Genomic DNA, 72,089 nt, shown 5'->3' on the forward strand with positions numbered 1-72,089 from the left:
CTTGTACGTAGCTTCCCGCGCAAATGTTTTGATAATACCACCGCTAGAGTTACTTCTTCATATCAGCACTTACGCCACACGTAAGACGCTACGCGTACTTAGCGATGTTTTGATAATCCGGCCCCTGGTTATCATCTTCCAAGTGTACAGCATGATATACCTCTCATCGTCTCTCCATGTGAGTACAGTCCCAGGTGTTTCAGCCTTTCCCAGTAGTTCAGGTTCAGCTCACTCATGCCGCTGATCCTGTACGTAGAGGTCCGCTGCACTGCCTCTAGTTTCCGCACGGCACCCGCCTTGAGCGGCGCCCAAAGCTGACAGCAGTATTCAAGATTGGGGAGCACTAGGGCTCTGAAGAGTGTAATAATTGGCGCTGCTTCTCTTGTTCGAAATGTCCGCCAGATCCGCTCCATCCTTTGCCTCCGTCGCGCAACTATTTCCTCGATGTCACCGAACGTGGCTTCAGTACACATCAACTCTCCGAGATCTCGAACTAGTTGCTTCTCTTCAATTCTGTGTCATCCGATGCGAAGTAGCGATGTGGCATCCCGATCTCTGTGCCAACTCTGTATCTCACTACTTTGAACTTGGTGCCGTTGAATTGCATGTTATTCACTAGGGCCCAATCATAGATTGTCTACAAGTCGTCCTGTAACCTCTGGCAGGCTATGTCCTCTGTGATGTTAATCAGCACTCATTTATCGTCCGCAAATGATGATGCAGATGCGTGGGTAAGTTCTGAGTCGATATCGGCTATGTGGATGAGGAAGAGGATCGGTCAAAGCACCGAACCCTGTGGCACTCCGCTTTTCACTCTCGCTTCTCTCGATTTTAAGTTTCTAGTTGCGAAAGCTTGTACTCTTTTTGTAAGGAAGTTGTGGATACACCCTAACAGGTTTCCTCCTACCCCCAACAGTCTCAACTTTCTGAAGAGCGCCCCATGGTTAACTCTCTCAAAGGCTTTAGCAAAGTCCAGGTATACTACATTCACGCCAGCTCCCTCCTCCAGTAGGGCCATAGGGCGGTGATGGTGTTCCAGTAACTGTGACAAACAGGAACGATTTCGTCGGAAAACATGTTGTCAGTTATTACACAGGTCAGCCCCTTCCATGTACTGGACAAACCGCCTGGCTACAACCTTATCAAAAACCTTGATCACCTGTGAGGTTAAGGTCACTGGTCTGTAATTTTGAGGTCTGTCCCTCGAGCGTCCTTTGTGGATTGGCGTTATCAGTCCCACTTTTAGGACCTCAGGAATAATTCCCTCCATCATCGAGGCTTTCCAGAGCATTGTGAACGGGCCTTCAGAGTTATAACACACTCTTTCAACAGCACTGCCGGAATTCCATCCGGCCCTGGTGCTGAGAACGTCGCTAATTCTTTGAAACTTATTTCCGTATCTTCTGGCCCAAACTCAATGTTTGGCCAGGCATGTAGATTTTTATATCCTTTTAAATTTATTCCCCTTAATTTTTCTTCGACCTTCATGCCTAAACAAAATGCACCATCGAATCGTAAAAATCAACTTCGAGAATTATAACTTTATTTTTTTTAATAAGTTACATCAACACCAGAATCAATTCTTTGCTCAGAATGTTTTTCTCCGCATATGTTTAGAACTTTTAACATCAAGAACCTTGCACACCTGCTTCGTTGCCACACCACCCCCAACAACAACGTTAGGCTATCTAATCATCTCACGCGATTTGTCATTTTAGCTTATTTTTTCTGAATCATGGATAATTAGTACCAAAGCCGCAAGCACAAAATAGATAACACGCGCCTCCTTATCGCTATCGTAAGTCGAGACCTAATCACACAGCAGCCTCGTACGGTCAAAACGGTCGCTTCTGTGCCTCCCACACAATTCTCTCCTAACTTCACCCTAACAAACACGTAGTGTAGTAAACTGGAAGCCACCCTCACACATCCTTCCATCCTTAACTTGACAATCACATGCTGTTGTGATTAAGTAGAGGCCACCCTCACATATACTTCCTAACCTTACCCTGACAATCACGCGCTGTTGTGATTAAGTAGAGGCCACCCTCACATATACTTCCTAACCTTACCCTGACAATCACGCGCTGTTGTGGTAAAGTAGAGGCCACCCCCACATATACTTCCTAACCTTACCCTGACAAACAAGTACTGTACTGCTGTTGTGGTACAGTAGAGGCCACCCCCACATATACTTCCTAACCTTACCCTGATAAACACGTGATGTAGTAAACTGGAGGCCGCCCTTACATATCCTTCCAAACTTACCCTAACAAACACGTGACTCCTGTGGTAAATAGAGAAAAAGTTGTTAAATAATTTATATATGCGCTCAGATTATACAGAAGATCAGAATTGTGTTGAAAAGTTAAACGTTTGTACAAAATCTTAAGCTACAACTCGATATCAGCGTTCATTTTGCTCGAATTATACCGCTAATTCCGAAGCTCCTACTTTATAGCGTCAATTTTATTAAGCGCAAAAAAACATGAACATAATATATAAAATAAGATAGATAGTGACAAGTAGTATCAATAAAATCAAACAGGGAGTCATAACATTAGGTACCATGAAAGATGATCGAGAAAGTCTGGCGAGCTCAGCCGGAGGAAAGAGTTTACGTGCAACGCAATCCGCGCCTCCTGAGGACACCAGCGATGGAACCAAAGGTGGGTGATTGCTAATCAAATTAAATAATTCACGGTGAAGTTCACATTACTTCTGTTTTAGACATCAATTCTTGTAAAAAAATTTTGGGAATTCAAAACAATTCAAATTTTGGAAATTATAATTGTCAAAATATCCTTTTGTCAAAAATTTTTTTTTAATACATTCGTTACATTCTGCCAAGGTATGGGTGAAAATTTTAAATAATTTACTGTTGTCTTCTATAGGTCCCATAATTTTTTAGTCTTTCATTGACTGTTTAATTCTTCTACAATACGTGTAAATATTCTGTCATTTAATAATATTCACTTATAGTTCATAAGTTGTTATAAACTATATTTAAACTATTAACTCTTTTCGATAACTAATTTTATCAATTACTCTCGTAAATTGTACTCTGATGGATTATTACTCAGCGTTATCAGCGGTCATGACGGGCACAAGTGTACGCAAAGTTTGACTTTGACATCTAATGCAGAGGAGATAAGAGCCTCAAAGTACATAAATAAATTTATGTTCAATAATGTAAAAATTTACTCTGTTGCACGAAATAACGTTGACTATATTCTTGCAATCTATGCCACATATGAGAAGAAACGATATATGTTGATATTATAAGATGAGATAAGATAAAATATTGAACGTGATAAATGGAAACATAATAACAATTTTAAAATATCGAATAAAGTATTTTTTCGTGTTTTATTATTTGTGTCATATTATAATAAATTGTACAAAATATTAGGCCCCATTCATGTCTTGGTATAGTATGACTTGGGATACTAGACTCATTTAGAACAGTTAGAATGTTATTCATTTTATGGTGATAGTAGTTTAAAAAATGCATGTAGTGTGCGAGTAAACACTCATGAGGCATAAAATGATGAGTACGTTGATCATATTATTGCGTATATATATTTTTGGCTCTAGAGTAAAAAAGTTAATTAAAACCAATTACATGATTATGCTGAAATTTAAGGTACTAGACTCACGTTTACTCATGACAACTGACGTATATTAACAATTTCATAAATAATTCATCAGCTGAATGTTGATGTAAAAAGAGATGCAAAAATATAAATAATATATGCGAAGCGACATCTTGCAAAACAACCTGTGAGCCTATCTTAGATTAGATAAATATGCTTTTGTTTACTAAATTATGTGAAGAATATACATTCATGCTTCATTACGTGAGTGCTTTCAAACTAAATGATAGTCAAGCCAATCGAACAACAAGAATTTGATACAGCAACGTACACATAATTTTAGAGTTACTATAGGAGGTGAAAATTTTAGTGTAGATGAAATAACTTTCCCCGTTTAAAATTGAGCCTAATGATCGTTTCCAATTTTTTTTACTTCGTGGAATTTAAACGCAAAGAAAATTCCTCATAAGTTCACTATATCTTTATATAGAACGTTTCGGGGTCCAGCTCCCTCGTCAGTTCAAAGATTCCAGAATGCAGATAAAATCTAAAATTAGTACAATTGAAATTCAATGAACCGAAATTAAAACCTAAATTCAAAAATAAAATACAAAACAGAAATAAAAACTGCGAAACCTAGCTATTCACAATCTCAAGTGGATAGGAGCTAAACGCTGAATTCAAACTGGACCTCTGTTTAAAATGAACAAGGATCTTAAAATACGCAGATCTGAGGTACCGGATTAGGTTAGGGGTCTTTTATTCTAAGTGTAAACTAACGCCTTAAATTCACTATCAGATATAGAGACATCACACTGCTCGACGTAAATGTGTCCATCTGAATGAGGACTGCGCGACAGTAACTGCCCACAGACCTATAACTCCTGCCCTAGTGCTCTGCGATACTAGAATAAAGATTGCGTGACGTCATTCAAACATACGCAGATGCACATCGTACATACACAACAATATTCATAAACTAGGAACGATCGCATATGAATAGGGAGCATGCCTTTCTATCTAAAGAAATAACCGATTATTTGAATTGTTTTCCAACAACACATGAAGATTGACGATTGGGAAGTATTTCATGAACAAGTACATTCTAATTCTCTTGAAATATCTTCTGACGGAGAGCCGAAGTATGGAAAAGAACAATAATCAACGTTCCTACTATCGCGCTTGATAACAACCTCATTTTATCGTTTCACCATGAATTTCTTGACTTGGTTAAAGACCAGACTGGTCGGAAAACAATGCAATTTGCTTTTAAATATGTTAATTTGCGATGCAAGCAAACGAATGACATTAATATTAATTCAATCAACTGCATTCTTTTTTATGAAAATAGCACTAAAATGTGATAAAGTGCATCTCGAATGCTTTTTGGTGCTAATAGAAGGTTTATATATATCTATGTATATTATGTTATTCGTAATTGAAAACCGAAAAGCGCTATTTTGGGCAGTCAAAAGGGAATAACAACGGGAAATTTATAGTGTTTGAGTTGCACCTAATAAAAATTATTCAGAGATATGGGGAGCCCGCCACACGTTCGCGTTCATGGGCTTCCTGGGGTTCGCTGTGATCTACGCAATGCGCGTGAACCTTTCCGTCGCCATCGTCGCGATGGTCGCCAAGAACGTGACCACGAACACCAACGTCACCGACGATGACCTCGCCTGCCCCTTGCCCGACGACTACGGACAGGACGATGGCTATAGCCAGGTACGATAAGGGATTATGGTTGAAGGCGACGAGGATGAAAAATAATATTTTTGCGGAAGATCAATAATATTGTGAATGATAGTATTGAAGGACACAAATAATTGCTGCCTGAGAAGTGGATGATTGACAAAATTCAAACACTGCAGCCTATGCTTACTTGTTTCCTCTACAGAATATTCAATATAAGCTTATCAATCACTGAGGGTCATAGGTTACCTTATTAGATTGACAGATTTCGATGAACCATCTTAGTGATGGAAATGGTGCGAAGCGAGGATGCCAGTTAAAGATTAAACATCTGGAGGGAAAGTTTTAAATATGTATGACCTAAGTAACAGACACGTTTGCTCTTGCAATCAAATATTCACAAATCTGCAAGCCCTGAAGCTTAAGTGTAACCTTGGAACTTAATGTAACCTTGGAACTCCATTCTCTTATGGCAATGAAACTTAATCTACAAATTAGTAACCCCCTACCGCCTGATATGAGTAACCGGATCAGTAATATTGTCACAAGCCTACTTCCTTAAAAGGATACGTTCTAAAGAGCGCAAAATGACTTGCACAGAAGGTTGCCGCCATGTACGACAACTTTAAAATGTTCTCTGTTGCGCACAAACTTCCTCAGGTTGCTACACTCGATAGCTTACAAGCAATTTAAGTTGAAAATTATATTCCTGGAGAGTGACATACGGCGGTATGAAGAGGAGCGTCTGGCCAAAATTTTATCTGGGTTATTTACGGATGGATCACTTTGAAACTTGGTACATATATGTAAAATAGAATTCTAAAACTTTTTTATTCGTGTGAATTTTTCGAAAAAATTAACGAAAACGTGAAATTCATAGAAAACGGCCAAAAAATGGGGTGCTGTAGAAATTTATCTCCTCCTAGGATTTTCAAGCTACAACATCGCGACACATCATTCGATGCGTAAAGACCATATCTATAAAATGTCATAGGCTTTTTTTGAAATTCTCATTTTTGTGGGTGTGGGGGTATTTTTCGTAACTTTTTCGAAAATTTTTCGATTTTACCCCCTGCCACCCTCCCTTTTTGCGAAAAAAATGCAAACTATAACGAAATTAGAAAAACGCCTACGATAGTTTGTAGATCTTTTTTTTGCGAATCGAACGGTATATGTCTCATAGTCATAGCTTCAAAACTCTAGGATGAGATAGGTTTGCAGTGACAATAACTTAAACTTCAGTAGAGCTTGACAAAATCCCGGGCGCCTCGAAATAGGCGTTCAATATGGCAAGAATGCAAGACTAGGCGATACTGGAGCTCAATTCCTGTCAAGGATGGTGTGAACGACGTCTCGCAAACCTTCCAGTTGACTGCAGGTGGATAACTGAAGCACATCGTGTTTGGACTAGCTATCTAAGTGTTCTACCGGGAACTTCCGCCTATCTTAAATGTGAAAGAACTCCACCATCCCCCTCCCTTTCGCGATCTGTCGTGAACGCATAAATCAACGTGCAGAGATGGTATTGGTACCGTTGGATAGGTCAGAATGTCAGCATTAAGATGACTAAAAACCCGAAAAGCAAAACTTCTAAAATTTTGGCCAGACACTCCCCTTAAGACACCAACAAGCAACAGCCAATATGTCACCTCCACAACCGAGGTTTTTTAGTTTGAACTTAAACATGTTAACCTTGCACAGCCAGGCGAGTTTGATTGGGACGAGAAGACGCAGGGTCTGATCCTGGGTTCGTTCTACTACGGCTACGCGTGCACCAACCTGCTGTCGGGCATCGCTGCTGAGCGCTTCGGGGGCAGGCTGGTGGGAGGTGTGGGCATATTGCTGACGTCGGTGCTGACTTTGCTCACGCCTTGGGCGGCCAGAACTTCTGATGGTCTTTTCATCGCTCTCAGAATACTGGAGGGAATGACTTCGGTGAAGAATAAACGATTACTGATAAATGAAGCAAGAATGCGTGTAACGTTGGCGGTTTTTTCAGGTTTGAGTCGCGAAAATTCGAGTCTGTATCCCCGTTACTCATCATGTCCAGGTAACACCTGGATAAAAATTTTAGTTTTAGTGGATGAGCTTTGGAGCATGCCGAAACGGGCTATTACGTTATGCGTTGATAAATTGATTTCAAATTTCAGATTTGGTCTAGCTCGTGCTACGTCGAATATATCCTTGTAGTATACTGAATAACTTTTTCCGAGGGCTGTATCATTGTATTAATAAATTATTGAGTAATAATTAATTTTATTTATTTTGCTTTTCACCTGAAAGGCAACGAGCTTTCCTTCAGCCAACTCACTGATCGCAGCTTGGGTGCTGCCAGAAGAGAGATCAAAATATTCATCCTTCATCTATGCAGGTAATCCCGATACTATAATGATTCTTGTGCACAAACATTAGAGAATATTGAATATAAAATACTGAACAATTACCTGAAATTTGTTCTTGCGTAGCATACATCTAATTATCCTGCAAATCATATTCTTCAAAGGGTGTTTTCATACAGATCTCTATGTAGTTCAATAAGTGCTCAATTTGAACGTATTCCTACTAACAATATCATTTTGTTCAATTCCTAAGTGATCGCCAACTGTTATCAAATAATTCTAACAACGCGTTATTAATCTGTTAGTAAATTAAGGGGGGTTTATACCCTCCAGAAAACTTCTACATTTACTAACGTATCTTTTCTGACAAAAAAACACACATTTTGTTCGTATGATTTTTTCGGAAAAATTAATAGAAAACGTGAAATTCATAGAAAACGGACAAAAAAGGAGGTACCGTAGAAATCTATATCCTCCTAGGGTTTTCAAGCTACAACATTGAGACATATACCATCTCATTCGTAAAGACCATACCAATCGAGTAATGAAGCCCGATTTTTTATTTTTGCCTTAGTTTTTTTATACGCATTTTCCCGTTTTTTTTCTCATTTTCTTCTAATTTTCTTCAAATTTTCCCCCCTCCCCATTATGAATCCAAACTATGCACAAATCTAAAAAAGGGCTTTGTTACTCGATAGGTATGGTCTTTACGAATCGAATGGTATATATCTCATCGCTGTAGCTTCAAAACTCTAGGAGGAGATAGGTTTTCCGTGACAATAAGTATGAATGTTGAGGAGAGCGCGACAAAGTCCCGCGCGGACCACAAAATGCGCTCAATGTAGCATAGATACCAAACTTAACATTTCTGGAGCTTGATTCCACTCAAGGATGGTGGGAGCGACTACATGTACACCTCTCCCTACAAAGCCCGGAGGCACACTGAGTCAGTGTCAGACCTCACAAAAACACTGCATTTGTAGTGCTGCGGTAGCGAATTAGTTCATATGTAATTACTGAAAGAACTCACCCCAAGCCCCCCTTTCATGAAGTGTCGTGTACGTAGTAAAAATCAACGCACAGAGATGGTAGTGGTACCGTTGGATAGGCCAGAATGTCAGCTTTAAGATGAGACTAAACACGTAACTGCAGCACAACTCAAGTAGACATTATATATAAAGAGCTCAGCAGCTAATTAGTTCCTATCTAATTACTTAAAGAACTCTCCCACCCGCCCCCCTTTCATGAAATGTCCTGAAATCATAAATCAACGTACATAGATGGTAGTGGTACCGTTGGATAGGGCAGAATGTCAGCTTTAAGATGAGACTAAAAACCGAAAATGACAAATCCGAAAATTTTAGGGTAGACCCCCCCCTTAATCAGTTCATGTGGCTGAGAAGAAAGTAGATGAAATGAAAAGAAATCATGAGAGTGATTGAAACTAACAACACTAATTCAGAAGTGACTTTATCACATCTGAATGAGTGGAATTGAAATTCCATTATAAAAGGTAGAGAATCATCAAACAATGTAGTAATCGAATCATAATAAATATATTAATGAAAGGGGACTGTATTTCTGATGGAAGTTGTGCAAAAGCTAACTCCAAACGTACTCAGTATTTTTGATATCTAGCAATAAATGATGAAATAAATTAATAGCTGGACAACTCAGTTTTGAAAAATATGTTGATTGTTATCCATATACTGCAGGTTTGCCTCATTAATGAATAACTGGAATAGATTTACAATTTAAGCATATGGCATTAGAAATTCGGCCAAGTTCATAGAAAAAGTTGCACATTAATTGAAATTTTCAAACTTCAATTCCAGGTAGCTTTCATTTAAATAACAATAAAAATATTATAATATATACATAAAAATAGAATAATATTATATTATAACAATAAAAAAATATCGCACTGCTGGCTAGGAGTGCAGTTCGGCACAGTGGTGACGCTGGCAGCCAGCGGATTCATGTGCAACTCATCGTTCCTGGGCGGCTGGCCTTCGGTGTTCTACGTGTTCGGCAGTCTGGGCGTCGTCTGGTCCGTGTTTTGGTTCCCTCTGGTCTACGACAACCCAGCGCAACATCCCAGGATATCCAAACACGAGCTGGAATACCTCAAGCCTATTGCGCAACTCAAAACTTCCATTTCAACAAAAGTAAGTATTTTTTTTATTTTGAAACCAGAAACATTCAACAACTAACGCATTTATTCATTTATTTTTTTATATAAGCTTCTTTTTAGTTTCCCAATCATTCGAGTTTTGTTGTGTTCAAACTCAGATAAAACAAAAGGGATGAATTTATAGCAAGTACCGATTTATAGTAAATACCGATTTATAGCAAGTACCAAATTACAGCAAGTACCAATTGATAAAAAGTACCAATTTACAGCAAGTAACAATTTATAGCAAGTACCAATTTATTGCAAGTACCAATTTATAGCAAGTACCAATTTATAGCAAGTACCAATTTATAAAAAGTACCAATTTATAGCAAGTACCAAATTACAGCAAGTACCAATTTATAAAAAGTACCAATTTATAGCAAGTACCAATTTATAGCAAGTACCAATTTATAGCAAGTACCAATTTATAAAAAGTTCCAATTTATTGCAAGTACCAAATTGGGCAGAATGTAACACCGTTATACTTCTTCATTTGTTGGTGTAACAGAAAACTCCATGGAAATCCATATGGACGAGCAAACCTGTGTGGTCGATTATTGTGGTACACTTCGGATTCAATTGGGCCTTCTACACCTTACTCACCGAGCTCCCTACCTACCTGGACAGGATCCAACACTTCAACCTCAGCAGTGTGAGCAGTCAGAAAATTCTTCGAGCTGTAGCCGAGTACTATTACCCAACGATTACCTATGAATAACAATAAACACATCAAGTGAATATAAGCTTCAGACGACTAACCTACCTACCAGCTCTGAAAGTGTGCTGATGTTGATAAAATTACGTAATCTATGATGCACGTCATAGAAAACGATAAATACTCGATAATTATTAAGAAATTAAATATTCTGAAAACAAATTTGTTTGTGTGTGAAAAAAATGCCGCATTAAATTTCGCGTTCTGATTTCAGAACGGCCTGCTCTCCGCTTTGCCGTACGCCATCATGTACGTTTACAGTTTGTTCCATAGTCTCCTCATGGATCACTTCACAAAAAACAAAACGATTCGTATCTTGAACGTTCGCAGACTCTCTATGGCAGTTGGTGAGTATCCACGAAAATTCAGATACATATATACTACACCTATGAAACTCTACAAGATTCGTTCCTTGACGTTCGTAAGAATATTGTTTTAAGTGTATGTTGCGGATTTCGATCCTATCGATTTTTCAACGTGGTAAATCGTCGGTAAACATCCAGATACAAGTAACATGTACAATACATATTTATTAAATTGACAACGAATTAAAATTATTTGGCATCAAATTGCATGCACATAAATTCTTCATCAAATCTTCATCCATTGTTGCACGCATTCGTGTGTCAAACAATACTGTTTCAACAACGTTCCAACTGGGATTGATGTACAGTACATGGTACAAAAGCTAGTAAATATTACCATATCAATATTATTTTGAACCATCTTATGCTATAGAATCACGTTTTTCGAAAATCACAATCCCTCGAAATTTCGACATTTAATGAAATCGTGAAGCACTAACCGAAGTAATTAAAAAATAAGCAGTCAAAATTCTCTAGATCACCTCTACCTTTCCATCTGCTAACTGAACACTTCCAAGCAATGGTGCAAATCAAACTCAATTTTATTCAGCACTCTAACTCCACTAAGTTCCAGATCCACTCCAATCTCAATGTATTGTCTTGAGTAACGAGGGTTGCTTAACACCTCTTTTAACTGTGCTCCTTGCAGTCTGCAGATGCCCTTGTCATCTCAAATGAGAGATATCAATTGTTTTTGAAGGTCCCACTGTGGCCTTTATTTCTTTCTGGCTTTTACTGGATGGAAGCCAGCTATACTGCAGCCCATTTCCTCATTTCGACATACAAATCGAAATGGGGCTGCAAGATATTTGCTCTCTGATCATTGGCTGCAAGATGGAGAGTCAGGAAAAGTGTGGAAGTAGGGCTATCCTAGATTTACATATCCAGGAAGATGGAGTGGCTGAAGCAGTGGCCCTGGTCTTACGTTGCAATGGCGTGACCATCAGCAGTGCGGAGGTAGTCTAGCTTATGGCCTTTGAAATATCAGGGCTAACGTAAGGCCTTAAAATTAAACTTTTGTTGTCGCCGGCAGCGTGCTTTGTACCGATGCTGGCGCTGATCGGAATGTGCTTCGTGGGTTGCCACCGCACCCTTGCCATCGTCATCCTGTGCATCGCAGTAGGCGCGTGTGGCGCTTGCTACTCGGGACACTTTTGTTCACACGTGGACCTGGCACCTTGCTACGCCGGTACTCTCATAGGACTCACTGGCACCTTCGCTACCATCCCAGGCTTCGTCTCCCCAGCTGTAACTGGGGCCATTACCAAGGATAACGTGAGTTTCTCCTTGACTTTACGAAAAGGTAACATCAGACTTTTCTATAGATGTATTGCCAGAAATTAGAGACGAAGAATAATTGTGCAAGGACTACTTGGTGAAAATAGATTCGGAAATTGATTGGTCAACAATTGTTCAATATATTTCAAATCAAACGCTGGGGTGTTGTTTTGACCACTAAAGGGAGAGGTGTGCTGTACCTAACTCCATCGACAGCTGTCGGCTGCGCCCGGCTGCCACGTCAGCGCGGAACAACACAAACCAATTGGTGGAACAATGTTGTGCCGTTCTGAAGCGCTGAGCCAGTGGAGGTACTTGCTTGCAACTAACTCATGATCACCGATCAACACTCATGGCCACTTACTGCAATAATTCAGAGTTGACTCACCGTCAAGATGGAGATTTCTCGCCATCTCCCGGTCGTGTAAGGCCTCGCCAGTCGTTGTTGGTGCCCCATTTGTGGTTGATGCCCAATGTGTGACTGGTCCACAGAGCTACAAACCTGGACTACTGTGGTCTCCTCTCTGGCGCATTCTCCTTTCATACGCGGTCTTCTCTTTGGTGTGGTTTCCTCTTTGACGTGGTCTCAACATTGACGTGATCTGCACTCTGGCGTAGTCTACACCTTGGCGGAGTCTTCTCTTTTGTGTGGTTTCTTCTTCGACGTGGTCTCCACCTTGGCATGATCTGCACTCAGAAGTAGTCTACATCTTGGCGAGGTCACCTCTTTGGTGTGCTCTCCCCCATGAAGTGCTCTCCACCTTGGTGTGATCTGCACTCTGGCGTAGTCTCCACCTTGGCGAGGTCTCCTCTTTAGTGTGATCTCCCCCTTGAAGTGGTCTCCACCTTGGCGTGATCTGCACTCTGGCGTAGTCTCCATCTTGGCATGACCTCTGTCCAGACGTGGTCTCCACTGTGGTGTGGTCTCCTCTCTGGCGTGGTCTCAACCCGGCGTGGTCTCCTCTTTGCCCTGACGTGGTCTCCACCTCGGCGTGGTCCACACCCTAGCGTGGTCTCCACCCTAGCGTAGTCCCCATCCTATCGCGGTCTCCACCCTAACGTGGTCTCCACCCTTGCGGGTTCCCCACCTTGGCGTGGTCTCCTACTGGGCGTGGTATTCACTTTGGTCACTTTCCTTAAGATGCTCCTGGTGACAAGTACCCAGATTTCATTTAGAGATACCAACCCAAGGTCATGCAGGCCTTCTTACCGCGATCAAACGCCGCCTACCAGCAACGCCGATAAATGAACTGAGTTTCCCAAGGCCCGAACCCTTGGCTATCACTTCTCATCTCGATGCTGCCATCACTGCTCATACAGTGGCGCTAACCACTGCGCTACAGACCTACAGTGATGTACTAATAAAAAGTAACGCTAAAAGTGATGCAACCCAATTCACTCATATGATGTCCTTCATAGTGGGACACAACATGTACAACAATCTGACCTGCGATACATTTCCAATAATATTTTGACCAGAGTAAGCTTCATGCGTCACAATTTACTGCTCGTAATATGGAAGGTATGTATGGACCTATTTCCAGTGCTCCTATAATTTAAAATTAAAAATCGACCTCAATATCACGACAATGAATGATTTTATTAATTTATTATGACCTGAATCACCGACATGAGAAATGATTTCTAAAATATGGGCAGCAAACGCTGGCAGCCTGGCAGACGGTGTTCCTGATTTCGGCGGTAATTACTGGAGCTCCGGCACTGATTTATATCCTGACCATCAGCGCTGACACCCAACCTTGGAACTACGCAGAAGAACTAGGTAAGCGGTATTGATAAATGACAATTAAGTTGTTCGCCTGGAGCCCTTGAGAAGAACTCATCCAAATATTAATGTTTTCTGTGCTCATAATGTCATTTATAACATATTCAATGAAATGATAGTCTATTTATGAAATTACTCCAGGCTTCACCGTAATACATTATGCAGTATACGTCACTAAATTCTTAATCATACTTCTTGAAAGCTCAATATATTTGCTGCTAAAATGTATCTGTTAGTAAACTTACTGCCTGTAAAATTACGTTCGTGCCGATGACATACGTAATTGACTTGAATTTATATAGATGCACTTGACATATCCTATTCTCGACAGGCTTTTGAGGACCGCAGAAAATCTTCAGTGATATTTACTGAAAAACTGGAGCAGTTGGATGCATCCTTGGCAGAAACGAAACCCCGTCGACGGTCATCAACTGTAACAAAGTTTTGATTTTGTTTCGATTTAAAACGAAACAAACTTATCTTCCAGCGGCTGCTATTAGTTACTGTGATGATTCTAGAACTCACAGTCATTTCAGATAAGCTAAAAATTGACTTCAAACTGACAACTAACCCAATATATTTTGCAAAAATCTACACGATGAATTGTTCAATGTTCATGTGATTCACTAATGCATATAAGATTATTTTCAAGTTGCAGGCGTCAGGCTCCGAGAGCAACAGCTAGGCAAGCGTAGAGCACGAGGAGATCGTCTCATAATCGTCAGAGGCAGCAGTTCGCACGCTGAGTCATGGCTTTTCAAAAAGGTCTTGAGCCTTAAGCCTAGGGCGTTAATGAGAGTACCACTGTATGCACTCAGGTTGCCGTGATGTTGGCTGAATTTTTCAGCCAGTCATGGATGTGCGTAAACGCGTTCGCAGAACCTAGTGCAATGACATTTATGTAACAATCAAAACCTAACATTTTATTTTTTGTTCTACTGTATTAAAAATATACTTTGAGGATGAGAACTGGTTTGCGAGCTTAATGGCATAGACAACTCTGTCATTCTTTGTTGCTTTATGAATTTCTTTTTTTTTTTGTGCAACTGCGTTCGTTCTAACTAATTCAAACGTTCGTTCTAACTAATTGTTCCTTTCTAACTGCGTTCAACTCAAAGGAACAAACATACATAGAGCGATAACCAACGGACGTAATTTATTCATTAAATGGTGAACCCTTAAGGCACATTCACTTCATGCTAGGGGCAACACACGGGCGTCAAGCGCCTCAAAGCCCCTCTACGTGCGCTTCTTGTGGGCAACGCAGCGATTGACGAGCTAGCGATTCATAGGCGCCCTGCCTCATGCAACACAAGCGCCGGATTGCGCCGCACTCAGTGGACGGCTGTCTGTGTTCTAGTAAGGTTATCTGTATAAGCTGGTCCTCCATTATGGTAACTAACGCTACACTTGTTTGGACTCGCTCTCTAGTAGAGAGGCTAATTGATTGCCTGCAGAGAGTTCAGTTAAAGGAATATAAAATTCGAAATGCAAAAGAGCAAGCTATGGTGAAAATAGTTGAAGTTTTAAAAAACTTTTGTGTACAAGTCACCATTGACGAGGTTCGTAAGAAAATTCATACGTTGCGTTCGCAATTCCATCGTGAAATTAGTTTCATTGTGAATTCCCTCTCAATTCCATCATCCTGCTTCTGGATGAGTGGCATTATTTTCTTTAGCAGACTGTCAAACAAGTCCACTGGCAGTCCAGTATAATTTTGAAAGTCTGATGCATTCGCAACTGATAATTCTTTGAAAATGTAATTGTGTAAATCGTTTTTGTGTAAATCTTAACAGCAGCACACCCGAGAACAATGGCCCAGAGCTCAAATTCTGTTATATCCATCTCCACTGGCGTCTAATTAATTGGCATCTAATCTTCAAAGCGCGCGGTCTCGAGCTACCGTGCACAAATAAGTGTAAACGGCTGTGGGCGGTGAGGCGCTGCAGCAAGCGCCTCACCGCCCATGTCGTTGCCGCTAGTGTAAACGGGCCTTTAGGATGCGTCCCGGGAGCCCAGAATAATTCGGTAAGGGTACGCAGTCGCGCCTCCGGAGCTTCAGATCATTCGCCCGTTATCAACCGAAAATCGAAGTCCAAACTGCGCTAATAAAATGAACGCTCGTGATAGCACATAAATAGTTATTTAAATCAACGATGATTGGCATGACATGCTAACTATCGTATTAAAAGGGATTATTAAGATATCGAGAGACGGCGAGGATAGGTACCGATGAAGTCGAGTAGACATCGAACAGTATAGAATCAAATATACGAGCCATAGACATGGCTTCTAATTTTTATTGAGTTTTATTAGGCACAAGTGATGGTGTGCGTCTCCTGCATATATACGCGGGTAGGCGATTTGGAGCGGTTCGATGAGGTGTTGGTTTCTGCCCTTTCGACCATCACCAATGTCAGCTTCGAGTGCGAATCTCTTGAACAAGCTGTGTTACCGGTCCGGCTGGGAGGTCTGGGTATCCGTATGTCAAAGGACATCGCGCTCCCTGCATTCATATCGTCACTCCACTCCGTCCGTGGCCTAGTTGATGCTGTTTTACATAATGTACGACTGGCCGAGGACGACAGTTTGCAGATGGCGGTGGATAAGTGGCGCAATGGGAACGCAGGAGATCCCGACTCCTTCCGCGTCTCAATTGCTCTTCGAGTTGGCGCAAATGTATGCGAACCCCACACTTGTCGGTGCGGAAAGCGGATGGAAGCACGAGGACTGCATGGCCTTTCTTGTAAGTGCAGCGACATCCAAGACACTCGGCTCTGAACGATGTGATCAGGAGGGCTCTTCAGAGCGCTGGCGTTCCTTCATGCCTTGAACCCGTTGGAGTGGACAGAGGGGATGGTAAGAGACCAGATGGCTTAACGGTTTTCCCATTTTCTAATGGGAGGTGTTTGTGCTGGGATGCAACCTGCGTCGACACTTTTGCTGAGTCGCACGCCAATAATTCGGCTATTTCTGCTGGGTTCGCGGCTCGTGCGGCGGAGGAAAGCAAGAGACGTAAATATGCGGCGTTGGCAGCTCGGTATCGTTTCGAGCCAGTCGCATTAGAAACGACGGCACTTATGGTGAAACGACAGGTCCTTTAATATCACAGATTGGTCGTCGCATTACGGAATTGACCGGCGAACGTAGAGAGACTCTATGGTTGGAGCAAAGGTTGGGTTTGGCTGTGCGGAGAGGCAATGCAGCTAGCATCCTAACAGCAGTCAGAGAAAAGTTCGACGTGGGCCCGCTCCTCGCTCGCGTCACAGCTCAGTGACCCTCGGAGTCGGTGTAGGCCACCATCAGAGGCGTTAAGGTCGGGGCCCTGATCATTGCCATGAAACCATTCCCTGTTTTTAATTAATAAAATTAATTCCATTTTTGTTGGAATTGTGAGTGTGGGAGGCCTTTTTGAAATAAAAAAAAATTGATGGTTCTCCCCTCCGGTGGAAAGTCAAGGCATTATGAATAAGCTTTCTCGAGCACTGCGCATTAGTTTTTGTAGTTCACCTCAACGAAAGAAGAAAAGGTTAGGTGAGTAACGCGGATAGCAGGTCCATGGGCCTATTGTACTGGTAGACCCTCTGTGCGACAGAACATTCTTCATGTTATGTCAGAAGTCCCGAAGCGCAGAAAGAGTTCGCCCAATGCATCAGAAATAGCACCAGTTAAGTCGTCCGTGGCCGCTGAAAATTTGCTTCACAATTCTTTATTGGGTCATTGAAAGGAATTAGGCAACTTGAAAAGAAATAAGATTAAGTGGGCGGCAGCCACCGTGACGAGACGAAGAAGTAAGCAATGAGTGTGCCCACCTGCGTCGAGTGTGCTGAGAGATTGTTTGGAGTGGACTGCTTGCTGCATGGGACTTAATACAAGTGCAGGGAGCATTATTTTTCATTTACACGCATTATTTTTCATTTCGTTATTTTCAGAGTCATTTCTCAAGAAATAAAGAGTGTTAAGCTACGAAACTTCTTCGAAAGGTGCTTCTTATTGATACTACTGCGGTGATAATTATGAAAAGCTATCAGTGCTAAAGGAATAGGTGCGCTTTAGAGGCTTATACAATAGATGTGGCGGTCATGGGTGGTTTTCACCATTGATGAATGCCAAGCAATGAAATACAGGTAGTTCAGAAATCTCATATTTCGAGTTGCGATGTGCTGTCGAGGATTCAGTTCTCCAGGTCGTACGGTCATCTGAATCTTTCTTACTGATACTATTACTATGATGCTGAGTTGATCAACAGCTTTGGGGGCTACTGGGCTACTGTAACTCAAGCACTACGATGCTATGTAGAGATTAGCAGCTGGACTGTGACATAATTTGGTCTCGGAGATTAAGTCAATTCGGAGAAGTGACTTGTAGAAGTGTCCAGTTTCAAAACATCGATTATTATTTTTTCGATATTAATGCACTTTGTGTTGCTTTCATGTACATTATTAGAATCAGAAATCGAAGAAAAAAGGAAAAAGTAAATAAAACCTAATTTAATTCATTCCAGAAATAAAAAAACTGGGTTGTAGGGTCTTTTTTTCCGGACAAATTCCGCGATTTATTTTTTTCAAATTGTGTTTTCCAGCAAAAAATTTATGATGTCGGTACTTCCTTATTACATTTTGAAAAGTACGAAAAAAATTAAAATTTAATTTTTGCCCCGGAACCTACAAATTTACTGTAAATATTGAATTATGTGCCTTTTTTGTCAGCGTACTTGGCCGTTTTTAGGCCATATCTGGCAACCCAGGTGGATGGTTCCGCATTTAACGTGTTAAAACGATTGAAAAAAATGCGCATAACTCTTTAATTATTGAGCATTGAAGAGTAGGATGAAGCCGGTGCAATAACAACGGGGATATCACCTTGCTCGGTGGTTTGCCTCCTGTGGCGCAAGGGGGACTCGCCCGGGGCCGGCAGCTGTTGGCCCCTGGAGCGGCAAAGGATCCACCAGGGGGCGGGGGGCAATGTGGGGTCAAGCCGCAAGGGGAGATGCCCAACACCCCCCCACGCCAATATGGCGAGGCACCAGAGGGCGTGCCTGGTGTGGGACCCTGGGGGGGGGCAAGTCCCTGACGGGGATCGACGGCCCGGAAACGGAAACGGACGGGATATCACTAATGATCGAGGCTTAATTTTATCCAAAACCTATAGACTCCACCAAAATATATCTAAATAGCCGTTCTTATACGAGGAGTTTTAAGCAAGATTTTTTAAGGCTTGGAAATACAGGTTGCATTTTCTATAATTAAATAGGATGAAAGTTTCTACGCAATTACGGCTCAGATAGTTCACATATGATGTAATTGGTAACAAATACATGAAATAAAGTAACGTAATAGGGGACTACTTTAATTATTTCAATCTATGCGAACTCTGAACGCAACAGCTTGAGCACAAGCTAAATAAATTGCTTGTTCATTTACCATGAACGGACGAGTAGGCAAGGGCCTCTTGTGGTCGTTGACTGATTATAATTATAGGCATTTCCACGGGTCATTGACTTGAGGCGTATCAAGAATACCAGTCCCTTCGTTCCGCAAAATTTTTCTGCTTCTTTAGAAAATGTAATAACATCCAGAAGATCGATTGGCGTTAGTTTTTTGCACTAATTTAATTTCAGGCCATAGATGCTTTATTAATTATCTAGATTACCCCGTAACTATATAATCCTCACAATCTGCAAGAATTTTTGCAAAATTTGTCTCTCCTAAAAAAATTTTAATAGTCAGTAGAGAGGTTACTTGCTCATTTCAATTTCCCAATAATCAATCTTGAAATTATGTCAACGTTGACAGAGCAAACCTACACCATATCCAAAACACAGTAACAACATATATGGTTAGGCTATCTAATCATGTCACGAGATAGGTACGCTTACCTAATAAGCTTTTCACTGATCAAAATCAATTTGTAATTGTCATAAGTGGGATACGATAACATCGATCTGTCTTCTTATCGCTATCGAGAGTCGCTACGTTGATCACACGCAGGACGCCTCCGGTCATAACAGTCAGCATCTGAACTACCTCCTCGCAACATACTTTTTAGACAAGTTCAATCGTTAACACATACCTTTGTTATTAAACTTTATACGGTAGTGTTTTAGTGATTTACGCTACTTTGATTTTGTGAAGTTTACAAATGTGCACAATGGTTATATTTTTAGATGAATCTTGAAGCAGCTCGAAAAATGCAACATGAATCAACAAAAAATTCAAATCACGGCCATTTGCACTGTGTCTACAGCCTTCAGGAGTGACTCCGCTCCTAAAATTATAGGTGATAGGCACGCCAATTGACAGAAGTTTACCAGAAAAAAAAGATGAATACACGAAATTTGCATCTCAAATCTTCATTCTGAATGTCGTGCCGCGTTCAGTATTTATTTTAAAGAAAGTTTCCTATGCCACGTTGAGGCATATATAGAATTTATATGGGCCTTCGACGGTAGGCGGTCTATTGGATACGAAATACCATCTTCCAATGAATATTGCAAGATCCATACAAGCACAACTACCATAATTGTCAAGTGTAATCCGACGATTGATGTCCGCAAATTCTTTTAATATAATTTGTTTTAAGGTAAATATAACAATAGAATGATGCAGCATTTAATTGGATTATTTTTTATTCAAGATTTCATTTCAATAATGTATACTTTCAGAAAATAATACACGGCGAAGTGAGGAAATAACCATAGTTCCAGCCAAAGCAGTCATTTTTAACACTTTGTTGGATGTATACCTGAAGTATACAGCCAATTTCAGTTTTTCGAATTGTTTTAAAACCGCAAATGGAGTCAATATTACACATTTTATCATTTATTCAATATAATAATAAATAAATAACTAAAATAATTTCAACCTGAGGTATAATTATTGTGATCGAATTACCACCGTCTCTCGCAAACAAAATTTACGTTTTAATTGGGCGCAAGCCAGTCATGGGAAAATAAATAGATAAATAAAAGTTGATGATAACTATTTTTATCGTAAAGTAAAAAGATTATAATTAAATTTGCTACTATGAAGGATGATAGAAAAAGTTTGGCTAGCTCTGACGGAGGAACGGGTTTGCGTGACGAGCAATCCGCGCCTCCTGGGAACAGCAGCGGTGGAACCAAAGGTGGGTTGCCCATTAATTATTTTAAAGAATATTTGCTTTTTTTCTATGGGGAAAATTTAGAAAATATTAATGACACAATCTTTTTACTTAATTCGACAGGATGAATTAAATTATGTACAGTATTTGATATTTTGAACAATTTAGGGGTGACAACTTTCCTACATTTTGATTTCTGCATGATTCGAAGCTGTCACTGTCAATGTCAAAACGTCTGTTGAGTAGTTTCTAATATAGGGACATAATAATAATTTTTCATTATTGCAGTAGTTTGTGGTAAAATGACTTATTGACCTTTGACCAAGAGATATGTACAAGAAATACCCTGGCCGAATTAGATATAATGCGTTATCAGTTATTGCACTGGAGCGCTCGTGCGCGTAGAGATAAAATGTAATGTTGACATATAATCCGGTCAAGATAAGAACAAGATGATAATTGAACGAATAAATATAAATTAATATGTATTCATGTTTACCAGTATGAAAAAAACGCGTAACCAAACATTTATTCAACATATTTGACTTACAAAATAATTTTCACAACTCCGAGTCCAATGATGAACTTTCCAATGCATCATTTAGCACGATAAAAAAATCCTCATCAATGCAAAGACAAAAGTTAGTTGGTAAGAAGTAGGCTGATTGCATAAATATATAAAACAAAAGTAGCCAAGTGAAGTCGTTTCCATTGTTTAACGAGATTTTGTCTATATATTTTGTTCATATACGAATTAATTCTAAAAAAAATAATTTTAATTTCTGTCTTGCACGTATTTCATGCCATATGCATCAACAACTTTTGATTTTGAAGAAACACACGTCATTGAGATGAGGTGCGTAATAAAGATGGTTAAACAGACCTCGGTATCTAATTCATCACGATAACAAGTATTAAAGCAACCACCAAATCAATCCACTGTTTAAAATAAGAATATTATAATTGTTAGGAAAGCTTTACATAATTTTTATTGCCACGAAAAGCAATTTATAAATGAAACGATAGAAATGGAACCAATATCACCAGTGAAGATTGTCCTTTGTTTATGATGGACTTTCATAACATAACATAACTAGTGATGTCAGCGCTGAAGTGTACAGCGTTGCAACCGTGTCTTCCCATGTTGTAATCTTGCTGTTCATTGTTCTTGCCGAGGTGAAGTACTTTACACTTGTCAGCATTGAAACGCAGCTGGCCAGTCGCCGATTCTTTTACTTTTCGTGCTTTCTTCACAAAAGATCTAAAATCGTGTCATTTCACCGGATATTTTCATGACTGACGATAGTTTGAAATAGCTACTGGACTTCATAATACAGAGATATGGGGAGCCCGCCACACGTTCGCGTTCATGGGCTTCACGGGGTTCGCTGTGATCTACGCCATGCGCGTGAACCTTTCCGTCGCCATCGTCGCGATGGTCGCCAAGAACGTGACCACGAACACCAACGTCACCGACGATGACCTCGCCTGCCCCTTGCCCGACGACTACGGACAGGACGATGGCTACAGCCAGGTATCATGCTGCATTATATATGTTGTCGGCACTGGGATGATGAAATATATTTTTATTATTGTGATTAAAGACAAAAAACACAGCTGCCTGAGACCGAGTTTGAACAAACCTTGAATCTATGGTTTAATTTTCACACTTCCCAGTCCAAGAAAATTTCCTTTAAAAATCAAAACTGAATCAGGCGACATATTGGGTAGAATTTGGGTCCACGATAAATCCCGCTTCACAATTCTCACATATTTTATGATGTACATAATGATAGCATCCCGATTTACTATAACTAAATATAGAGAAGAAATTACGCGCGGGCCAGCGAGGCAGGATGACAATGAGGATAACCTCCAGTAACAAAAGCGGTCGCCTCGAGTAATTATAAGCAGTCACACAAAGTTTACCTACAGTTTAATATCCGGAAAATATCATTTAACTCCGCCTGGAAAAATATGTTAAGCCCCGAGTTCAGCTTCCTAGTCTAGAGGAATCTCCTACACAGAAATAGTGCCTTTACGCTGTAAGAATTCGAAATCTCCCACAATAATGGCCTTCGTCTAGCCTTCAAATAAAAATACCTCACCACCCTATTGCTTCGACTTGTCATTAAATGGGTTAACTACAGCCAGGCGAGTTTGATTGGGACGAGAAGACCCAGGGTCTGATCCTGGGCTCGTTCTACTACGGCTACGCGTGCACCAACCTGCTGTCGGGCATCGCTGCTGAGCGCTTCGGGGGCAGGCTGGTGGGAGGTGTGGGCATCTTGCTGACGTCGGTGCTGACGTTGCTCACGCCTTGGGCGGCCAGAACTTCTGATGGTCTTTTCATCGCTCTCAGAATACTGGAGGGAATGACTGAGGTGGGTTTTTTAAATAAAAATAATGTCACAACTTTAAGATGTATAACATCAATCAAAAATCAGGATTATTCAAGAAGTAACACTCATTTCGCTTTCCTATACTTATTTCGCGTTGTCTTTGAAAGGCAACAAGCTTCCCTTCCGCCAACTCCCTGATCGCTGCTTGGGTGCTGCCCGAAGAAAGATCAAAATATTCCGCATTCATCTACGCAGGTATGACATATACGATTGATCTCTATAAAATCGCAAACTTTCATTCGAAATTCAAGATAATAATATTTAAACTTTAATTTAATATTTCATCAAACATCTTTTTCATTCAAAAATCTTTTTGAAAATGTAAAATCTAGAACTCTTGGCTCATCGTTTCACAATAGTTTGGAACATTTTGCTCAAATTTACTTGAAAAAAAACGAATAAAAAACTTTTAAAAACCACGTTTTCTTAACGGACAAAAAAGAAAAACATTCACTCTTACATAACATTTAAGTTATGTAAAATGTTATGTAATGTTATGTAAGATCGAGTAAATGTTTTTCTTTTTTGTCCGTTAAGAAAACGTGTTTTTTTAAGTTTTTTCTTTGTTTTATTTCACTATTTTTCGTTTTGTAAAAACTAGAAAAACGTGGTTTTTAAAAATATTTGTTACATTTATTTGTTTTCTACTTTTTAGTTAGCAATTTTAGCAATTCAAATCAATTTGCAGGGTTGGCAAGTGTGGATGTTCGAGAAAAAAAAACTCAATTCCAAACCGTGAATTTTAATTTTTTTATTTTTTAAAAAATATAAAAAAAAAATTATTTATTATTTCTGATGATCAAATCTTGAATTGTTAGGCAGCATAAGCATGCATGCCAAATTTCAACTTACTAGGATGTTTAGAAGTGCTCTAAATTAAGGTTTTAATTTTTGATGACAGACACACACGAAACGAAGTCAAGAAAAACGTGGTAAAATAAGACAGAAATTAGCATTGAATTTAATAGTCCACTATAATAAAAGAAAGAAATTGTAACAATTAGGCCACCGTGAGTGCGATGGATGACTTTTAAAGCTGGATTTGTCTCCGAGTAAGTTCTGAGTTCTTTCAAAAAATTATTTTTGGCTCCTAACGAGCAGAAGTTCGATGGCGTACGTTGATAAAATATGAAGCGTAATCTTCCCGCATAAATCAAGTCCTCCAGCATCCAATAATTATTGTTGCAACTATAAATTGCATACTATTAAAAAAATAACACACTGCTGGCCAGGAGTGCAGTTCGGCACGGTAGTGACGCTAGCAGCCAGCGGATTCATGTGCAACTCATCGTTCCTGGGCGGCTGGCCTTCGGTGTTCTACGTGTTCGGCAGTCTGGGCGTCGTCTGGTCCGTGTTTTGGTTCCCTCTGGTCTACGATAATCCAGCGCAACATCCCAGGATATCCAAACACGAGCTGGAATACCTCAAGCCTATTGCACAACTCAAAACTTCCACTTCAACGAAAGCAAGTCTCAATAATATTGAAAGTCGGCAACTGGAAATGAAAAAGTACTTTTATATCATTATGCAAATTTGTACGGCAGTCTCTACCGTTTACTCGTTTTGTGTCTCAGTACACGTTTGGTTCGGACTCAAAATTCGGATAAAACATAATGGATGACATAGACGATTAATCAGAAAATGAGGACATTTAACTCCAAATTACTTTACGTCACAGAAAACTCCATGGAAATCCATATGGACTAGCAAGCATGTGTGGTCGGTCATTTTGATGCACTTCGGCTACAACTGGGTCTTCTACACCTTACTCACAGAGCTGCCTACCTACCTGGACAGGATCCAACACTTCAACCTCAGCAGCGTGAGCAGTCAGAAATTCCTTTGAGCTGCAGCTTGGTACCATTACCCAACGATTACCTATGAATAACAATAAACACATAAAGTGAATATAAGCAGAAGATGATAATAACCTACTAACTCTAAAAGGGTGCTGATGTTGATCAAATTTTGAAATCTATGTTGTACGTCATAAAAAATGATCAACACTCGACGATAGTTAAGAAATCGAATATTCTGAAAAAATTTGTTTAAACACCCGCATTAAATTCCGTCTTCTGATTTCAGAACGGCCTGCTCTCCGCTTTGCCCTACGCCATCATGTACGTTTACAGTCTGTTCCATAGTCTCCTCATGGATCACCTCACAAAAAATCAAACGATTAGCATTTTGAACGTTCGCAGACTCGCTATGGCAGTTGGTGAGTACCTGTGAAAACTTAAGAGATTTATTCTTTGTAATACTATATCTTTCGTAAGATTATTGTTGGGGTTAATATTTAGGGTTTTAAAGTTGCTTCGAGTGAGTTCGATCTTTTTTATTATTTACCGTGTGAAGTCATTGCTCCCATCTGAAAATGCATACACACCAAGTACGTACAAATCACTTCAATATTGGCGTTCATTAGAACCTCATCTTTTTATGGGGCGAGGCGAAATTTTCATCGAATCTTCTGTTTAAGGTACAAATTGCACATAATGTGCTCCAAACAAAACGTTCAGAAGCTCGCTTTTATTGGCATTGCATAACTGGCGAGATCTTGTGGGTACAAAATGGTCAATGGACAAAGTCTAACCTTTTGCTCTTAAACGAACACTCAAAAAATGATCAGTGGAATTGGAATTTTCAATGAGTGCGATTAATGACCAAAGAATTCGTTTATTTAAATTACCAAAGAGTCGGACAATTCTTCAGATGACGTTGGTAGAGCGAAAGGCATATATCAGGAAGTAGTTTTAGTTTATTAACGACGTTTCGAATGTAACAAACATTCATTTTCAAGTTACAAGTAGCATTAAATACAACATTGAACAGCCGTTTCTCCTACCACCTGAGACAATCTAACAACCAGACTAGGTCTCAAACTTCAAAGCATTACAAACAAGCAACTTCATCTCAAAATTGTCGATGAATTTAACAGGCTTCGTGACAACAACATCAAACTCCGAACTAAACGCGATAACGGCCCTTGCAAAAGCGTGGGAGTTATCCGAGAGGCCGTTGTAGTCTATAAATTTTGCTTTAAAGAAGGTTGTAGACTTCTTCATCTATTGGACTACATCGGACACTTTTGGATCAACAACCAGGACACCGAGACGCTGTCTCGTTAGCTACCTCTAACCCGGAGGGCAAGTGAACCACACGCGACAATCTCACGACCAGAACTTCCGTGGTCAACCATGAGAACTTCACTCGCATTGTGCTGAAGGAACCCACCAGCATTATCATCAAGGCCGAAGATGGTTGGCCTCATCGTCTCTGCGGATTGGACGCCTGCTATGTTTCTTAACTACCGGATTTGGCTGAACTTTGAAATGGTTTTCAGAGTGGTTTTTCAGATTCAAAATTTTATGGTAGAATCCTATTTACGTATATTATGTACTTATTTCCACCAAAATTTCGATATTTAATGCTTCTTGTAACTTGAAAATGAATGTTTGTTGCATTTGAAGCGTTGTTAATAAACTAAAACTACTTCCTGAAATATGCCTTTCGATCTCCCAACTTCATCAGAAGAATTGTCCGACTCTTTGATAATTTAAATCAACGAATTCTCTGTTCATTAATCACACGCGTATAAATCAACAAATTCTGCCATCTAAAACTAATTTTCAATGGGGTAAATGCAAGTAGACATCCGGATCGCTTTATTTAAATTTGTGGTAGGTAACCGCCTGCGGCTGAACATACGATTACGAGTTTGTGCTCCACTGCTTTTCTTTTGGACGGGGTGTAGGCTAGCCATGGGGAACTAATTTAACTCTTAAACTAACCCTTAAACTCTCGCACAGCTATCAGTCTCAGAGCTCCAGATCAGTTCCAACTGAACTGGCTCACTTCATCTTCATGTCCCCTCTTCACAAATTTTAACTCGCTCATCGTTCTTGCAGAGAATGACAAAACGCGTTTCAAATCCAATCCGAAATAACTTCGAAAGTTAATTCTAGCAAGTTTCGAATAGATTGCATTGAATCAGATGCTAGCGTACGAATAATCAGCAAAATTGATTTAAGAAATCTCGGCTTCGAGCTGAGATATCAGAGTTAGCATGGAGCCTCTCACATGATTGCTTTTTACCGCCGGCAGCGAGCTTCATCCCGATGCTGGCGCTGATCGGCATGTGCTTCGTGGGTTGCGACCGCACTCTTGCCATCGTCATCCTGTGCATCGCAGTGGGCGCGTGTGGCGCTTGCTACTCAGGATACTTGTGTTCACACGTGGACCTGGCACCCTGCTACGCGGGTACCCTCATGGGGCTGACTAACACCTTCGCTACCATACCAGGCTTCGTCTCTCCAGCTGTAACTGGAGCCATTACCAACAACAATGTATGTTAAAAATTATCCAACAGTAGACGAATCAAAATTTAAAGCACAAGAATAAATCCGGATATTAAATGCATTCATTGAGAGCTATGAAATATTCAACTCATGAGGACTTGAATACTAAACCTGTGAAATTAGCTCTGCAGTGCAATTATATAATTTGAATATCCTAGAAACGCGAACGATGAAACCGTTCAAGAATAAATGCCCAAGAGGGCAGCAGTTCATTCCAAGTTCACATTAATTTCAGAAAGTAACATATTTCTGCGATTCGTTCTATCTGGAGGGCGAATTCTTTCGGGAATAACCATAACGACGTCTAAATCTTTCTCTAAATCCTCTAAGTACAAGTTTTTTTGTGAATGTTGAGCTCTTTGATGTCTCACTGTTATAAAATTATACGAGAACTCAAGGTTTAAATATGGGCAGCAAACGCTGGCAGCCTGGCAGACGGTGTTCCTGATGTCAGCAGCAATAACAGGAGCTACGGCAGTGATTTACATCCTGACGATTAGCGCTGACATCCAACCTTGGAACTACCAAGAAGAACTAGGTAAGTAGTGATCAACAGTTTTAATTCATGCATGCAACTTTGGCTGAGGTTTATTATTAGTACACGAGTGAACCAAATAATTTAGAAAAAATAAACCGCCATGTATCGCATTCAAATTCAGCGAGTTTAATCCAGCATCATCGAGTGCAACATCTTCAATACCCCCAAGAAAATAGTTCCCCGCCAACCAATTTCCTGTCAGGAGGTCATGTTTATATCGACAATATAACAACTATAATGCAAGACATATGGTCATTCTTGACAGGCTTGGAGGAGCGCAGGAAATCTTCGGCGATATATGCTGAAAAACTGGAGCAGTTGGAGGCAACCTCGGGAGAATCGAAACAGCGTCGACGCTCATCTATCCCTACAAAGTTTTGATTTTGGTACGTTGTTAACGGACACGAGGAAAACCTACTTGAGAAGTTTAACTCAAAATTCGGATGATCACCACTCGCTCCTAGCATTAGATACAGAACTGCGTATCGCGTTAAAGAACTTAAAGTGAGTCGTATTATGCACCTCGCACTTGACAAGAGTAAATTATAAAATACCATTTTAATTCGGATACTTTCTGGTTAACTGCTCGACGAAGGATTCAACGATAAACTTATACGAATAACCGAAATCATAAATTATTCATTCAAGAATCATATGCCTAATAAATAGCTCAGCAAGAAATCCATGAAAACTGCACTCTCTTGTCGCGCTCCTCAAAAGAACATAGCGAATGATGGAGAACGAACTTTGAGAAAATTGCCTCAATAGAACAATTTTTTAGACCGGGATGGAAAGATATTAAAACACACTCATAAAACTTCGTTTTTTACTGAAATCGTTCAGGGCAAATAAATTTATGGAGATCGGACAGGCGTCGGGTGATCATTTCTTGCCACTCTTCTTGATGCCGCCAGTGACTGCAATAAAATTATACATTTTAATCCCGTTATTTCAAGGATTTATCCATTGATTTAGAGTGCATTTATTGAATCTAAGAATCTGAAGCAATTACTCGTCCATATATTGTTAAAACCTTAGAACCAACTTTACCATTTTCCGAATTTGCAATGGTTAAGGGATAGAACCATTTCGTTGGGTGTTCAGAACTTGAATTGGAATGTTAACTCAAAAATGTAGGTATAATAAGTATACAAAATAAATTAAAAGTCTATAAATTTTCAATATTTTAGTGCCCCTGGAACTTCTGTTTGAATTGACGCCAGCATCTGCTATGCTTACCGAGTGGGCCTCCCTTGGCTGCCTTGGTAGCCATCTCCTTCAGGGCCTTGGCTTCTTCTTTCTGCTTTTGATGGAAGGCTTTGTCCTCCTGATGACAAAATGTATACATTGGCATAAAATTGATGTTGTCGCCCAAGTACTCACAATTCAAAGTTTCCCCGTATCAATAAATCAAGAAGAAAAATGGAATCCGTACTTCTGCGCCTCACTCCAGCAGCAACTTTTACCTCCTTCAGATTCCTCACAATCCATGCTGCCAAAATGCTTCTGCTGGCACAAAATATACTTAGCTTAACTACATTCAGACGTCATTCAATATGCAAAATTTATCAAAGATTTAGAAAAAATCTTTGTTTATAAGATGCAAGTAGTAGTTTCTAAAAGATGGATCACTCAAATTGCCTCTTAGACATTTTATTAGCAGTATCCTCAAATGATTACTGAGACGAAAAAAAACAGTCGAGTGTGATTGGCCAACTTCTACCTTGTTACTGACCCAGGAACGGTTTAAATTCTATATGTTCTTGTTCTCCATTTATGAGTACAATGGAAACGAGAACAAATGGAATTCAGCCAAGATAAGAACTCAAGTATTATGACAAGATAGTGATTGGGTCAGACCCTACATATTTGTTAGCTGCTAAGTAGTACCTATATAATAACTTAAAAATTTCAGGACTCAAAATTAGCAAAACAGCACCCCTAATAAGAGGATAGATTATTTTAGATTTAAACGGGCATAAAAGAAAGGACAGTGTTTTTACTTAAAAAAATTACAGAACTTCAGACAAGATTTGATGATCAAAGATGATACCTACAGAAGTCAATGTTAGCAGAGAACCTAAGATTGAAACATTAATACAAAAAAACAGTCACCCTGTGGTATCGCCTTCTTCATTAAATGTTGGTCCAAATCTTCAATTTTAACATGTGGTATAGCTTGTTGCTTGACTCTGAATTTCAAGTTCAACTTTAAATTTTTTCAATATAGTGAGTTAATTTATTCACTAGTATAATTTCAAACAATGATAGATACTGCCCCTTGACTTTTCTAATGAAAATACAAGTTAAATTCAATAGAAAACAAAAATAATAATAAATAATATCTGATGGCAGCAAATACATAATTTGCATTTTTTTTTGTAAAGGATCTAAGAATGACCACCAAAACATGGTGCATGAAATTTACAGCGAAATTAAAATTTTAACAATACATAAGCATGGTTTTTCCTTCGTACATAATCTAAAATTTCTCAAATGCTCTCAAATTCAAATGGGAAAATGAATCAGTAATTGAAAATAATATTCCATGGAAATATTGAAACTCTGATGTTGCTGCAACACTAAAAGCCACTAATTACTAGTGCATATGCCACTAGTTCATATCATTAGTCTTCTTAGAAGAGACGTTCACAAAAAAAAATATATATATATATATATATATGAAAGCAAAGAAAAACCCCAAGTGAAGAGCAGAGAAACATTTCAGAGACCAGCTCCATCATCAGATACTACCAAAACTTCAGAAGTTACAAGTACAATCAACAGCAAAAATCAATTTATTCAGGTAAGAGAGTAAAACCCAAGTGAAGAGAAAACAAAAACTAAGCTTAAAAACCTACTGATTTTAAATTTCAAGACATGATCCAAAATTGTTTGCTTGTATTTGAAGAATTTTAGTATGTGAATTTATTTCTAAATTTACAGAAATGACATGTTAGATGTTTTTAGCGCATTTTCTCGTTTATGGAAAAAAGGCGCTATTGTGCTCGTGCCTCGTCATGTCCGTCCTTCCGTCAGTCTGTCCATCCATGACTTCACGTTTTCATCGCCAAGAAAATGCACTCTGTCACTCACTGCAGTGAGTACTGAGTTATATTTTTTAATGTTCCAAGAGTATGATGGTTTCTATCTCACACTTACATCATCCATGTCCTTGGCATCTTTCTTTGGAGCCTTCAGTGGCTTCTTCTTCCCACCTGGAATTAAAATAAATTTTAATGTTACAGCAGGAGCTGGATAGAATACCAATACTACAAAATTGTGCATCTCTCCAAAATCAAATTACAAGGTAACTATTATTGATTGATATTTGATGCCAAAAATAAATCTCTCCCCATTGAATTTCTTCCAATAATGACCAAGAACTTGACCCTTTTGCACCAAGCACAGAAATATGCAGAAATTCAAGTTTTTTATACCAAATGAGTATGAACAATTATGCAATATACGTATTCATGTCAAAATATTTTTTTCAAAATTATGCATATTGAATGTATAAATAAATTAAAATATCTAATAAATATTATCATTACACAAAAATTGTGTAGATACACAATCCAAAATTGTTACTCAACTATGTGTTTAAAATAATACCTTCACATCTAAAGGCAACATATACACCTATTCAATTAAATCTCATCAGGTTACAGCTAATTCAGCTCCAGTGTTATGAGTGGGCTGACATGCAATTTTAGACAGAAATATTTTCAATTTGCAGGTTAGAAATAGAAAGATCATTTTACAGGAAATATCCAAAAATTGCATACAAAAATGTGCAGTTTTTTGCCTCATTGTTGAGTGGATTCAGTGTCATTTTTGTTGCATTCGTGGACAGCTTCTGGGGCATTTTTTACTCATCCATAGGTTGCTTCTAGGGCATTTTTGTCAAATTATTAATGGTTTCTGATTTATTATTGTCTGATTCATAGATGGCTTTTATCCCTGCCTGATTTTCCCTTTGGTGAATTGGGACCCTAGAGTAATTTATTTTGTAGCAAATATTTACATGAATTTATTTTTGCCCATGATTTTATAATTACCAATAACATAAGTACCGGTATTTTATATGTGAAAATTCAAGTTAATTCAGCAAGAAACTTCTGATGGGAAAGAAAATTTAACACTTCATATTTTCTCAAACATAATAATGACTTATTAACCTTCCTGGAAAATTGAACAAAGATACCCACAATCACGACAAAAATTTGCGCGCTTGCTATTTTGGAATATTGGATAGAAGCTTCCTAAATCCTGGATAAATATTATTATTTTAATGATGAATTTAAAAAATCTTAGGCAAAAAGTTTTTTTCTATCTATCACTATTCGTTACTCCTAGTCTCCATATACCTTTGATTTGATAGTGAGCTATTTAATGGTGAACTATTTAGATACTTAATGCATTTTCTTTTCAAATGTCTTAATATGCCTCTTAAATTGATTAGATATAGTCCACGCGTTCATTTAAAATTCTCAAAATTTGATTCTTTTAAAATTTTCACATACCCTGACGTGCGTTATTCACGATTCATATCTTTACTTGCTTGAATTACTTATACACATTTCAAACTACCTATATTGGATGAAACATGATAAATCAATATACCAACAGTAAATAACAAAATTTGCTCAAATCAGATATATCAGCAATACACTTATCAAATGTTCAATGAACCATCATATTCATCAAGTGCTAGCTAGCGGGAAAGTTGGTGAAATGTCGATTGCAAGATTTGATCATCACAGACAGACAGACACGAAAGCGAGCTAAGAAAAACGTGGTAATAAAAAAAAATGCATCCATATTTGCAAAAAATTCTCACGATTGGACAATACCAACAAAGTTTTTGATATCACACAAAATTATGAGGTTAACTGTAACTTTTTCAAGGTGTACGTTCACATTGTGCTTCTACGATTACATTCGACATGGCAGTGTCACACATATTTTGTTGCTCATGTCAAGTTTGATTTCACAATAAATAGACTTGATACACATTCCACACTGAGATTTAAATTATTGAAAGTTGTTTTAAATTATAAAAACCCATTGATATGATCCAGATTTGAATTTTTTCAATTTTTTGCCCTATTATGTTGAATTTATCTTAATAACTTCACTGCAAATTCTAAATGATTTTGTCTGTCATCGCAAGTTTTTGAACGTTTTGTGTCTTTTAGAAAATGTTTGTTGTTTAAAAGGGGAAACTATTTCATTATATAAAACATAGAGCATGTACCATAACATGCATTAATAATACAATTTAATTTAATAAAAATTAATTTTTAATTTAAGAAATTTAATCAGATTTTTAATTTAACATTTTTCTAATAGAATTTAATTCTACAGCATGTACCATCTAGTGTATTAAATAATAAAATTTTATTTAATAAAATTTATTTTTAATTAGGTTTTTTAATTTAATTCTACAGCTTCACCGGAAAAATGAGCATCATAGGAATGAAAGTAAAACTGTTGTTCATACATCACAAATTGAATGACAATGAATATATTTGATAGGTATTTTATTAATCCTGTTTATATATAAGAACGGAAAAGACGCTTCTATTTCAGAATGATAATGGAAAAATGTCGCTACTATTTCAGAAACTGTTCTTGAATACACTTGTAAAAACTAAAGTTCTGTAATCAATGGAGTCTTCAAAATGACAAAATCGTTGAATTTAAAATTTTTAGCTATACGAGTGAGATCGTCAATCATCATAGGAGCTGTGAGAAAAAATTTGTTGTTTTTGATGTAAAAGAATGTTTTTAAATTAAAAGAAATGCAATACTTGATTTTTGGAAATACAATGCTAAAATTAATGATCCGTATTAGAATTCAATAGACCTTATGCTTTCAGAATTTATTTGAAAAAGTTTGTACCTATTTAGAATTTATAATTTTACAAATTGCATAATGCAATGCACAAATTCAAGATAACCTATGAGCATGAATTCAAGTCTCATGAATGGAGAAGATTTTAAAATTTATTGTACGGTACTATCACATAAGCGTGATATAAGCTTTTTGTCCATCCAATGAACAAAGTTTATTTAGGTTCTATTGGCCATAATGGGTAGAATAATGCGACATATTAGTGGCCAACAATCGATTGGCCATTGGTTGCTTATTTCCAATGATCAGTTGGGTTTCGGGTTGACTTTCGGCTCTTGATAATGCTGATTAATGGTGTAAAAGTTTCGATGGTAAGAGTTTAAATGCAAAGATTTTTATTTAAATGATAATAAATCAATTTGCAATTGTTTAATCCCTCTTATGGATATAAATAAACATCATTCGATTTATTTCAAAAGTATTGTATATATGAGCATTAGAATATTTCCTATGAATGAACCAAGTCAAAGTAACAAAACAATTTGTTTGAATTTTAGATTTATACAAAAATAGTCAGAAACAACATAATTAATCATTCTCTTGCACTAAATATACGAATGATAGTTGATTAGCTGGACTCGGTTCCCGTTAGATTAGGCACACAGCACAATGATCATCCTGCTAGATTATGCACCGAGAGCGAGAATGAACTATGAAGCTAGTTCAGTTGCATGCTTGCTCTCGTGATGTGTAGTTCTGCTTGCCTGAATTGCGTGTTTAGTGTGCATCATGGAAAACTCTGCTTTGCAGCGTAGTTTTAATTACTTTATGATTTAGTAAGCGGGTCAACTTAAGAGACAAATCTTCAGGTAAGCAATACTTTTTATAAGTTTTAATTTTAATTGTTGAGTGAAAGGTGCAGGCATGCAAGTTCCAAGTGATTACTTTATAGAACCTGAGCAAGTAAGCATATGTCGTGTTTTAAGCCTTTAAAAAGTTCATTTTTTGCCTCAAATAACGATCTTGGGTCAAAAAAGTGGTCTTGGTAGATCAAAATAATACATGAACCTTCAAAATTAGAATTCCTTCCTGGGCAAGGCAAACAAATTAGCTTGTTACAATGCCATGAAGCCTGAAGCCTGAACTCTGAAGGCTGGATTGAGCATATTGGCAAAGCAGAGTTTTTAGACTCTCCCAGAGTCTCCCTCCAGTTCCTTTTGGAGTCCTATAACTATAAGTAGTAAGTAGACAAGCAAAGTATCATGGATAGGGTAAACGCGGTATATTCCGACACATTAAGGACGCATCGAGAAATGAAAAACTATAAAAAAACCGTATGCGTTACATAAGTTCTGTTGCCTTCACGTGACTCTCAAAACACTTCACTACGCGTCAGCAACGATGAAACGTCACAAAATGTTGCCATATTTATTAAAAAGCCTTTAGAGTGGAAACCTACCAAATCCCTATATTCCGTCACTGTGTGGCAATATTCGACATGTGGTGAGTCGTATTGCGTCAGCGCTTCAAAATCAACTGATACGTAATGCCGACATCCACGTGTTCGAATTTCGTTCGCTGTGTGAGCTGTATTGGGATACAACACGGCTTTGAATTAGAACACTAACGAATATTGAACACATACACTTTCAGTCAATTATTTACATATCTTTATCTCTTTCCAGAATTCCAGCTGTGATTGGTTGATGGGATTGTGATTTAGCCCCTTTCAGCTTTTCAGCTGTGATTGATTAATGGAATTGTAATGTTATCTGCTTTCTAGCTGTGATTGGTTGATGGGGATGCTTTCAACTTTTCAAGACATCTAAATAATTCTATAGCAAACCTGAGGTACTATACAATTGAAACAGTTTGGCCACTTTTGATCCACCTTTTCATTTATAGCTAGTCAGTCACCTGGCTGGGCACTGTTTCAAAGGAAAGCTTTTCACCTTGGGGCTTGGGTGGAAAGCTTTTTCATAAGTGAACTTCGAGTTCCATTCTTAGAATTCCAGCCTGCTTAAAGGATTCCTAATACATTCACAGACGTATTTAAAAGTCTCAAACCATAATATTCTTCCTATAAAAACAGTTATTCACTATTAGGTAGAGCAAGGTCAACTGTCAAATTTGACACATTTTTCGATGATCTCACCAGGTGGCATGCATTGTCTCTCTTTGGATCTCCATATTTTCCCACTGGCCAAGACCTAGTGTTTTGGCAGTATTTTGACGCGCAAATGTATGACGTCACCATTTCAACCATCAACAAACGCATAGAACTAAAACAAAGCTTAATATAAAGGAAAAGCTGGAGAGGTGACGGAATTACCTACGATGTCGGAATATACCGCGTTTACCCTACCAGCATTATCATACATAACTAACATAAGAAATTGGTTTAAATCTTGAGTATAGGCTAAATAAGGAAATTAAAAATGAACTGATTCTAAAAAATCTCTGGTTAACTTACTATCATGGATTCATGGGCTGGAGCCACTGGACCCAGTCTCAATACTCTATACTCCTATAAGTCCCATTGGGACTTGGGCTAATAATTTACTCTTTTAGACTGGTAGGGTAAACGCGGTATATTCCGACACATTAAGGACGCATCGAGAAATGAAAAACTATAAAAAAAAACGTATGCGTTACGTAAGTTCTGTTGCCTTCACATGACTCTCAAAACACTTCGCTACGCATCAGCAATGATGAAACGTCACAAAATGTTGCCATATTTATTAAAAAGCCTTTAGAATGGAAACCTACCAAATCCCTATATTCCATCACTGTGAGGCAATATTCGACACGTGGTGAGTCGTATTGCGTCAGCGCTTCAAATTTAACTGATACGTATTGCCGACATCCACGTGTTCGAATTCCGTTTGCTGTGTGAGCTGTATTGGGATTAGAGATGAGACGTAAAAAAAACACTCATGTTTTTTTTAATAAAAAACAAGTTTTTTTAATAAAAAACATCAGCTTAAAAAAAACATGTTTTTTATTGTTTTTTTTTAGAAAAACATAAATAGATGCAAATAAATCCATAATCACTTTACCTGAGGGCCACAGGATGATAGGTGACAGGTCTATGCTGTATCTTAAAATTCCTAATATCATTGAATGACAGCGAAGTCATTTGTATTGCATCATAGCTACTTGCCTATTGCATCATTNATGCATTGTCTCTCTTTGGATCTCAATATTTTCCCACTAGATGGCCAAGACCTAGTGTTTTTGCAGTATTTTGACACGCAAATGTATGACGTCACCATTTCAACCATCAATGAACGCATGGAACTAAAACAAAGCTTAATATAAAGGAAAAACTAGAGAAGTGACAGAATTACCTATGATGTCGGAATATACCGCGTTTACCCTAAACCATTCTAATATGGCACAGCCGCACACAGCCTCACAGGCAGGGTGTAGTAGGCCTAATTCAGATTTCTGACCAAGCATTGCTTTAGCTTTAGCCTAGGTATACTAGGTCACTACTAGTATGGAATATATCTACTTGGCAAGCCGCGACTGAATTTTTTGAGCCGTGGTTTTATGGATTTGCCAGCCGTGATTCCATTTCTACGAGCCGTGATTCTATTCCACCGAGCCNAAGAGTCGCCTCGATAAACATTGGCTTCATCTGCCTACTCTCTATGCTCCATCATGCCAGAACTAGACACTAACTTTTTTTGCAACCCAGCCGCCCCCGAATTTTGCTAATATTACAAAGTTAGTATAGTCTCGGAGAGACGAACAGGTCTCTGAGAAAGGCCTCAAGCGTCTAACTTGTCAAGTCAAGTCAAGTCAAGTTAATATACAGTCTGACCGCTTTGACATGACCGCAACTATGCACGATCTTCAACAAACGTTTTGTTTATTTGTTTACATTACGATGTTTATGTTTTTTCTGCAAGATATTTTTGGCGGAAACGGTAAAGCAATGCGGATTGTGGAAGTTGAAAATTTTATGAAATGACATGTTTGCGAAGTGCAAACCGCAATTTTTTAATCAAACAAAAATTTATGACATTCGAGCCGCGAGATTTCATACCTACTGAAATTATATGATATTAGAGCCGCAATATTTCAGACAAAAATAGGACTTTTCCAGACTAGGGTCACTAGTCAGATTTAATATCAATCATAAGTTCATAACTTCATAAGTCATTGAAACTTTCAATGACTTATGAAGTCATTCAATCCTTTCAATTTGAAAGGATTGAATAGCTAGCAGTGTGTGTCACAAAAATTGACAAAGACAGTTGCTACGATGCTCCATCCAGAAATTTTCTCATCCCACAGCCACAATCTCACTCCCTACTCAAATTACTGGTTTATTCTGGTTAGGCCTAGTCTGTGCCCTTTGAAAGCCTTTGTTAGTTTGTAGTATAAAATGCAGGACTCAGAACATACCTACTACGAGAATAATAAGATAATTTAATAAAAACTAATCCAATCCATTGTTTGACAATAAAGCCTATAACATAAATTTCTAATGTATTTAATTACCGGCTCTACCAGACATCTTGAACTCGGCGTTGGATTGCTTCTATTCTCTACCAAACTTCGAAGTTTAAACGCGTGATCTCGAATGCGCCCGATACAAATCTTTCTTGTGCGTTGACGTAATTTCTTAGAGCGCAACATAAATTACCTTAAAAATAAGCATATTGAATGTCATATTAGTAATATGGCGCATGATAGATGCACATTAATATGCTTTAGATTATGAAAGGAACAAATTTCATGCATGAGCATAATTTGCCTAAAGCTTGGTATATATTATGAATGGTGGAAGAATTATTGTTACAATTGCAACTTCAGCTCGGCATGTTATAAAATTTCACTTACGTGTACGATAACTGTCGAGATGTACACGAATGACTAAAGAAGCATAAAACATTGTAACAACTTTCGTAAAGCCAACTCGATTTGAGGCCGCTCCATTTTTCCAATACCTTCTATAAGGTTTCGCATCAGTGCCTACTCATTAAGCTATACTACAACTCCAATTCTATTATAATTAGTTTCATGACTGTAAGTGATAGAAGCCTTCCCAAGCAGCTGGTCTCTGTCAATGCTGTGCTATGATGGTTTCTGCGACAGGAATAAGAGATGTAGCTATTTTTAACTTCCTGTCCGATTGATCGCACCCAGCACGTAGTTATGGATAATGAATCGCATCGCCTTATTCGACTCAAGAGTAATCTGAGCATGGGTTTACAGGAACTACCTTCTTCTTGATGTAAATAAACCATCTGGATGACAAAATCCTAGCCAAAGTTTGACTTAGTGAACATTATTTTGTGATTGAACTTTACTCTGGCATCAGAAGTACACAAGACGCTGCTCGCCTGCATCATGATCTCAACAAGATTTGGGCTGGGCAATGTACATATTATGACCACGGTGAAACGGTAATTCGTAATGTATCACCTCCTCTCCGCTACCCGAAAGAGATTTAGTATTCTTTACAGCGGGTTACCTGTCAAAACTAACCCTTGAGCTTGATTTTGATGGGAAATAAAATGTATAAAAAAAAATTTTAAAGACCACGTTTTTCATGTGGACTCAAAAGTAGAAAATAATTTTACGGCAGCTACTGATCTCTGTTTGCAAATAAATACGCCTGAAAACGTGCAACAAATTATTGATTATTGTATTGTTATCGGAAGATGAGCTTCCCTAAAAGTTTCAGAGTGCTAGCTAGCGGGAAAGTTGGTGAAATGTCGATTGCAAGATTTGATCATCACAGACAGACAGACACGAAAGCGAGCTAAGAAAAACGTGGTAAAAACGATTGTGGTCGAATTTTTATTTTTTTTAAGGGGCATTTTTAATTGCAGGTGGAATATATTTTCAGCGGGATACTGCCCCAACTTTGAAATGAGCGTTTATAGCAATCATTTCCAAATCCATTAGTAGTACTGTATCTATCAATTTTAATGAGACTTGATAGGAAAAATTGTTGGAGCTGATTTCTGATTCCACTCAGTACCGCTTATGCAATGATTGAATTCTGGATTTTAGCAGACTCGTGTCACCGTCTGTGCAATGAGCTCCTATCCCTACTCGTCTTTCCCACATCGTCTCTCTCAGAGATAAACTCCTCATCTCTGAAACCAAGGTTCAGCTCTCAGTTCAACGTAATAATCTCAACAAGATTTAAGCCGGGCAATGTACATATTATATAGCTTGCGTTAGTAATCACAGTTGCGGGCCAGCAACCAAGTTTCGAGTAGTTGGATTGCGCATTGCGGACTCGTTGAAATTGAGTATATCTGTGTTCATCCCGAGACTACGAAAGAAACGCTTTCATTATCTATCTACTGCAGTTCACTTTTTGTATTCAATTGAAATGATCAAGGTGCAATAGCCTTTTTATTTTCAAACACTTGCTCTTCCATCATTTGAATCGCGCGATTTTGATTCAGTTTACAATTTTATGTGTTCAGTGTGTTGAAAATTTATGTCTCATGGGTAATTTATTATATACGGCACCATTGGACTGTTGGGGCGTGGAAATTTCTAATGGTGTGAGAATGGTATTAAAACAAAAAATATATATTGTAGTAGAGACTGTTCTAAGTTTATTAGCAATTTCGTTCATAGTAACTATCGTACAATGACTATAATGTGTCATAAAATTTTCAGAATTAACTAATGTGCATTCTATCCGCTACCATGGCTTATACTTATTCTCTAAAAGTAAAGAAAACAATCAAACAGAACCAGAACTAGGTCAGCCTATGCCACATGGAGAATGTGTAGCGCCTCTACTTTAAACTATAAGCAAATATATTTCATCATAAATGTTAATCACCTATTGCATTTGAATGTTTACCTTCATATCGGCTATTTTTAGAGCCTGTATTTGCAGTTACCTTCATCCGTAAATTAATGTTATTTATATTATTTCCTTGATGTTATCATGGTCATTCGAGTTAGAGCTTTACGTTTGAAATAAATTTGGCAATATTATTATGTGTGACGCGAGGAAAGACAAGGCGCAGATATACTCACTTATTTCTATCAGTAAGGAAGTTTTATTGGTCATTGAAATCTAGCGTTGAATATGTGTTTTTATTTTTTCAAAAAGATCCCTCAAATAAAAAACTCCTTTAACGGCAACTGTGACCGTAAAACAGTGACCGCTAGAATGCTGAAGCGGTCCACCTACCAGCCGACACATTAGAGGTAGGTAGTGGTTTTCATATATTTTTTCGTGTAAATCACAAAGTTTTTTATTATGTTTCTTATGGACTTAATATAATAAATGAGGAAATCAAAACACAATCTCAAGTTAAATTATGAAACGCATCGAAAATTATGTATGTTTGTACGCTCTTCTAATGCTCTACTATTTGATATCGAAACCATTAGAAAGTTACCAGGTTAATTAGCTTGTTAAAGTTGCCTTCCTTCAGCAAAAAAAAAAAGAAAAAAATCGGCTGCCCGAACTTAATTCGAGAGTGCTAAATGATTTATATTACATGTCTCGTTATACGAGCCGAGTAACATATAAATATTGTACATTAAAACTAAGTAAGGCTGGCCTCATCATCACTTTGTCTATTCAATTTAATGTCATCCTACATATTCCGTTTTTTAGCGTTGCGCAGGCAGCATCCACGAGGTTTACAGAAGTCGCGTAAAGGATCGTAGTGTAGGACGTGTGAGCGCAATCGTAGATCGAAGGATGTCCGAAACTCCATGCCGTGGGTGATACAAAGCTTCCATCCAACCAACGCCAGACTAAATTGGTCTTTGTGGCGCCGACCCACATGTTATCAGCTGCAGAAATAAACTTTTTGTAATATGCACATTTACTCCTTGTAATACAAGTAATTTATATTGCTACAACTACTTCAAGGTGGATGTTTCCAAAAAATGTGCACAAGAAGCGTGGCATAAGTCAGCGTATTGACGGAATGGTCGAAAGTTGCTTTTACCAAAACTTTTTCAAATTTTAAAGACCGACTTTTTGACACACGATGTGACGATATACATGGCATGTTTTCGAGCCAAAACTCTTATAAGTATTCAAGTCGTTAGTAAGTGGCCTGAACCATTACATATTAAAAAAATATAACTCCTTACTCACTGCAGTGAGTGACAGAGAGCGCATTTTCTCGTCGACAAAACATGAAGTCACGGACGGACAGACGGACATGGCGAGCACAATAGTGCATTTTTTCCATAAATGAGAAAATGCGCTAAAAATGAAATAATATTTGAACTAATGTTTTACTTTACCAGACGGTTGATCGTTTGCCAGAAAGCTGATAATTCCGAACGTCGGATAATACAGATCAGCTCCGAGGAACTGGCATTGCTGACGCGCGTTGCCCCATGTAGTCTTGTTGGGGGTGAGGTAGAGACAGCCGGCGCTGCCCAGGGTGAACGGACTAGTGCAAATGTTCGGGGCACTTGTAGTTGTAGACGATGTGACTGAATGGCAATTAGAATTAAATTAATACATTATTTAGTCCCTTAGAAATTCATGAGATAAACTAAGTAATCTATTGTAAACAAAATGTAGGTAGGTATAATAAGACTTTGTGGCATGTAGGTTCTTAGTCAGAATAAATATCTTCAAATCTATTTACCTTGCACTTCTGCAACCGTGTTTTCCTTGCGAACTTTACATGGCGTTTTGCCTCCGCTGATGTTGGCAACCACGTTCCCTAGAGTTAGTGAATCAGCGTCCCAGAGCTTGCATGTAGCGTCCCGAGAGTAGCACGCCAATTTCACACTCAAATTAACATTCGCGATGGCGATGCATTGGAAAAACGAAGGAACCTCGTACGATGACCTGGCGATGGAGGTGGACGATTGCAAAGCCTGTTGATCCGCCGAGCAGGAAACCCACGTCTCGGTGACAATCGTGGAGTTGATTCCAAAAAACAACACGAAAGACGTGAGAAAATATAAGAAAAGTTTACAGATGTACATTTTTTCTCATTTCAAATAGAAATTAACAACTACTTTGTTAAACAAACGTTAGACAAGCCCGGACTCTACAGATTTTCGAATGCTGTCGGTCACATTCACTCACGTTAATTTATACGGAAAATGGCAATTCATCTTGTGGGCGTCGCCATGTACAGAATTTCACACACATTAATAAATCGAAGCCTGAAATTAAACCTGCGTGAGCTGTAGAAGATTGAACAATTTGTTATGGTGCGACGTACGACTGAGCGGCGCAAGTGTACCGTGAACAACTTTAATTCTATATCGTTTATTCAACTACAAATACTAATTTAATATGCATGGTATTGAGAAATGACGTTAAATGAGTGTTTGCTAGCGAATAATTTGCATGACTGTATTATCTCCATTTGCAATGAATGCATTTTTTATATTTTGGTTGATAAATCGATAGCAAATTATTGAAAGATTCCCTATGGATTTATTTAGCCTTCTCTGTGAACCCCCCCGGTGACCGACGCTGGTTTCGACATCACTGTAACTTGTCACGCTCGCGTGAGGCTCGCAGTGGAACAGAATTGGGTTCCAAAGTCACATTAATTCAGGTTGTCACACCAACTGCCTCCAGCTTCAATCTCTACACACACTCGAGTTGAACTCATATTCACACTCGAGTTGAACTCATATTCACACTCGAGTTGAACTCATATTCACACTCGAGTTGAACTCATATTCACAGTCGAGTTGAACTCACTTCAATCTCTACTCATACTCGAGTTGAAATATACTACGGCTCCAAAGAATGCATTATTCGGAGGCAGGCGGGAGGGAAATTGAAAAATGTTGTGTATCAGGCGGACTTCATTTAATTCAACGGACAATAAAAATATTTAAGCAACTGTAACAACATAGTATGCGGTAAGTTTTATTCTAAGGTCTATAATCGAATGCTGGTACATCTGATTCTCACAGGCATTACGCATGAGACATTGCATGGGTGGTCCAAACTAAATATGAATCCGTGAAGACATACAATTTTTCAGACGTACAGTAAAAATTATGTTTATCTAAAGCATTAACATTACGATACGTTAAAATTGGAAGTTTCGAAAACTTATATGGTATTAATTACACGAATCAAGAAATTCAGCCTTTAGATAAATGATATAATCATAAATAATGGTATAATCATAAATAACTGATCTAATCATAAATAAATAACATAATCATAAATAAAAAATACAATCATATATAAATGATCTAAACAATCTGAATATAATACAGCTGGTCGTCAGGATAATCAGGGCCAAGCAGACATGTAACATCTGAAAAAATACGTGACCAGAAACATTGACGCAAGAAGCACGTGAACATTCATTTAAAGCCTCCCATTAATTTACTAATATAAAACAACATGTTTATACTTGTTTACAACAAATAGCTTTACTATGAAAACAAAACAGAACGAGAGCAGACGGGCACTTATAAAATTATTTTTAAGCTTATTTATCTAAGATTTTTCAAAGTAGATTTAATTAAAAAAACGCCTGTCAAATTAAGTGGGAAAAAATAAAATAATGTAATGGAACATGAATTTAAATGTAATTAATTTCGAGCGGTATATCAATGTGAGTAGATTTGCGTACTTCATCACTATTGCTTTGTATTTCCATGTAAATTGATAGATTTGTTGTGCATATTTGTGAATGATTTTGCAGCAAAATAGAAACGTAATTAAATGCAAATGATGGACACGTTTTATTAATGACTATCAAATGATAACAATCATTAATAGGAATGAGAATATCATTCGCTTAGTAGAATAATAATGATTTATTTTAAATAATGTATTCTTATGGAGGAGAGTATATTAATTTCAATGAATGATAAAAGTTGTATGGAAACGATGCCAGGTCACAAAAAAAATATTTTCTAACATTTATGGCAACATGAGCTTTAAACTGAGCAATTTATACTTAAGTTTGTTCTCGTAATGGCTAAGTTGAATAAGCTACTATGCCAAACTAAAGTAGGGAGAGTTAGTGAAGCGTTAACAGTATGGTAAAAGTTTTTAAACTCCCGCGAGTAAATTCAATAATTGTAAACCTGTAATGATAATTCAGTAACGTTTGTTAAAGCTTGAAAGCAAGTCAAATAAGTTAACGAACCTTCCGGTTCGTTAACTGAACGTTAATGCGATGAAAACTATTTAAATCCCGCAACAAGTGCCATAACAACTCTTAGCTTTAATTTATTTATTTATTTATAAATGCGTTAAGTTTGAATGCACCTCTATACAGATACCTCCTATACTATTATTCAGAAGAATCTTTACACATCAATACTCGCAGCGCCATTAACTCCGTAAAAACATACGAAAGTCTTCGTCCAGCCAGCGTGTTTCTGCGATGTAGAGCATCTGAGCGGCAGAGCACGACTATACGAAAACTTATTTACAATAGAAGTGAGCAACCTGTGGCAGCATTAAGCACTCAATAAAATGAAGGAGTAATATTGTCCAATTAATGACTCGCTTTCTTACCCACAACCCGAGCAGGAAGCAGACGTAGCACTGATACGTCTTTTTGTCGAGTCAAACTGTGTCAGGACGACACACACAAGAGTAAAAAAGCGCATCGTAATTTAGACAACCCTCCACTCATTTCAATAAGTGAGTGATGCTATATACGTTCAAAATACGAGTCACCGGCGAGTGTGTAATAAGTACGAGTAGTTCAAGTGTTGAACGTAAATTTCTAACTTTGTCTGTACAAAATGCAAAGAGGAAAACTGAGAGGTTTTATATCCCTAAAAGACTATACATAATTTTCAAATGAAGAGCTCTTATAAGCAGGAATCGAAAAAGTACATTAACCATAGTGTGAACATTTGGGGATCGTTGTGAGTGTTGATTAAGAGTTGGTTTACTTATCTTTTTTGCAACTAATTGTTAAAATTCAGCCAAAAATTCGTTCAGAGAATCTAAAATTTTTCGCGAATTTTTAGGAATGTGTTGGAAGGGGCGAAACGTTCATTTGGTTCAGCTTTAATTACAGAATTCAGCTCCACGAAATTGAAAATTGTATTTATTTCTATAATATAAAAGTATACATTTGTATATAACATTTATGATCTGTAAGTTTGGTCAAATACCAGGGAATTTTTTTATTCAATGAATTTTTTGCTCTTTCCTAAAATGAGTCGAACGAAATTTATTGCTGACGAAGGCAGATCAAAATGCAGGTTACCAAATATCATTTTCGATATACCACGACTTTTCGAATGTACATTATCAAGTATATAAAGGTTTTACAACACTTAAAGTCGATATTCTGAAATGACATAACTACGCAACTCAATGAAGTCGCCTGCACCAGCATCATGCGGTGCCCCGACGCCTGCACCAGCATCATGCGGTGCCCCGACGCCTACACCAGCATCATCATGCGATGCCCCGACGCCTGCACCAGCATCATGCGGTGCCCCGACGCCTGCACCAGCATCATGCGGTGCCCCGACGCCTGCACCAGCATCATGCGGTGCCCCGACGCCTGCACCAGCATCATGCGGTGCCCCGACGCTTCAAGACTGGCGATGGCTGAAGCCCTCATCATCAAGAGCGAGTCTCTAGATATCAATTTGCAACTCCGGTTTCGACAAGACAGTGAAATTATTTTCTTAGTAATTTCAAGTTTTAATTTTCCAATTGTATCCACAATACTCTATGTTGCCACTGATATCATTTCAAAATCTCTATTCAAAACGTTTTAAAACATTCGTTTACGTGATAATGAATTTTGTATGTTCGAAAAGTCGTTGTATATTGAAACTGCCTTAAGGTAACCTGCTTTTCGTTCTGTCAACGAAAATTATTATTAGAAAAATTAAAATTAGAAAATTATGAACAGAAAAACATTTTTTGTTCTTCAACCAAACTTGCATAAAAAAACGTCCACCCAACTACCCCAATATTAATTTCGTACATAAAAAATCATGGTAAAATGACTTATAAGAGGGTAACGCCGAGCTATGAAACGTATCTCCGTCCAGAAAAAGCTCAAGTCTGAGAGAATGCATCACTTTAGAAGATATGGTGGATTTTTATACATTGAAATTACGCATGAAAAATTCAGACATATCTTACTTCTTTGTTTCTATACTGGCTTTATTTACCAAATGAGCCCTCGATAAAAAGTGGTATAAATAACATATTATAGCTACGATTACAAAGTGCGAACTACTTTTCAACGAGTACTATACAATGAACTTTAGGTAATTCATAATAATATACATAATAAGATACCTAATTGCACCAGTCGCGCGTAGTTTGACGTACATAGCAAATGCCCACTCGAGATGGTAAACATCGTACCATTTATGTCGTATAAAACTCTAACTACGTTAAGCACGAAGTGTTCTACGTAGAATCAATCCTTATATTGGTCCAGCAAACTAACTAAAACTTGTAACCATGCTTCACCACTTCTACTCACTCACGCCTATTGGACACATGAGTCATCTAGTGTTCAATAGATGATGGCAACTAGACACATACTAGTTGCCATCATCAATACTGAAATGATGGAAATCTTGCCACGTATCTTAAGCATCGATGAGATAAGTTGTCATGGTTACGGATCCTGCGTTGGTTCGGCAGTTAAGAATATAAATGAATTTGCGTTTAAATAAAAAATTATCTCCATGTAAGCAGATAAAATTTATGAAGTATTTACTAAGGTTTACATTAGTAAAAACACTACAAAAAATCTATTAAGAAGTTTGAAAAGTTTAACTGTTTACGTTTTTCAGCAAAATTATCCCCGGCGTCGTGTAAGAATTTACTCCGTCAGAGCACATTTACCGCCATGGCAGTTCAATTGTTATTCTTTATCAATAATCTAACATTAACCCATAAGTCAGTCCATATATTTTATTGTCACGAGATTGAATCGCTCACGTTCAGTCTATTCAGTTTACTCCCACAATAAAACATTATTTTATTATCATTCTATAATCGTTCTGGCTCATTATTAATCATCATCCGGACTCTTTCATTGGATAAAATCTACTTATCATTCCTGTCAGCGGAGGCAGTGCATACATGAGCTTTAAAAATTACAATGATTTTTCTACGCATGTCTTAAGTTTATAATTTTAGTGAATTCTTCGGTAATCGAAAGTTCTTCGATATTCTTAAAACGTTTCCTATGATGACAAGCTAATTAAACATGCATGATAAATTTACGACGTCTTGATTATTGTTGCGTTCCAGACTCTGGATTACCATGCTTGTGAGACATGTAAATCCTGTAGATTTGTTCGCAATATACATACATGCAATTCTAGCATTGAGATAATTCAAAGAAAAAAGTTTGCGAATATGCATACGATTTTGTATTAACTAAACCGAGTGCTGTGATCACGAAAAATATATCATGTGTATCATCATGCATGATATAATATAATATTGATGTGATCACTGTCAATCAGAGAATTTATCAGATGAATATGATCTCATTATTTGTAGACAATTGTTCCAGATACTTTATAAACTTAACACAAGACAAATGACATTTTCTTAATGAAAACATATTATTTAATAATACATTTACATGAAAATTCTAAGCTTTGGTAGTTAACATCCTATTCGAAGTTCGACTAATTAATTTTAAATAAACTGTATTTATATAAGACTAAATTTATTACTGACGTGCATACTAAAGATTTTATTTCACATTCGTAACAAAATATTGCATGTTTCGAGGTCTACCGAGGCTAGAGATCGCGTGCAGCAGAATTAGTTTGATATTCAATAGACTACACATAGCAATAGAGAAGCAACACTCAACGTCTCATATACAGTAGAATTTCAGCACAAATTGTCCAAAAATAAGCGCACGTATCCAAGCTTATTATTCATTGCAAAATAACATGGCTCCACACTCGTGTATAACGAAACTTCATACTTTTTAAGAAACGAAACTTCATACTTTTAAGAAGAAACGAAAGTTCATACTTTTTAAGAAACGAAACTTCATACTTTTAAGAAGAAACGAAACTTCATACTTTTTAAGAAACAAAACTTCTTACTATTTACGAAACGAAACTTCATACTTTTCCCCACTTTTTACATAAATGAGTCAGTCAAGACGACTTCGTTAAGAAAATATAGTAAACGGCAAAAGTCACGGCACTTAGCGTATCTTTGTGACTCACTCCAGCTCTTCGATCATTCCTCATGTAGTGAATTATGTCCTTATGAAGTATTTTCATTCACCGGAATGAATCATTACTTTTTTCTCACATTAATTAATAGTCTTTTTTCTCACATTAATTAATATGAGTTAATTGAAGTTGAGGTGAGGAAGGTCCATCACAGGGTAGAAAGCGTAATATTTTTCCCAAAAAAATTCATTGATAGAGATAATTTCCTCCTCAATCTTTATGATACACAATGACGTAGCAAAACTTGAACGTAATCCTATGGAAACATTGGTGAAAACTTGAAAAAAAAATACGACAACGATCGAACGAACACAACCGAATTAATTGTATACTGTTTTAAACTTTAAATAAATAAAGTTTGTTAAGGATTGGCCCGCGAATGATCGAATGAAAACAACCGAATTAATTATTTGCTGTTTTAAACTTCAAATAAATAAATTTGCTTAACGATTGGCGCGCGATAAAAGATATTATTATGGCGCGCATTAAATACTATGAAGCACGATAAAAGGTTAAATGTTATGTGCATTCTTCTGAATACCAATGAAGACAAACAACGAGGTACACAGAAAATCAGTTCGTAAATTTAATGACATAAATGGATTACAAATCTCATCCTAATATTAATTGACAATAATACAAATACCGTAACAGTAAAGGATAAGTGATATCGAAACAATAATTCAGATATCGTTAGGTATAGAATTAAGCCTAAAGTGTTCTAGGATGCTTTGAAGCGTGATAAAATTGCTATGGAAGTAGGAATCAGCTTCGAAATATACAATCTTTTAAAGTTGAACATACAAACCTTGAACTGAACAATATCGAAAGCAAATAAGATAGAAATGAAGATATAAGAAAATCCTCGGTGGTCGACTCTACATACTCGCATAGCATTCACTTCCGTGATAACAGTGCGTGAGTTCCATTATAATGACTATGATGTAATCATCGATTAGATTAGGATTAATGATGAATAATATTATTAGAATTAGAATCATCATTAATTTTGAACTGATGACGGAGCTCGTGTCCGAAACTATTCTAATGAAATTATAATAAATCTTTTTGCCATTTTATTCGCTTCTAAATTTTAGGTAAACACGAAAATCTAGTTAACAAATGATATAAATGATTGCAAAAAAGCTGTGTTTATAATTACATCAATTATTGTTTCAAACATGGATGAGCTAACATTACGCCTGAATAGTTCGTTGACGAACCTATTCATGAAACTTGCATTAATAATAATTCAGCAACGATATTTATCTGGAAAACATAGCCAACTAAACGCAGACACTAAACATTCATACATCGAATACAATTTTCACGCAAGGTTCAGCTAATTTTATAAACAAATACTCCCCTTTAGAATGGAATTGCTAGGAAGTTTCCATTTTTAAAGAATAAAAATTGTTTTATATTCTTGAAAATTTGATCGGGTGATGGTTATGAGCTTCCTCTTTTTGCTTTATATACAGTCATTTGCAAAAGTTTAAGACCACCCCCCAAATTGAGTTTTTTGCATTACAAAAGGATAATGAGGCAAAATATTCAAATTGTTTGTATGTAAATCTCAGATCTTTTAATCTTTTCTCTACGATAATTTAAGAAATCATACTACTAACAATCTCAGATCTTTTAATCTTTTCTCTACGATAATTTAAAAAATCAATCGCCAATAATGTCGACTAGCGATCATCTGTTTATTTGTAGCCACAGACTTCGATTAAATGTTTTTCAAGTTTTTTCCTACATCACCAGTGAATGGATATTTTCATCAAATATCCTCGAGCTCCGTGCACTCTATTTGTTATAATATTTATTAATTATATTGATTTAAGCTATCGGCGACCAGGTCAGTTTAAACGTCATCAAAGTTTGTGCTCTTGCCGTTCGATTCCGCATTGAAGTGACGAGGGAAGAAGTATTAATTTTTATTAATAATAATTCATAATAATTCATAATGGTAATTTATAAAAAAAATGGTGGCGGTGATGTGAGGCGTGAGGCTGAATTTTGGCCAGTCGCAGCAGGATGCGAGGTAAAGTAGAACAGGTAAAAGAAATTGAAAAAATAGAATGGGTTTATAAATTGATTCTGTTCAAGCGTCTAGTTAGGGAGTAGATGGGGACTAGTAATTTTGAGATAAGTGGAGTAATAATTACTGTGATGGGCAAGGGTACAAACAATGTGATAAAGTATGGGTACAATCAGTGTGATGGGTATAGGGACATTATTGTCACTGGTTTTAGAGTAATTACAATGACAAATATAAGTAAGTGTCAAACCGGTTTGTCCTGAACACTTCAGAGTATTGTATAGCTAAGTGTCGAACCGATGTGTCCTGAACACTTCAGAGTATTGTTTAGCTAAGTGTCGAACCGATGTGTCCTGAACACTTCAGAGTATCGTGTAGCTAAGTGTCGAACCGATGTGTCCTGAACACTTCAGAGTATCGTGTAGCTAAGTGTCGAACCGATGTGTCCTGAACACTTCAGAGTATCGTGTAGCTAAGTGTCGAACCGATGTGTCCTGAACACTTCAGAGTATCGTGTAGCTAAGNCAGGCAATAAGTCCAGCAGCTATCTCAATCAATCGTCAGCTATGGAAAGATCGGGTTCCAAAGGCCGGATCCCTTGTGAATCAAGTCACGAAAAGTTCAAGAATCGGCAACAGGCCATGGGCCTATTTCTTCAACGCCGACACTTCTATTCTATTCTATTCTAAGTGATCCGGCCTTTGGAACCCGATCTTTCCATATCTGACGATTGATTGAGATAGCTGCTGGACTTATTGCCTGGTCCGTAATTTGCTAGGCTTTTTAAGACTGAACATATGCTCCTGCTTGTTCCTGAACCACAGAACCGAAACTTGTAAGGAGCGATAACCGACATCTGTACGACGCCATCGCTATGGCGTCAAGCGATCCGTCACCAGCGCTCCTAATTTTGGTAGGAATATTTTTCTTACAAGTGAAATTATTGGCATAATCAACGTTATGTTGAATTTCGACAGGAGACTGAATCATTTTAATTGACACACAATAGTCACAAGAAGTACTTGCCTGTATTGCCTTTAAAAGTTGTTCCACCCAAGTTATTGCAAAACTTAGTGGAGTCTTCCATGCAGTGCAGCAGTTATTGCTAACCTGAGTAGTGTGAGTCGTCTCACCTCAGTTATTGCTTACTCGAGTCAAGTCGCTTCACAACAGTTATTGCTTCACTAGAGTTATTGCTAACCATTATGGAGTCGCTTCACAACAGGCATTAATTCACCAAAATAATGCTAACCTGAGTCAAGTCGCTTCACCTCAGTTATTGCTAACCTTTATGGAGTCGCATCACAACAGGCATTAATTCACCAAAATAATGCTAACCTGAGTTAATTCGCTTCACCTCAGTTATTGCTAACCTGAGTCAAGTCGCTTCACAACAGTTATTGCTAACCTTTATGGAGTCGCTTCACCACATTCATTAATTCACCAAAATAATGCTAACCTGAGTTAAGTCGCTTCACAACAGTTATTGCTAAGCCGAGTTAATTCGATTCACCACATTCATTAATTCACCACAATTATTGCTAACCTTAGTGGAGTCTTCCTTGCAACGCGTGTGCTCGGCTATGAAGTTGACACACCAGCAGGCGCGGTGCACCTCCATGGAGCAGTGGGTGAGGTCGTGCGCCAAGGAGGTGCCGAACGGCAGGATCTTGGGGGCCGGGGCCTCCGTGGGGCTGCTGACGAAGGGAACGGCGCCCTCCACGTCGGTCTGGGAAGGATCTGCTTCAGGTTGATCTGTCTGGTCCTGTTGATGGATGTTTTTTGCCCCGTGGATGCGGCAAGTCAGTGGAAAGCCTGAGTCTGCAAGCCTGAAATGAAAGGAATTTTAGACGAAGATAAAATCCTTTTACATAACGATTAATTATACATAAACGATGAAGTTTTAGTCATCATGTTAGTTTGTCTCGATCAGTTTATCCTGGCAGATGCGAAAAATTCAAGTACGTTCGACAAAATCCATTTCGGTGGAAAGTTGCCCTGAGCACTATTAGCAGGAAGCATATACCTCAGCCAGCAAACTGCAACGTAAATGGAAAAAATACAGGTTTTCTTTAATAAAATAAGCATTCAGTGATAAACAAGTAGGCCGAGTAGAGTTAGATATTCGGCAGCCAATGGAGTAGAAAGCCACTATTGACCACCAACTTGACATAGTAAAATATACAAATGTATAAAATTTGTAGTATAGTATAGTAATAAGTATAGTAGTAGTATAGTATGTATAAATATGTAGTATAGTATGTATACATAGTAGAAAATGTGTTGAAGTGGTACTGCTACGGTACTCTAAGTATCACCCACTGCGTAGTGAAGTCGTCAGCCAATAAGGGAGGCTGGATGGATGTAGCGTCGTAAGCGTAGTCAGGCTTGTAGAGGGAGGAGAGTTCGGTAGTGTACTCATGTAGAGGTACTTGGCTACCATCACTGCAGCTCCGTAGGTTCGTGGTACTAGCGTCCCGTAACTCGTTACCGTTGCAGGTGCGAACCACCACGCGGCTAGGCTGGTCCTTGCACACACTGCACGATATAGCATATTTAAAAAAATATAACTCAGTACTCACTGAAGTGAGTGACAGAGAGCGCATTTTCTCTTCGACGAAAACATGAAGTCACGGACAGACGGACGGACAGACGGACGGACGGACAGACAGACAGAAAGACAGACAAGACATGGCGAGCACAATCGTGCATTTTTTCCATAAATGAGAAAATGCGTTAAAAATATATTTTAAATAATTCATATACATTACATAGCTTAATAGAGGAAATTTCCGAGAGATATTGAGAATTGGTTACTTACTGTGGCATAAGTAACTAGAGTGAAGCAAATTGTTTATGAAGATTACTGGATTGTCTAAGAAAATACCTGCAATGAGTAGGCTTCTGAAGAAAATTAACGAAAATTTTTTGGTTTTAAATGAAGCGACATGATTTGAACATCAAATTTTAAGAGAAATATTTAATTATAATGAACATTGATCACAATAAAAGCCATGCAAGCACGTAAAGATCAGTTAACTAGATAAATACTGTCAACTGCTACCGATAGGACATTAGAGGAAAGAATCTAAGCGCTTTCCTGGAAATTTTCAGTCTGCATAATGTACATGAATAAAAAATCTTTACTTTTCCCACCTAGTATGCAATTTAAAATTACCGCCTAGCATTCAACTTGGAGTTTCCTTTTAGCATTAAAGTTAGGATTCAATTTACTAGCGATGAATGATTAAAAGTTTGTGCAAAGCTCCTCAACACCTACCGTTTCTAACTGTATCTTAACTGAAATAATTTTGATATTATTTGGCACTAGCATGAGTTTTTTCCCTTGAGAGATTTCTCTTTAGTAAAACATTGAGTCAAAAGACTCAAAGCGTTTTTATCAATAATAATGGTTTTTCGTCTCATTGACATGATTGTAAAGCAGCCAAATGCTGCACTAATTCCTTCATAGTCATAATTTTTATAAGTTCAAGTACTCTACTTTATCACAGCAAAAAAACATGCATGCAAAGAAAAAAATAGAACTATTTTTTTGGGCTCTATACCAAATATAATTTTATAATAGTTGCAATATATATAATAGTTGCAAATTTTTAGCTTTTCTGATAAGAAAAATTTGCATCGACAAATAAGATGCTTTATATGAATCCATTAATTTCTACGTACGCTCGCCGAAATTTGAAAGCTGGGACATCACTGTGAATGTATAGGAGAGATTGAAATAAAATACTGAATATTTAAATACCTGTTAGCTGCCGTTTTTCCATTCACTTTAGCAGAGGAGCCCCAGAGACTGAAGAAACGAGCAACGTTTATTAGACATCCATGGAAATAAAAGAAAACATATCAGCTATTAGGAATATTAAACATCCAAACACGCAGTATTTAAACAACAATATCAGCTAGAATGTGAGAGCTAGTGCCTTAAAAACATATAACATTGAGTGTATAACAACCATATAAGAAATTATAATTCTATTGAAAAGCTAATAACTTTGGGTGCGAGTTGAAATAAAGTTTAGATTAAGTAAATTATATACGCAATCGTTAACTTCCATCATGAATATTTAAATTATTATTATAATTAATAATTATTGACTTGGAGAGTTCAGATAGTCCATAACGTGACAAATTTAATTTATGGAAAAACTTAAAGTAATTGAGAAATCAATGAATGTTAGAAGTTTAATTTTCGATCGGTATTTAAGCAATTGCCTAAATTAAATTTCATATTGGCATCAAATTTGATTATTTTCAAAATTCGAAATCTAGGAAACTTGGCGACTAATTGAAAGTGCTTAAGTAATTCAACGTTTTATTGATCTTTTTCAGAAACGAATGAAATACATGTCCTAATGTCGTATAATACATGTCCTAATGTCGTATAATACATGTCCTAATGTCGTATAATACATGTCCTAATGTCGTATAATACATGTCCTAATGTCGTATTCACGCAATAATTACCGAAACCTATGGTAATAATTGCAGATTTGCTCTGAACTTTAATGACCAGAAACCTTGAGGAGGTAATGCTGAGCTCAGCAGGTAATGTATTTAATTAAATTAAATAATTAATAGAGGAGGTAATTGCTGAGCTACTCACTTCAGCAATTTAATTATACTGGTCCGGTAGCTAGGGAAACAAAGGTGTAGCTAGCACGGTAACCGCGGTAACCGGGTAATGGGGTAATGCAACTACATTGAGTGAGGTTATGTTCTACTACTACTACTACTACCGCGTTATGTAATTCTGTAACCGGGGTAGTGCTATAGCAGTTACCGGGTATTGCTATAGCAGTAACCGAGGTATTTCTATAGCAGTTACCGGTGTATTGCTATAGCAGTAACCGGGTATTGCTATAGCAGTAACCGGGGTATTGCTCTAGCAGTAACCGGTGTATTGCTATAGCAGTAACCGGGGTATTGCTATAGCAGTAACCGAGACTATAGCAGTAACCGGGGTATTGCTATAGCAGTAACCGGGGTATTGCTATAGCAGTAACCGGGGTATTGGCATTCTTACTGCCAATGAAATCAGAGTGTGCAAAGTCAGATATAATGAACATTTTGGTACGGAATCTAAAACTCTAATTAGATAATGGGACTTTTCGTGTGGACCAATTAGCATAAATGGGACTTATTCATTCGAAATCAGTGAAATCGATGAAACGTGGAGGCTAAGTGAAAGTAAAAATGAAAACGATTGGAAACAAATCCGTTAAAAATTAGCTATCAAAATTTATCGTTGAACAACAGATTTGTAATTATGTTCAAAATGTGTCGAAAAAATTATATTGATTATAAACATGAATATCAACGAATATAAATATTGCCTTTAATTAAATCTCATTAAGAGAAAGTTAGTTATTTATGAATGCTTTATGGCGGGATGAAGAGTGAGTGACACGACGACAAAGCGCGGGACAGGCAACAATGACTACTAATCCAACTGAAAATAATTTACACGTGAATTTATATTATAATAATCTTATGATAATAAGTACACTTTGATGTTTTAAAGACACCTGGACAAAGACTGAACGCTGTTAAAATCGTTATTTGTATTCCAAGATCGAGATGACGCCATGCGAATTGCACTCTCAACTCCAACTCAAACGGGTATGGTAATAAGCTCACTCACTTATTCATACCATAAGCAGCAAATTTACACGCAAAATTCGATCACAAATCCAATAAAAGATCTGAATTCCGTGATCCATAAAGTTCAGTAACGATCGCGTAGGGTTATGTATGTAGTATGCTGTAAAGCATACATCTATAGTACGGTAGTAGAGTATGTACGTAGTATGCTGTATAGCATACTTCTATAGTATACTAGTAAAGTATACAGCAGTGTAACTTGCGCAAATACATTTGATTCTCTGCATGGAGAAAGAGGCGCCAAAACCCTATCCTAACACACTCAATGAAGAAAATTTTTTGGAATACGTTGGTCTCCATTTTGTTAATTCCGTTAGGAAATTTACAATGAGATCGGCCACGGAAATTTGTTCAAGAAAATTTCTACGACCATGAAATTTTATAAGCAAATTCTAGAATGGAGGATATGGTTGACTTAAAATTAAACTGGTAACGAGGTAATATTTTAAAACACGTTACACGACTTAGATGACATTTTCTTCAACGCAATTTCGCAGCTTTTATTTCAATCATGTCCAGTTGTCGAGATGAGAATATTATTTGAATAGATTTAATATCAGAGAACATCAAATACATAGGAAATAGGATAAAGTTCAATTTTACTACAGTAAATAAGCAAAACAAATTCATTTTTGACAAATTCTCACCTTTTAAATTCGCTGCAGGACGGCAAGAGACAAAAGAATAGCAAGAATTAAAAATCCCGAGGCTTAAAGAGGGGTTATAAGGTGATAAGCGAGGGTAATGAATATAAAAAAGAAATAATAGAGATTATTAGAGAGAGAGGGTGATAATTTGAGTGATGAAGAGGTCGAAGAGATAATAAAGGTTATTAGATGGAGAAGGGTGATAAGTGTGAGTGATGAAGGAGCACGAATAGAAACGAGGGGTTATTATTAAAGGGAGAGAAATGATAAGTCGAGGTGATAAAAAGACCCGAAGGGTTGAGAGGCGGTAATTAACTTATTACAGTAATATAAAATTATATATGACAAAAGATGTATTTACAAAGCCTGTTGTGATTAATGTGGGGTTCAAATGCAGTAAGTAATTAGGGGAGGAAGTGGGGAAACTTGTGCAGACAAAATTGTAACGTAAGAGATGTGGGGAGGGACGTAAATAATTATAGTAATGAATGATTTAAATTAAAGAACGAGAAAATAAATAAATAATTGCGTAATTTGAAGACACAGCGAAGGAGAGGTTAGCATAAAATAAAAAGAGGCTTAGAAGGTTTTGGAGGCAACAATTTTAAATATTACATATATAACAAAATAGTTAAATATAGTTAAACAAGGTTAAATATAGTTAAATATCTAGTGTAATATCACCATCCATCTAGTTGATTGGTCTCATATAATTAATCAATAATCTTAAACAACGTATTTTTAGTGCAGTATAAACTGAAAACGTATCAAAACTTCATGGAGACCTCATTTCAATTCATTTTAAATTCACAAATTTTCATGATTCATACGTTAATTCCAATGAATATTAATGACATAAGCTCATAAATTGATCACGTTTTTGTTGTATTGATAACTCAATTGGAAAATGTTCATTTAGAATATCTTATTTATGTGGCAATCCTTTATTACAACTACATCATTCAGGTATAATTTATCTCATAAAATTTGACGACTTATTTCGAAAATTTCACACAACAGTTACAGTTATTTCCCAAACTCGCAATATTATTATTTTATGTTTTTTAATGGAAAGTGTTGAACGCTATTTGTGGGCGACATCATTATATTTTTTGCCAAATACTGCCACAGATTTCACAGATCATTCGAAATAAAAATCAGAAAATTTAATAAGTTCAAAAATTAAATAAAAAGTACAAATTATGTTCCATATCAATTATCATGTCATCAATACGAGCGAGAAAGAGAATAGAAATATGGAAATAGATCGCATTTGAACACTGCAAACTTTAAACCATTTTTTACATCACTAAGGTGATTTCTGCAGCACAATATATTGATAATAAAGAAAGAAGAACAATGCATCTCATTTGCAGGTGGAGTTATTCAAACACGTGGCTCACCTTTTCAAACTCCTGCAGGCATGAAAAAGAAATTAAACGATTTAATTATACAGAATAGAAATTAATGCATTTCATTATGTGGCTTCAGCCACTCAATGAGGTGCGGATAAAATATTTCATCAAATGCATGTTAATAAACGATAAATAAATATAATCTTCAATTAAAGTTATCTCCAAAATAATATGAATTTTAGAGCGTTCAAATTACACTGATTCTCATTCAAAGATATAAAAAGTTTCAGGTTGCGGTTGCTTGACTTCTTTAGTTAACAGATTACTCTTTCATTTTTTTTAATAATCTAGAATATGAATGAATGCAAAAAATCTATTGATGAAACTTAAATGCTGAATGTAATTTGTTATATTCTAGAAAACTCATCAAACGAGACTGATTCTCATCGAGAATCAAAAGCAAAGCGGAATCGAGAAGATTCTTGTTATAGAGAGCAGGCAGCGCAGTAGCTGTAACGGCCGCCTCCGTGTTACTAGCGTAGCCGTTAACCGTGTCATCATCGCTGTCGTAACACGGGCCGTAAATTCCGGCCAATAATAACGTCGTTATTTCTCCATAGCCGGGGGCATGACTTGCTATCAATTGCGCATATAATCGTAACAAAATCAATATCCCTGGGAGTAGGTACTTCGGAGAAGACAATATTCAAAGAACGTCATGCGCGACGAAATGACTTACCATATATGAAATAAAATGAAAGTCTTATGTCAAAGAACGTTATGCGTGACGAAATGACTTACCATATATGAAGTAAAATGAAAGTCTTACGTCAAAGAACGTCATGCGCGACGAAATGACTTACCATATATGAAAATGCGTGACGAAATGACTTACCATATATGAATTAAAATGAAAGTCTTATGTCAAAGAACGTTATGCGTGACGAAATGACTTACCATATATCAAGTAAAATGAAAGTCTTACGTCAAAAAACGTTATGCGTGACGAAATGACTTACCATATATGAAGTAAAATGAAAGTCTTACGTCAAAAAACGTTATGCATGACGAAATGACTTATATGAAGTAACATGAAAATCTTACTAACGTGATAATGAAAATTATATACAGATTTGTGATAGATGCCTCTGAGTAGGAAAAGAATGACCGCTAATTAGGCCTGAACAACGTAAACCCATAGCTGGCATATGTTGATGTTAGCTTGACTGTCTTAATAGCGATCATCAGTACTCAGAATTACGTGATAAGGAAGAGTATTTTTAATGTATCGTTAATTCTTATATTGAGATTAAATTCCATAACTAAAAAAGATTTAGCGGTAAAATGGTTGAAAACTGCATGATAAGAGTTCATGGTTGTTCGAGATTCTTTTCACTTCATGAGTTGACGCTGAATATTAATTAGACGGTCCAAAATTATTTTGAGACTATCGAGACACCCTCGTATCGAGACACCCTCATATCGAGACACCCTCGTATCGAGACACACTCATATCGAGACACCCTCATATCGAGACACATTTCGAGACACGCTCATATCGAGACACTCATATCAAGACACCCTCGTATCGAGACACCCTCGTATCGAGACACCCTCATATCGAGACACATCGAGACACACATATCGAGACACACACATATCGAGACACACATTTCGAGACACACTCATATCGAGACACAGATATCGAGACACAGATATCGAGACACACATATTGAGAAACACATATCGAGACACACACATATCGAGACACACCTTTCGAGACACACATTTCGAGACACACATTTCGAGACACACTCATATCGAGACACAGATATCGAGACACAGATATCGAGACACATATCGAGACACACATTTCGAGACACACATTCGGAGACACACATTTCGAGACACACATTTCGAGACACACCCATGCTTGCATGTTGTTCTGGTCATATCGAGACACCCTCATATCGAGACACATTTCGAGACACCCTCATATCGAGACACATATCGAGACACACCCATGCTTGTTGTTCTGGTACTGAGGTCTCTTCATGATGAGCAGCCGCGGCAATATGTGGATGAAGACACGACGCACCCACGGCGCCATCTTGTGCGTCTGCGGCGAACGGAAGTGAACGTTCAGCACCAGCACCGTGACTGAAATGCTGAAATGAAATAAAGATAATTATGAACTTGAAGCATCAGCACCGTCACTGAAATGCTGAAATGAAATAAAGATAATTATGTACTTGAAACATCAGCACCGTGACTGAAATGCTGAAATGAAATAAAGATAATTATGAACTTGAAGCATCAGCACCGTCACTGAAATGCTGGAATGAAATAAAGAGCCAATTACGAACGTGAAACATAAGCACTGTCACCGTCCGGCCGAAATGCGGAAATGAAATAAAGATAATTATGTACTTGAAGCATTAGTACTGTCACCGAAATGCTGAAATCAAGTGAAGAATTCATTACGAACCTTAAACATCAGCACTGTCACCTAAGTCTCCAGCTTAACCAACTCATGGCCCAACGTACTCACGTTGTCCTAACTCTCTGCCATAAACAAACCAGAGCTGACCAATCCTAACATCATTAGCTGCGGGAAAAGATTAGGTGTGAGCAGGAGAAACCAGTCGTTGCTGGCCTAAAGGCAGCGAGTCAGGACAGCGTGAGTACGTTCAGAAGAGGCTAGGTCGGACTAGATGAGGTCGGATGCAGAATGAGCGAGCTTCTAAGCGAGCATGCCATCAAAGTAATAGCTTCAAGTTGTAATGGTAGGATGAGTTTGCTAGCGCTTCAGCTATCAAGCTATTTTGCATCGGAAGTCAAGAATTAACTTCGTCTCCGAGGCAGGTGTCAATTATTGAAAATTGTTAAAATTAATCATCACCCACGATGGATGGAAGGTCTCAAATGTGCAGCCCGCTGAAGCTGGCTTGAAGGAAGCAGCGTTAGCATCTCAAAGAGACGAAGTGACAAGGAGGGACAGGTGAAAAGCAACAGAAACTAAGACCCTCGAACAAGAGGTCGCTTACATGGGACGTCGGCCGCCCGCACGAGAGAAACAGATAAGAGAAATGTAAGGAATCCTACCTACATAATAACATAATACAAGGAATCCTACCTACATAATAACTTAATGCAAGGAATCCTACCTACATAACAACTCAATCCCACAACTAAGAGCTAAACCAAAGTCCTATAGGACTTCTGACGAGCACAGACACACGTCAGAAGTCCCCTCTGAGGAGTCATAGCTTTAAGCAGTACATCACCACTCTGGTGCTCCCGTGTAGTCTGCGGCTTCTAGCTCTGGGGCTGAGTAGTTAGTTATTCAATGCTGAGGCTGAACGTTGGCTGCAGGACTTATCCAAGAGTTAAATTTGTGGCCTAGGGATGCGCCCGCAGCAGCTTTCGATCAAAGTTTCACGCAGCTCAAGTGCAGCCATACCGTTAGCAAGTGTCATACCTTAGATTGCCTATTTTTAGTAAAAAGTTAAATGTAACCTCGCATCTGAATTGGTTCGGATTTATAATTTAGCCCTTCAAATATATATTTGCGGTAACTACTACTGGTCTAATAATCGATATTAATGATGAAGAACACTAATGTCGTAAACGCAGCACAATGGCCGACGCCTCACCTAATGGACACCACGACACTAATGACGCTAACGCAGTATAATGGGAACACTGAGGTCATTAAAAATGGTCAAAGCCTAATCTTATGGAGACCAGAACACTAAAATCATTAATATTGTAGAACGCCTCACCTAACGGACATTATAAGATCATTAATATCGGTGGACGCCTCACCTAATGGAGACTAGGACACTAGGCTCATTAATATTGCAGGACGCCTCACCTAATGGAGGCGAGGACACTAGGCTCATTAACATTAAAGGACGCCTCACCTGATGGAGACTAAGACCATTAACATTGTAGCTAGGACGCCTCACCTAATGGACACTAAGACCATTAACATTGTAGAACCTAATGGACACTAAGACCATTAATAATGTAGGACGCCTCACCTAATGGACACTAAGACCATTAATAATGTAGGACGCCTCACCTAATGGACACGAGGATCATGGCGAATATGAGGTATTTGCCCAGCAGCGGGATGACCAGGGACGTGGGGGGGATGATCTCCACGACGAGCAGGAAGAACACGTGCAGGGAGATCAGGATGGAGATGGAGAGCGTCACCTGCACGAGACGTGATTATAGCGATTATATTATATAATATAGCAGGTTATATAACATGAAGGTGATTAATGATTCGATGAACGATACAGCAGGTAATATGACATGAACGTGATTATTGATTTCGATGAACGAATGAATGAAACAGCAGGTAATATGACATGAACGTGATTAATTATTTCGATGAAGGAATGAACGGAACAGCAGATAATATAACATGAACGTGATTAATGATTTAGAAGAACGAATTTTATGATGATTATGTTCGTAACGATAATGATTTTGCAGTTGCTAACACTTAATGAGGGCGAACTTCTCTTTATGCTCAATGAGGATGGTCTTCTCATTGCACTTAATGAGAAGAATATCATCTTTTCACTTAACGAGGATGATATTCTCGTTACATGTAATAATGTTGATCTTCTCGTTACATATAATAATGTTGATCTTCTTCTTAAAGTTAATGAGATTGAACGTCTTCCTAATTAAAAGAGCTCTGGGACCGAGTTTACGCTGCAAAAACTCACTCCTGAAAAGTTCCGGCACAATTAATCATAGAGCGAGCAAATGTTGCCGACAGATTCGTTTTCTAAGGAAACTGGAATTTCAATCACTTTAAGAAGTTACCACGCGCCACCTTGCTGAAGACGCGACGTTAGTGTATAAATATTTGCTTTAGTGGAACTTAACTTTGTTCGAAGTGCAGAAGAAACTTTTAAAAGAGAGCTGAATAATATTAAAGTTCTAAGAGGATTTCGACCTATTAAGGCTATTATATGTATGCACAATATGCATGAAAATATACCCACGTGAAAAAAAAATTCTAAGCCTCCGAAGGTATTCTTGATATTGCACATAAAAATGCAATTCAAATATTGCACGCTTATCTATTCAATTTAAATCACATGTTTGTCAGTACCTTACAAAAAATTGAACGCGTTTAACATACATTAGCGTTATAGCTCAATTATGCTTTGTGTTACGGTTCTATACGCTTCATTTTTATTATTATTATTGAGCAATTTGAATTTAAACTAGAGCCTCTATGGAAATGCAGGATGCTTATCGGAATTGATAATAATTATTACAATACAATAAGCGGTTGATTTTAATTTTCAAAAGCCTCGATAGCCATGCCCCAGGTGATGGTCATACACATCGGGAATTATCAGCCGAATTATCGGCGGCAGACAGAAAGGCACGACATGGCGGCCAAGCTGCGACCAATATTTCTTTCAGGGAAACTCACGACCACAGATTAAAATTGACGTGTTTACGGGGAAGCTTTAGTCAGCGCTCCATCCTCTACCCTTTCCTTACCCGAAAACACTTTGATTCTCTATCTCTTCGTTCGCACTTTCCTTTGCCTCATTCCTCGCTCCTTCTCTCGTCTCATTCAGCGTCCTTTTCCTCGTCCCTATCCTTTGTCCATACCTCTTTCCTCATATGCCTTCCCTCTGCTAGACCCAGAGGAATCCACTCTATCTCTTCGTTCGCACTTTCCTTTGTCTCATTCCTCGCTCCTTCTCTCGTTTAATTCAGCGTCCTCTTCCTCGTCCCTATCCTTTGTCCATACCTCTTTCCTCATATGCCTTCCCTCTGCTAGACCCAGAGGAATCCACTCTATCTCTTCGTTCACTTTTGCCTTTGTCTCATTCCTCGCTCCTTCTCTCGTTTCATTCTTCGTCCCTATCCTTTGTCCCATACCCATTTCCTCATATTCCTTCCCTCTGCTAGACCCAGAGGAATCCCATTCAACTTTGGTGCGAGCAAAGCTGATCAAAGGCCCAAGGCCAGCAAATTTGAAGAGTTTTTCACGCGGCTTCTGTCACCTCAAGGGATTAAATTCCATGTCATCTATAGATCGGTTCTCTTCAGCAAAATTTAAATAGCCATTCATATGGAAAACTAGGTTGAAAATTAGGTTACGACAGACTACGGAGAAGTATGATAGCATAGCCTACCATGGCGCAGTTAACTATTTATAACAAAGTTTGGAGAAGCTGACGTAAACTTCGATCGTATTAGAATTTTTTCTATTGATTAAAATAAATTACCTACGTGAGGTGGATTCGTTTTTCGAATGCAAGGAAAGTCTGCTCTTTTTGTAATATGTTTTAATTTACACTTCAAAAGGGCTGAGCACTGTTTAAATATGGATGTACATTGTATACATATTACATATGGTTAAGTGATGGATGTACATTATTAAGTGCTTGTTCGTTTTGCATTACGATGAATGCCGCCATTAAAAAAAAGTTCTAACTATTCAATTATCATTTACGAAAAAAAAGTTGATTTTGAGATACAAATATTATTCGGAAAATTTGTCTCTACAAAAGTTAGACATGCACTTAGTCGTTCTTAACTATTGAACCAAACGGGAATTTTATTTAAAATGGACGAAATAAAGTCAATTCTGTCGAATATAAGAAAATGCGTAAATAATTTATCAGTCTCAGGCGACTGACAAATTCCATAATAAATAGGAATAATAATGGGTAATTTTTTTGCGAAACACAGGTGCAGGCAATGGTGGCGGGCAGGCGGTGAAGTTCATCCGCAAAACCACAAATTTATTGTTATCCCAGTGAAATATGAGGCAGGCACTGAACTGGAATTTCCTGCAGCAGCAACGATTTGACGGTGGAGAACTAGCGACGTAATAGGATACAGAGACTAAAAATTAATATAGACAATAGGATACAGAGACTGAACAATAGGATACAGAGACAATAGGATACAGAGACTGAACAATAGGATACAGAGACAATAGGATACAGAGACTAAAAATTTCGGAAAGTGTACAATATGAATGTGTCGTGAGACTGTAATTACTTATACATACATCTGGATATATTTGTTTACGTTTGGGTATTACACGATACCTATTGTGTTGACGATATTTTTCGGACTTGAAAATTTATTCATAGTGAGAGAACAAATATATTTGTATTTGTAATTATTGATATTCTTATATTAAAGCAAAAATAAAATTATTTCGAGTGCAAGAGTAAAAATTAATTGCAAAAAAGATCTCGAGACTAATTTCTATTGTAGTGTTTACGCAGATATAGAGTTTGGGATCTTTTTCTTTTGCTTGAGATCATTTCATGCAATGGTCTGTAAAATAAATGCTTTGAAAACATGTGATCCTTGAAGTCAGTAAGCAACCTCGATGACTAAAAGACGACCATCTAGGCAAGTTTATTTTCCACGACTAGTCTGAAGGCATCCCGGACTAGTTAATCTCGCCAGCCTAATACTGAGATTACCAGGGCGCCTCAGCCAACCATTATGTGACATGTGAAGATGGTGGCATTATTTTGATCATATCATATAATTGGTCGTATAATTAATTATATATAATTAACATAACCGGAAAATAAACATGTTTTGAGAAACCAGCAGCCCCTAAAGCCGAAAACAGGAATATTTCTAAACGAATTAAACTTGATTGGGAATTTAAATAACAAAAAATATAACTCAGTACTCACTGCAGTGAGTGACAGAGAGCGCATTTTCTCGTCGACGAAAACATGAAGTCACGGACGGACAGACAGACGGACGAACAGACGGACGGACAGACGGACGGACGGACAGACGGACGGACGGACAGACGAACGGACAGACGGAATAGTGCATTTTTTCATAAATGAGAAAATGCGCTAAAAACACAATTAAAAAATTCTATCTTCCATTTTCTACTGTACGCATCAAAATATTTTAGAAATATCTCATATCATGCCTTATAGCAATAACACTTTTCTTTATAGCCGTCCTTCCACTTAAAATGCAGGGCATTTATTTCCTAGACTGGTAAAATTGTCGATTCAATGGAACAGGCAAGAATATAATTCAGGAAATGAAACGTAAATATATCAATATAAAAAGAGTATCGATGAATTTTAGATGAACTGCGATACGAGGGGCTTTTATGTTTTATTTTGAGCAAATATGAGAGCCAGACTCATTTCTTTGTAGAATATAATAAATGAACAGTTATTCGGAAAAATATATCTTTGATCAACATTTAATTGCTTGAGTGAGAATTAAAGTTAAATGCTCAATAAACATGTAATACATATTTCTCCTTCCTTTTTATTTGTCACAACACCTGAGCGGCATCGAGAAAACGCGTAGGGTAAAAAAGAAATTAGAATATTTCGATGATTTTCAGTACGATGAATTTTGATGGTTACGATGATTTTTTCAGTAGAGGATTACGATGCTTTTCAGTGCGATGATTTTCAGTACGATGATTTTTGAAGACTACGATGATTTTCATTACGATGATTTTTGATGCTTACGATGATTTTTCAGCAGATGATTACGATGATTTTCAGTACGATGATTTTTGATGATTACGATGTTTTTTTTCAGCAGAAGATTACGATGAGTTTCAGTACGATGATTTTTGATGATTACGATGATTTTTTCATCAGAAGATTACGATGAGTTTCAGTACGATGATTTTTGATGATTACGATGATTTTTTCAGCAGAAGATTACGATGAGTTTCAGTACGACGATTTTTGATGATTAAGATTTTTTCAGTTGAGGATTACAATGATTTTCAGTACGATGATTTTTGATGATTACGATGATTTTTTCAGTAGAGGATTACAATGATTTTCAGTACGATGATGTTTGATGATTACGGTGATTTTTTTCAATAGAAAATTACAATGATTTTCAGTACGATGATTTTTGATGATTACGATGATTTTTTCAGTAAAAAATTACAATGAGTTTCAGTACGATGATTTTTGATGATTACGATGATTTTTCAGTTGAGGAGGCCAATAATTTTCAGTACGATGATTTCGATGATTTTTTTTCAGTAGAGGATTACAATGATTTTCAGTACGATGATTTTTGACGATTACTATGATTTTTTCAGTAGAGGATTACAATAAGTTTCAGTACCATGATTTTTTCAGTACAAGATTACGATGATTTTTTCCCTCCAATTTCAGGAATAAAACCATGACTAATGAATTTCCGGAAATAAATAAATGATCAGGCTCCGTGTCATTAATATTAAATTAAAGCGTCACTGTTGCATGGGAGTTGCTGAGCGTCCGCGCCTGTTTGTCGGGAAAATTTTGTCCACATCGCCTCGGTTAATCCTATAATGAGATCATCATGTAGTGATTATAGATACACGGGAGATGAGTATTTTAATAAATTTAAGTTTAATGTTAGCAGAAATGCAATCAAGGAATGAAATAATGCTAGACTGGAAATATTACTACTAATTTCGTCAACATATTTTCAAAATTGATGGTCAGGAAATCAAGTTGATTGAAAAATTATACAAGCGATCAAAATAGGGCTTCTAACGAAAATATCTCGAATGGGTGAGAAAATTCTACCTTCATTGTTAATTTTGTTCATTATTACTTTCTGTTGGTTAGTTTCATCATTTGTTTATGTTGTATTCAGAGTTTGTCGTATTCAGTTTCGTTTCGTAGTTTAAGTAGGTGGCAGTTTCAGCTAGGATTCTGTCTTTCATTAACTAGCATTCATACGATTCATTTTACCAATCTTCAACGCCAAACTTCATTCAGTCAACGTACTTTTGCTTAATCAGTAAATAGAACCTCAATTATTCACTTCTGGGCCATTTATTCATCGACTTCAGCCAGCACAGCAGCAGGAGCCCTTTAAGTTCTAAATATCTTCCCGTTTGCTTTTTCACAATATTTTTGTTTGCGTGAACGTTATTTTTTCATAAATCAATTTTCGCCTTTATCCATTTTTTCAATGGTACTTTAACATTTACTTGATTAATTTAATCAAATAGTCAAACCATTTATTTTTAAATGCATTGTAAAGCCGTCAGCCAGTATTTGCCGTGGAGCCAGTTTTCATAGCTATAAGACCAACGCTCTTAGAATCTTTCTCTAATTTGTAAACGTCAAATCTCTAACTATCCTATTCTAACTTCCCGTCTAGACTCTAGTCGAGTATATACCATCCTCTATGATTTCACCTAAGTTGCCTGTTAACCACCTTCCATCAAACTTCCAGCACTACTACAGTATACGCACCAAAATCTTAGGTTTAACAATTTTGTTATTAATTCTTGTTTCATCAATCGATTCATAATTTTGAGTAGGTTATTACATATAGGTAGTCTCCGTTCAAATTAGAAAGTAGTCAATTTTTTTATTTCTCTATCGGAGAATCCAGTGTGAATGGCTTAAGACTTTATTATCATTCGGACCAGTTTTCTTTGCGAACATAGTCTCGCATACTTCGTCTCAACGAATCCATCGCAATCCACACATTCACACATGTATTTAAAATTTTGGATGCCTGTCACAATTTACTTTAGCGAACGGCCCTAAGCAAAATGTTTCATTTCATCCATTCAAATAAATTTCAATAAATCTGAATTGAGCACATATTTGACTTTATTTTGTCCGAACTTGTGAAACATTCGTAATTCCTCACATATTTTCTAATTGAAACGGCAATTTACTCTTCTCCGGTTGTTCAATTTATTATCAAACTTCAAAAATCCCGGCCAACAAGTTTGCGAAGAAATTAATTAGCTTCCTGCGATATGCGATGCTTTACAAAAGCCTCATGCAATCCCGAATCTCATGCAAACATAACTCAACGCGAGAAGTGAAAATATACAGTTTTAAAATGATTTGCAGTATCAAATGTGATGTCGAGCTTGTCAATGACCACAATGATTTATGACCGCAATACCAGATTTATATTTATGTAACTATTTCCATTTCTGTGAGAAATTCAGATATATATAAAAAATTCGCAAGTATTCATCGAGCGCTTGGTCATTCTCCGAGCAATGCAATCAAATCACTTAACTTTCCAGCTAAATGAAACCATTGACTTAGCATTTTACTGAGCATTTGTGATTGTAGAGAAGCACCGCGGCGTAGCGGAGACTCGAGATTGATTAAGTGAGATATTTGCGAGAGAAAATAGAGCAATCAACAACCGAAGGGTCAGAGGAACTGCCGCTGAATCAACGAAGTCATCGCCTTCTCCGGCTTCAGAGCGTCGATATCGCAATAAAACGAAAATTGAAATCATCAAGACTGTAAGCGAAACACATTCGCAAGTCTCAAAGCAAAACGTGTTCGTGAGTCTTGAAGCGAAACGCATTCGCAAGGTTCAAAGCAAAACGCATTCGTGACTCTTGAAGCGCAACACATTCGTGCGTCTTGAAGCGCAACACGTTCGTGCTTCTTGGAGCGCAACGCATTCGTGAGTCTAGAAGCGTTGAAGCGCAATGCATTCGTGAGTCTAGAAGAGTTGAAGCGCAACGCATTCGTGAGTCTCGAAGCGCAACACATTCGTGCGTCTTGAAGCGCAACACGTTCGTGCTTCTTGGAGCGCAACGCATTCGTGAGTCTTGAAGCGCAACACATTCGTGCGTCTTGAAGCGCAACACGTTCGTGCTTCTTGGAGCGCAACGCATTCGTGAGTCTTGAAGCGCAATACATTCGTGCGTCTTTGAGCGCAACGTATTCGTGCGTCTCAACTCTAAACTGAAAAAATCCTAAGTAATGTTCATAGACAAATTTAAAAAAACTAATTCAACTGCATGCATACGGGATTAAAGTAAAAGAACCGTACTGAAAATTTTTTTGGTTTAATAAAATTACTTGAATTTTTTACTACAGAAAGACCATGCATCGAATCGAATGTGGTAATATTCTTACAAATTACTCAAAAGTATTTCCGGATCAATTCCAAACAAAATACATGCAAATATCATTAAAATAATTTTTTCCGATTCTCCGAATGAACTCCTAAATAATGGAATGTGGACTGCAACTTGAACAGAAACAAAGAGGGAAAGGGTCTTCATTTTTTTCGAAAATCAACCGTCGAAGATTTTAAGGCTCCACGCATTGAATTTCCGATTTTATTGAGCTGCGAAAGACAATAAAACTTTATGTGTGAACAGAACGATTGAAGCAGAAAACAAAAACCGTAGATATGAAGAGACGTTCGGCAGAAATGGAGAATTATTACTCCCTCACAAATTCCATCGCATACGATCAAAAGAGTGCCAAATTGATGGGATTTCAAATTGAAATCTTTTCAAATTTTGGCTTCAGTGACTTACGTTTCATTTCATTTTAAGGCTTCGCTAAAACTCATGCGACACTGGTTTTTATCATGAATCCTTTAAAATTTTCAAAGATTGTTCTTCGTGTAAAATCGAATGGATACCCGGTAGCCAGAATGTCAGGCGAGATCCTAAAAGCGTAAAGCCTCCCAGTCTACTGGCATTCTATTCCGGCTCACTCGTAAAATCCGGAACAAGTTTAGTGCTCAGGACTCCGCGAACTCGTGATGCAAAAGCCTACGTTATTTCCAAGCATGCGTCTGAGGAATTTTGTGTAGTATGTGCAGATGGCGCACACTTAACGACAATGACCTGCGCCGCACGATGTCAGCTCGAGCACACACCATGTATGAAAATATCAATGGAATTTACGGTGTTCCGTTTATTTAAACTGAAGCACTAAACGTGATTCACACTTTAAGCAAGATCAGCTACTCCGAAAATTTAGCCAAAAAATACAAGACATAAAAAACAATTCGAGCATCTACAAGGAACAGTTTTTCTCTTTGAAGCGTTAGTCTAGAAAAACTAAAATCTTAAACGTATAACGTATCAGGCGATATAGCCAACCTTATTCAATGTTTTGCTCCAAAGAATTCAAATTCTGAGCCAGATTCGTCCCGCCAAAAGGACATAAATTTAATCCCGAC

The 72,089-nt window shown here is 37.6% G+C and overlaps 2 protein-coding genes across 2 annotated transcripts; both read left to right on the forward strand.

Annotated features, from left to right (window-relative positions):
• Positions 1-1,891: 1,891 nt before the first annotated feature.
• Positions 1,892-14,727, forward strand: LOC108664427 (sialin). Its single transcript, XM_018151004.2, has 10 exons — positions 1,892-2,669; positions 5,128-5,324; positions 6,993-7,226; positions 7,575-7,662; positions 9,566-9,798; positions 10,315-10,458; positions 10,736-10,868; positions 11,920-12,161; positions 13,824-13,947; positions 14,282-14,727. Exons 1-10 carry the CDS (start codon positions 2,570-2,572, stop codon positions 14,287-14,289), a joined length of 1,503 nt encoding a protein of 500 aa, XP_018006493.1. The 5' UTR covers positions 1,892-2,569; the 3' UTR covers positions 14,290-14,727.
• Positions 14,728-20,800: 6,073 nt separating this feature from the next.
• On the forward strand, positions 20,801-29,526 carry LOC108664447 (sialin-like). Its single transcript, XM_018151035.2, has 10 exons — positions 20,801-21,075; positions 22,389-22,585; positions 23,202-23,435; positions 23,561-23,648; positions 24,686-24,918; positions 25,132-25,275; positions 25,539-25,671; positions 27,558-27,799; positions 28,226-28,349; positions 28,615-29,526. Exons 1-10 carry the CDS (start codon positions 20,976-20,978, stop codon positions 28,728-28,730), a joined length of 1,611 nt encoding a protein of 536 aa, XP_018006524.1. The 5' UTR covers positions 20,801-20,975; the 3' UTR covers positions 28,731-29,526.
• Positions 29,527-72,089: the final 42,563 nt, after the last annotated feature.

The sequence above is a fragment of the Hyalella azteca genome, unplaced genomic scaffold (assembly GCF_000764305.2).
Source record: "Hyalella azteca isolate HAZT.00-mixed unplaced genomic scaffold, Hazt_2.0.2 contig2797, whole genome shotgun sequence".
Lineage (NCBI taxonomy): Eukaryota > Metazoa > Arthropoda > Malacostraca > Amphipoda > Hyalellidae > Hyalella > Hyalella azteca.

What these genes read in the sequence shown, in the direction of transcription:
- LOC108664447 (XM_018151035.2), top strand. Translation starts at nt 20,976, where the DNA reads ATGAAGGATGATAGAAAAAGTTTGGCTAGCTCTGACGGAGGAACGGGT. An exon ending in CAGCAGCGGTGGAACCAAAG is followed by an intron (nt 21,076 to 22,388) that starts GTGGGTTGCCCA and finishes TTCATAATACAG; the next exon opens with AGATATGGGGAGCCCGCCAC. An exon ending in CAGACTCGCTATGGCAGTTG is followed by an intron (nt 25,672 to 27,557) that starts GTGAGTACCTGT and finishes TACCGCCGGCAG; the next exon opens with CGAGCTTCATCCCGATGCTG.
- LOC108664427 (XM_018151004.2), top strand. Translation starts at nt 2,570, where the DNA reads ATGAAAGATGATCGAGAAAGTCTGGCGAGCTCAGCCGGAGGAAAGAGT. An exon ending in TACTGGAGGGAATGACTTCG is followed by an intron (nt 7,227 to 7,574) that starts GTGAAGAATAAA and finishes TTCACCTGAAAG; the next exon opens with GCAACGAGCTTTCCTTCAGC. An exon ending in TTCATCCTTCATCTATGCAG is followed by an intron (nt 7,663 to 9,565) that starts GTAATCCCGATA and finishes ACTGCTGGCTAG; the next exon opens with GAGTGCAGTTCGGCACAGTG.